General features: G+C 31.1%; 2 protein-coding genes and 2 long non-coding RNA genes across 6 annotated transcripts; 3 read left to right on the top strand and 1 right to left on the bottom strand.

Moving 5' to 3' along the window:
* Positions 1-1462: 1462 nt before the first annotated feature.
* LOC121124270 (uncharacterized) lies at positions 1463-5743 on the top strand. Of its 2 annotated transcripts, XM_040719425.2 has the most exons (6): positions 1463-1763; positions 1831-1927; positions 3004-3114; positions 5062-5124; positions 5232-5294; positions 5358-5743. In XM_040719425.2, exons 1-6 carry the CDS (start codon positions 1585-1587, stop codon positions 5391-5393), a joined length of 549 nt encoding a protein of 182 aa, XP_040575359.1. In that variant the 5' UTR covers positions 1463-1584; the 3' UTR covers positions 5394-5743. The 2 variants fall into 2 exon arrangements, with proteins under 2 accessions (XP_040575359.1, XP_040575360.1); XM_040719426.2 differs by lacking the exon at positions 5062-5124 and having other exon boundaries at positions 1466-1763.
* A 10459-nt stretch (positions 5744-16202) lies between these two features.
* LOC121124103 (uncharacterized) lies at positions 16203-20381 on the bottom strand. 2 transcript variants are annotated; one of them, XM_071890925.1, is made up of 8 exons: positions 20203-20381; positions 20040-20136; positions 19807-19921; positions 17991-18049; positions 16836-16898; positions 16712-16774; positions 16576-16638; positions 16203-16517 (listed from the first exon to the last, which is right to left on the bottom strand). In XM_071890925.1, the coding sequence occupies exons 1-8, from the start codon at positions 20379-20381 to the stop codon at positions 16482-16484; spliced, it is 675 nt and encodes a 224-aa protein (XP_071747026.1). In that variant the 3' UTR covers positions 16203-16481. The 2 variants fall into 2 exon arrangements, with proteins under 2 accessions (XP_071747026.1, XP_071747027.1); XM_071890926.1 differs by lacking the exons at positions 17991-18049; positions 19807-19921.
* Positions 20268-20929, top strand: LOC121124104 (uncharacterized). The gene is made up of 2 exons (XR_005866237.2): positions 20268-20406; positions 20499-20929. It is a non-coding gene; the product is annotated as an uncharacterized lncRNA (long non-coding RNA).
* An 18992-nt stretch (positions 20930-39921) lies between these two features.
* LOC121123856 (uncharacterized) lies at positions 39922-41582 on the top strand. Its single transcript, XR_005866143.2, has 4 exons — positions 39922-40540; positions 40593-40732; positions 40795-40884; positions 40944-41582. It is a non-coding gene; the product is annotated as an uncharacterized lncRNA (long non-coding RNA).
* Positions 41583-72089: the final 30507 nt, after the last annotated feature.

Raw genomic sequence — 72089 nt, 5'->3', positions numbered from 1 at the left:
ATTGTACACTGAAAATTGCTCTAGAGAAAATTATAGGTGTGGAGAATTGCCATTTGGAAAATTTCCCGTGAGTTACAACAAAATCAGAATAACCCGGTCCATTTTTTTTGTGCAACGGTAGGGCCACCAAGTAATTTATTAAAAACTGCCTACATTTCACTAAGCATTTAGGCATCTATGAATAATTCAAAATGTACATAGATTCCATTTTTTTAATTCAAAAGATAACCAATTACGCAGCTAACAAATAAAATAGTTATTTATATCGTACGTCGGTATTTTCAAATGGGACAGACTTGGTAAAACCAGGACGTATGCTAAACTTACTATAGACCAATTAAATATGTGGTTGTGGAATTTATTTGGCAGTATTGGAATGGACATTCTATGAATAATCCCTCCCATGCAGACAGTATAGACCAGTGTAGGAGGTACTGAACCCCACCAATTCTTAATTGGTCAAGCGGAGCGTGTCATCGAACGTACTTTGTAAAGTTTGGCGGTGGGTTTTAACCGGTTTAGTGGCCTAGCTGTATTCTATGTCAATCTATGGACCCTGGCTATGTTTTGGAGCATTTTGAAGGTACCTATATGTCTTGTTAAGTATCAGCGGTGGGTTTTAACCTGCTCGATATCTTAGCCGTAGCCTTAAACAACCCATGGGGTCGAGGTTAATTTCAAATATTCGGAGGGAGCTTAAATGCTTTGGTAAATTGCAGTGGGGAATTTATCCTTTATGGTGACCTTGTCCTTCACAAAACAAGTTTATGACTGGGGTATCCTGATATTGGTGGTAAATGACGGGAAACTTTCCCGATTCCCAATTTTTTTATTGGGAATTTTCCACTTACAATTTTCCTAGAAGTCCTAAAATATATATACCAAAAATACTATTGCATTGTTATACAATCTTATTTCTATGTTTTAGAAACAAATTAAGAATTAAAATTATCTTACTTTTCTCATCCATAATCCATCAAATATATTTGAAGAAGTTTAAATATTTTATAGGGACTGTGAGTACATATTGTATAAATTATATTCAAACATCACTTTTCATTGTTAGTATCTAGTAGTATTCAATGTAGGTGTTGAGTTTTTTTTAATGTTATCTCAAGATCTATTAAATTTTGTTAGTTTTATGTAGTAATATACTTTGAGCCCCCAAGATATCCTTCAATAATGATCCACTTTATGACGTCTGTGAAAATGTTCTATATCCAGTGGACCTGCAGAATATTTAGAAACCTGTCATTGCAATCAGTAATTATATATTATTTATTTGAAGGTATCACGTTACAGCAGTTTTTGATTTGGAATCGAACCCTTAAAATCAACTCCTAGGTATAACTTTATGCTTTTTGTAATAATATAAAAAACAATTAAATTGTATGTAAGTAAATTCTTATCAGAAACTAGGTAGATATACATTGTAGCTTTTATTATTAATCTTAATTAACGTCGAAGGAAGTTGATAAATCAAACATATAAAACTTGAAATTAATCCAAATAAAATTAACCTATAAAATAAATAAAAGTTGTTCATTGTTTTTTCATACCTTGAATGAATAGGATCTTGAGGATATGCACAAGGAGAAGAGTTCCACACTCAAAAGAATGTTCAATCGTAGTTTTAGTCCGTTCTTCACATATCCTCTCATAATTGCCTGTATTTTCTTTGTATACACTGCGTTCAATGCCACAAAGGAAGGTAAGCTTCTGAGGATTAAGAATGCCGTGCTTAATAATACAGCTAGCGAAGTGTAAGTGTGATTTTTATCATTCTTCAAGAGGATTTTAATTAAACTTTCTTTTTTATCCCTTGTTCAGAAACAAGATGCTGGGGCTCTACAAGAAAACTTCACAAGAATTGTCAGACTCAAATAAGAAGATTCAAAGTTTACATAAAGAGCTAGATGACGCAAAAGTAAGTTCAAACTCTTTTTTTTTTTAGAAATACAAAGGTGGTCTGAAAAGGGTTCAACCTTAACGTGAGGATTCCACTACTCGTAAATAGGGGCTAGTTCCACCCAAGATTAATCTAAATATAAGGTTAAACCATAGCCTTTTTCTGACACTTATTTCAATCATGATGTCATAGAGTATAATTATTACCAAGAGAAGCCTTATATCACCTTCCTTGACTGTTACTGTCTCACTGTTATAATCTATGACTCCCAATTCGGTCTGTCTTTTCAAGCAGTCGGTACGGTACACCAAATTGAAAATTCTAGACCGATTACATAATAGTCTACCCTGGCATTATTATTAGTCTTGGTTACATTTATCCTAAATCTGTTGAGAGTTACTAACCAAAGTTTTCTACCATTTTGGACGGGCAGTTGTTAGGTCACAGTTATTTGAGTGAGTTGATATGAGTGTTTTTCTAAAAATGAACGAAAACTGTTTTTTATTTTTATTTTTTTTAAAGAAAGTGATGGCGACTATTTTTTGGGATAGGTATATAGTTATTTATATTGACTATATTCAAAAACGAAAAAAACAATTAGAGGAGCATACCCCACAACATTACTTGACAAGCTGAAGAAACATTTTCGACATAAAGGCATGAATATCTTTGTGAACAATTATTTTGCAGAAATAAACGCTGAGTAATATTTGGACGGGTATCCAACATGAGAGGATCACTCGGAGAGTTAATTATTTGTTGTCCAAAACTTAAAGTTAAGTAACCGGTCATACCTATCTAGCATCTGTTGAGAGTTACTCACCAAAATTTAGTCATTTTGGACAGCAAATATTCCTCAAACGACTGTTAGATAACAACTGCACATCTGAAACTTTGGTGAGTAACTGTCAACTGATACTGATACTATTTACGTGTGCTCCGATCTTCACGTTGAGGACGGAAACTTTTCAACCACCCTCGTCCATGTTTTCACAAAATCCTTGAGGAGCATAGACAAGGATTGAGTCGTCATTTCTATGTATTATTTTATTTTTCAAATGGCATGTATCTTAATAATCTATCTATCCCTTCAGACAAAACTAACTGAGTTATCCAACAGTGGAGGTGTGAAAGCAGCGAAGGAGTTAAAGAAAAACTTTGATAAACTGAAGACAGAATTTGAAAAATTCAAGGGAGATAAAGAAGTAAGGATGAAACATGAGGGTTTTAGGGGCTTGGAAGATGGTACCATATATATATTTATTACAGAGTTACCTCACAAACACAATAATGTACACTACACCCGATTTTGCTGCATCCTATATTCACCCTCATTTCATGTTTTTATATTATTGGTTCGAACGTTACTATTGTTTCTGGATCAGATTAATTAATTATATAGCTGGGAGAAGAAGAAAAAAGAAAAATACGAATGAAATAATTAATACATAAATATCAAAAAGGAATACTCAATGAGTTCTTATCACACAACTTGCTATAAAAAAACATCATTTTGATAAAAAATTCATGTTGGTTAGCTCAAATGAACGATATTTGTACAATTATAAAGCTTTTAGCAAAGAGTAACCCCGCGTGGCTCAGGCCAAGAAGGGAGCGGGAAATCACATTCAAAATTGTCAATATTATTTATTCATAATGTTAAGCCACCTTCAGTCAAGGGGAGCATTTTATTAATATGGCAACTGTATACTCTGAAGTATTATTAATTTTTTTTTTTAAATGGTGAAATTAATTTCAAATAAACATATTTGCATAAAAAATTTCTAGATGAAAATTCCATCTTTTATTTTTGTACAAAAAAAGCTAAATCGAAATTTCCAAAGATATTGCGAAAAAAAAAAAAAAATTAAAAAAAAAAAAAAAAAAAAATAGAAAGTCCCATATATTTGCATGGTAAAGAGGAACACAAACTAATAAGACCTTCTTTGTACAAAACAAAAAAAGTTATGGGATAATGATATTGTTGATAAAATATCCTCAATAACTGGTTAATTTTTGCATATATTAGAAAAAAATAATAATTAAAAATTATTCAGAAAATGAAAAATATTTTAGTTGAATATTAATTTTTCTATGTCGAATTTATATGCAAAGAAATTTGGATAAAAAGTTCTATAAACTTTATTTAATCTACCATATTCCATTTTAGATTTTTGAATAAATTTAGAAAGCATTATTATTTGTCAAGTTGTTCTTAAGACGCGAGTGACTTTTTAATTTATAACTCAACCCGTTATCTAATATTTGTCAAAGTTATAATTTTATATCAACGTCACAGGCATTTTAAGGAGCAATCCCATTTTGACATAATATTTTAAACACAAAAAAATAGAACAACTGAATGAATACAATTCAAAACCAAAAAACAACAGACTTGACTAAATAAAAAATACATTAATCATTGGTTGATAAATTATAAGTATATAATTAATCTGATCCAGATACAACAGTAATATTCGAACCAATAATATACAATCATAAACAGGCGGCAAAGATCACATGCGACATAAATCGAAACTAAAAATTACCAGCAGCAAAAGTTTTCAAAAAAAATTACTTACAAATAAATATAATATGATTGGGTATTTACTTGATTTTTTAATCATTTTTATACTGTAAAATTTAACTAATAAGAACCCAAGCAATATTTATTCAACAACTTTTTTAATTGTATGTTTGTTTAATAGGTTTTAAGGCTATGTTTCGAATCAAATACTTACCGGACACTCCCCCCCCTATTCAAAATTATACACGTCTAATTTCCTGTATTTGCTTGTTTACTGTCGATGTTTATTTATTATTCCCCCTAATCAGTGTTAGTAACGTTGATTGGTTGAATTAGAATTAGCTCTTATCAACAATTATTCAATCATAATTCTTCAGTTGTGAAGAATTGGCCAAAAGTTAGATTGTAATTAGGTAATGATTACATTTTTTTTTTTTTTTTTAAGAAACAGGAAAAAGGCTCAATTCTGGGCCTTTTCCTCTTTCTTTTCATATTAAATGTTACAGGACACACGTATTAAATTAATCATATATACGTAATTCCATGGCATCTCTAATTAGCCAATTATAGTAGGATAAGTATAAAAAGTTTGTAACTAGTAAATAATAATGATTTAATTCATTAGAAAGAAATTGTCGACAAGGATAATAAGTTGAAGGAATTGGAGGGCGTTAAGTCTCAAAAGGAGGTAATAATTTGATGATCAATATAATTTAAATCACTGTGTGTAAATATATACGTATTTAAATACCACATATTTAATTGCGACTAATCTATTTCAAATCATCATTTCAGAAAGAAACTGCAGAAACAGATAAAAAATTGAAGGAATTCGAAGAGACTAAGAAGAAAATAGAGGTATGCTCACCTAGAATAATAATTCAGCATTTATGACACTCAATTTTTGCGTTTTCTCTGCAGAATGACTTAACAGAAGCCAAAAAGAAAAAGACATGAGTTTTATTTACAGGCCGAATCCCCCTTAATATTGGCGTTGATTGTTATAAATTGTTTGAACTGTGAACTACATATCCACTTGTCATTCATCACCGTACTGTTATTTTTATTATTAATTGTTGTGATTCTATATCCTATAATGATTATCTTATAATTGATTACTCCTTCAAAATAGCTTCGTTTTTAGATTTGTGTTATATAATTTATTTATATATTTTGTTATTAAATAAAAAGACATATTCTATCGTTAGTAAACATCCTTCAACGTACAACAAATTTATATATGTTTATTATAGTTTAAATAATTTAACCTCAATGTATTTTTATAAAAAAAAAAATCTTAAAAATAATGTGGTAAGCCTATCAATTAGGAATCTCTTAGGCTTTTTGACTTAAGAATAAACAAAATGATTGAGTTGTCAATTCCATATATAATGCACAGTACCAAAATGGTAAAAGTTGGGAATTTGGTGTACCCGGATATTTTTTATTTTGCATTTTTTTTCCTATAAACAAGAAAATAACCATTAAACGTCCAAAAAAATGGTCCTTCATGGACGAGTTTTGATTTGAAAATCTATAAAATGTCGAAAAATAGGAAATGTTGTCGCTATTCCATTAAAATTATTGATTTCAATTCAGTTGCATGATGTTTTTTCTTGGCAACAAGGTGTATTTATTTCAATTAATAGTTAAAAACTTAACATAAATATGATAACAAAAATAAAAAACATAAAAATCCAACTAAATCAATAAAAGACGTAAAAGTGTTTTTGAGAAATGTTTCAGTAAGGATATTTTTTATTAAAAAAAGGTAATTGATAAAAAATTAAATTGCCTTTTTTAAAACTTGGATATGAAGCTTCTCTATCGATAAAACAACGGATATATCCGTAGTTGGATATCTTCTCTTTGTGTATAAAACTTGTTGGGCCTTGGAGATGACGGCGTTAATCATATTTTTCTTCATTACCAATGAAAAATGGTATGTAATTGTCCCGCATTAGGCAATGAAAGTTAAATTTGCGTTTAAAAGGCTTCCAAACTCTATATACAATGGGTTATGGGTTGCGCAGTCGAAAAGAAAATGGTCACTTGTTTCATACTGGCAAAAATAACGTATACGTTGATTGCCAGTGAAATACTTTGCTCTCACTTCAAGAGTACTGGAGATTATCCGATATTTTAGCCACTTCTCCGCTGAACATACCAAATAATTATTTCTAACGCCTAAACACTTTCTGATAGTGTAGTCTATTTATCTTCTTGCTAAATAATTGTTAAAAGGCTCCCATATGGGAGTCGAATTTAATTTTCTAAGAGTAGATGGGGTTAAAAAAGATAACGGAAGGCGTAATGGTACTGCCGGTCTTGGAGTCATTCCTCCAAGTTAACTGATTAGTTTTATTGAGAAAAAAAAAAAATTAAATATTCCTAATGAATGAAAAATATCATACTTATAGAATATAAAATAAACTTAAATAAAAACAAATCAACCTTAGAAATTAAGCAATAATAAATAAAAGATCTTATGTTTAATGGACATTTTTTGTTGTCTATAATTATAAATTGGCAAAATAGGGTGTCTTATTTGGCATAATATACCATAAATAGTATATTTCTTAATAATATACTTCACACTTGGTTTCAACAGCCGAGATTTGAGTAGTAAAAAAAGAGAAACGTCGAAATACATACACGTTATATGCAGTATTGAAAGATAATATTTAATTTTGGCAGCATACTTGAAACTAAAATACTCATCCTTACAGGCAATTTATAATACTTAAACAGTATTATAGATTTTATAGTATTATAGATAAAATAGACTTTGTTAAGTTTCATCTATAATACTTAAAAAAATAAAAATCCTCTTATGGATTCAAATCGATAATTTTAATAAAATCACATCAAAATTTCCTTCTTTTTTTTTTGACATTTTACCGATTTCCATATCAATACGCGTCCATGAAGAACTTTTTTTTTTGGACGTTTGATGGTTATTTTCTTGTTTAAAAGAATAAAATGCAAAATAAATAATGACCCGCGATACCAAATTCCCAACTTTTGTCATTACGGTACAACCTAATAAAGTTAGTTATGCATCGTCTGATACATCGAAGAGGTGTTTAATTTCATATACTTTATATATACATCGTACGTTATACTTGAGATTTTTTTTAATTAACACATTGATTAGTATGTTAGTAAGAAGTTTGGTATCAAATTTTTTTCAAAAAAAAATATCGAATAAAGAGATTATTAAAGATTTAAAAAAACTATCAAAAAATGTCCAAAATTAATATATTTGGACAAGTTTCAAATATAAACATTTAGTTTCAGACGTTATTCGAATCATGTTTCTTCATTTCAGACACAATAAAATAACATAAATATAGGAGAATAATATACATAGGGGTGCAAATACTGTTTGAATATTTATCTTTTGGGTGGATAAAATTCTAATTACAAAAAATACTTACTCTTGTTCGCAGGAGAATTCTTGATTATTTGGTAATCCTTGAGATGAAGGATCTCATATTATTTTATGAGAACGAATAGAGGAAGGAACAGACACACGGTATATAAATTAGAAGAAGAAATTTTTGAAAGAAAAAGAATCATCATAATGTCGTATAAATAATTAATATAATTTATACAGGATCATGTATGTGTTTCCAACTCCGTCTCAGGAAAGAATATAATGGACCCGATTCAGCGATATGATACCATGTATTCTATGCATACCTCCAATATCCGATTCACGGGTAAATCTTTACTCGGATTCCAACTCTAGCCAAGTATCTTTGGAGTCTTTCGGAGTCCAAGTCCCTTCACTTAAAATGAAAAATCGGGAAGTAATTAACTTTGCAAAGGTGTGATATAATACTCGTTTCTGGTTTTATCCTTTCGTCAAATCCAGAAAGTTAAATCCTCATTTCTAATACAATTATATATTTAATTTAGACTTTTAAATTTCAAAGTGTATGTTATCCTGATAATATGTTGGATCAATGATGAAAAGGAATTGTCTCTAACTCTTAATCCTTCATTTACTTCAAGAATCAAGAGTTTTCATTGATATTCCGATAGTTAATATTGATTTTATGACATTTTACATTCTTTGGTTTCATTTATCAATATTAATTATTAATAACAACATCACTATCTGCTTTAGACATCCTTGTATTATCGTTCTACAAAATTCAAGTTATCCTCTTTGTTGAGAAAGGCTTCATTCACTAACTTGGAAGATTCCTGTTGGATTTATCAATAAGTAAGGAAGCCAATGGACTACCTTACACCTCCATAACTCTAATGTATTTAAGAATGCAAAACTAAATTGAGCTCCTACAGGATTAAAGAACTAATAAATTATAATCTGCCACTCCGTTATTGCTAAATTCAGATTCTCATTGATACAATGATTAAAGATTGTTTTGATGACGTCTAATTTATTGCTTTATTAATCATTTAATTCAATATTACAAAATACAATTCATAAAGGAATTAATTTGAGATCTTAATTATCAATTAGTTCGAATATACCGCCTTAATTGGGTAATAAACAAATGGGAAAGGGGGATCATAATATTGGCTAAAGATTCTTCTATCGTCCTCTCATATTTTCCCCTCAATAAAAGGTTTTCGTCAAAATGACTTCAACATTCAACTCTCAAGATTTACAATGCTTCAAGTTGAATAGTCGTGTTAATCCAGTTAAACTTAATGTTCGTATGATCACTTGTTAGGGGATCTATAACAATTATGCATGCTTGAAAACGAAATGTGGATAATATCCCAAGGTAATGAGTAGTTGTGAAGCGATTCGAACTCTGAGAGACTCCATACGATAAATGACAGTTCTAATTCGGAGAGACATTTAAACGTCAATTAAATATGCATTGTATGAATCCATCAGATAAATGACATTATCTTACCGAAGTAGATCTGTTATATTCCTTCTCAAGACGGAGTTGGATGCAGAGATATAAACGCGTTCCCTTTTATTGATTATTAATATGATTGATGTGAGGCGTGAGGGAGTTGAATGTACAGTACGTCTCTTCCTCCTTTTATTCTTTCTGGCTATTTGAATGATTTTCTCTTCGGTATGTACCTATTTACTTGGCTATTTAGCGAGCTATTTTTTATCTTATTCAATTTAAAACACTATCCAATAATATGAATTTGTCAATTAATTGGCTATATTACCAGACAGCTATTATTTTACAAATAATATAACAAAAATCCAGCAAATAAAAAAAAACTTATATTGAATTCGAACATGGGATTTTTTCTAATATAACCCTTAGGAGAGGAAATATCTTTGAAGGAACATGCCACGAAGAATTATTAACTTAAACTGAATGTATTTCAACAAAGTTCTTACATCACATATTACTAAGATCTCAACCTGTCTTGTCTTAAAAGGTCCTGCATTTTTCTATTATCACACAACAATTTAAAATAGAAGTGTTGAATTTTAATTACAAATAATTGGAACCTCGAACTTTAAACTTTTGTTTCTCAAAAACAATACCATCCATCGATTCAAAATTTTACAGGATTCTTTGAAAATGTGTGAGGATTACATAACAACCTCTTTTGATATCCTTGGTTGAAGTGCTAAATAATTGTTGCGACTTAACCCTTAAGTGTCCGACAATTTGAAACGTCTGAAGATGCATAACTTACCCTACATAAATATATATATATGTATATGTTACAATGTATGAATACAACTCATCCAACGGGTTGTGAAGATCAACTGCTTTCTATTTCTTTAATTTGGAAATTAAAATCTTGAGCTATGCCTCTTACCTTAAAGTCAGTAATTTCGATATCATGTAAATAGGTTTTGATTTCGTTTCTAACTTGATCTAAAAATGATGATAATTTATTTTGTCAGAATGAGAAAAAAATATATGTATGACCCATCACTTGTCAGAGGATCGAGATAAGAATCTTGGGGATCAATGTTCTCTATTTTTGATGAAGTTTATTAAAGAATATAGAAATAGGCGTGCGAAAATGTGAAATTATGAAAAATAATGTCACTGTTTAGTGTTGGTAACACTTTGTACCCATAGTACCCTTATAAAAATCATTGGATATACCTTCAGAGGACATAACAAAAATCGAAATTCAATGCTCTAATATATCCCTTGTCTAATGGCGAGAAACAAAATAAACTGTAAATTTTTTGTGGTCTAACCATGATCCTTTCGTTGAGTCTAATGATGTTGCCTTAAAAAATATGGAGTTTGCCTTATTTCAATGCTGATGTTGAAAGGTTATTCGGCCAAATCGATTGAATAAAAACCAAGTTAAGGAACAAAATGGATCTAAAAACATTAAATGCACTACTTCATATTATGAGAGATTTATAAAAAAACATTTAGCTGATTTTATAGCTGTTTTTTTGTTGAATCTAACTGATTTTAGAAGTATATCTAGCTAATTTTCCTTAAGCCCGCCTGATAATACTGGTTATCAATATATTTACCATTTTATTTATACTATTCGTTTGATTTAACATACTTACAATTCATTTTTATTTTCTGTTACCGGATGCCTACATTCGGCATATTATTGACTATTGTGTTTGAGTATTTCTGGTATTACTCTGCAATTTTATAGAATGGATTGACTGAATCTGAGGTGTTCAGACTTTTTTTTTGCCCGGATTATTGAGATAGTTGATCGGATCAACGATGTAGAATTTGTAAATCCATTTGAGCAGGAAAAAAGTGAAAATGTCGATTCAAGGAAAAGTAAACCAAGAAATAGATATGAATGGTGAAAAAATAATTTTGGAACATTAGAGGATATTACATAGAAAGATCAGTTAGAAGTAGACGACTCGTGGTACGGGAAACCTCCCTCATTTTTTAAGTCTTATATTTAATGAATCAATTATTACGAACATTAAGTGTCAAACAGTACTATATGGTACGCAAAAAGGCGCTAAGGAACTGGACTTGCCAATCGATGACATGAAGGTATTTTTAGGAGTTTAAATTATGACATTATTTATACGGTTATCAAGCTACCCAATGTATTGGAAAGGGTCTTCAGGAATTGGTTGTATCAGAAATGCAATGAGTCGGGATAAATAATCTCTTTGACAGTACGTCCCAAATCATAAGAAAACTTCATAAAATTAAGCCTATTATTGACGCTATACTAATATACGCTAAAATATTCTTGGGTTGAAATTGCTGGACAATAAATCTGTTCATTATTTCAACTTATGCTGGAGTGCATCCAATATCAACTGCAAAAAGATGGGATAGAAAAAAGCGAGAACATATCAATGTAACCATGCCGAATGCTATTGCTGAATACAACAACTTCATGGGAGGAGTTGATCTATGTGATATGCTCCTCGAATTGTATAGAATAAACATCAAATCAAGAAAATGGTGTATGATAATTTTTTATTACCTCCTTCAGCTTTCAGTTGTAATTGCAATGTTATTATACCATAGAGCTTTTCCAAAATCTAACGAAAAGTATATTTCCTTATTTGATTTTAGGCATGGCATTGCAATGTATCTCATAAGTTATTCTAACAAAGTCCCTTGACGTGGAAGACCTTCAACTGAATCCCCCAAAACAAGCCGAAGAAACAGTATCCATCCTGTTGATTCAATATGACTTGACAGACTTTATCACCTACCTAACTCTATTAAAGAAAAAAATGCAAAGAATGTATAAATGAATTTATTTATGAATTTTTATATATAATGAATGTTATTGTGCTTTACAAGTGAAAGAAATTGTTTTATTACATATCATACTAAATAAATATATTCATGTGTTATGCCGACTGTTGTCATATCATATAACAACATCAAGAAAAATTACAAAAAAATAAAAAATATTTAAAGAATTATTTTAGACTTATATCAGAAAGTATAGATGATTTTTTTTTTTTTTAATACATTTTCAACATTCAGGTTGTAAAGGTTAATTCACATTTACATGAGTATTAATATCAAGGGCGTCTACAGGGTTGGAGGCTTTAGGTCCCTGTCCAATTTCAAAAATTGTGTCTGAATTTACACTGTTGTACTTCTGGGACAATTACGCACCTTCCGAAAATCCTATCACCTATTGGAAGGGAACGTTAAAATCTCATTTTCGGGGTTCAGCGTTAAAAAAATAATTTTTTCCCCGTTCAGGGGACTACTTTCCGAACGTTGTTCCATTTTTGTTCAGTTCATAAGCCTATCTTCATCTACTCTTTGAGTTACCTTAAAGTATTTAAATCTTCTTGAAAATAATGGACATATTTTAAGAAATTCTTCCAATATTAATTGCTCACAACTATTTTTATCTTCACCAAATATAGGCGTATCTGACAAAATTTTCGAGCCACTTGCTTTTCCCCAATAAATAGACAGACAACTACGGAAGTAGTCTTACTGATCTTGAATTGGAATAACTTTCAAATTACTCGAAGAGTAGTAAGACTTGAATCTACATATCCCATTCTTCATTTGCCCTACTATGTAACATTTTTGTAAAGGGCTGGGCTTGAGAAAATTGTTTATTCTTCAAATCTTGGATCCATTAAAAGTTGGAGCATATAGAGAAGTAGACTGAGAATAATCGGAAAGAATAGCTTGATGGCTGTAATCAAGACGACTCTCCCCTCATAAGCAAATTTGTGATACCTTTGAAATTGTTCCTCAAGATCCAATTTAATAATTGTATCCTTTTCTTCTATCTTTTCTCCTGGATTACGATCCATCTAGGCATTAGCACAATTTTCAACAGATTTATATTTATAATCATTGTATTTAATGACATCCTGTAATTCTTGGTAACTGAATGAATTAGGTGAATTATCTTTGTTCAGATGAGTTATACGACTCTCAAGTGACAACACCTTTCATTCTGAAATGGCTGTTTTGCGTTTTGGTTGCCATTTTTAATTAATTAGAAAGTTCAATGTACTAACAACAACAATCAATTTGAATCACGTCGGATAAAGATATAACTAGGGTTTTTGGAATCGTTGAAAAACAACTCATTTGATTGGTTGAAAGAGATTATATTAAAAAATGAATACAACACCTTGGTACACTTGCATCTTCTAAACAAATTTTCCTCAGTATTGTACTAATCATCAGCAAAGCAACTTCCCCGGCCTGCTCTATCACAGTCACGTGCATCATCATCATGCCGAAGAAAACGGACCTTTTTTCATGGGGTTCTAACAACGGAAGTACTTAAGTGTAGAAATATGATTTGGAAAATAAAAGTATATCTTGCCGTTTTTGAAAAAAAAAAAAAAAAAACAATTAGTTTTTACTTTTTTTTGTCATTTGCATCGAAATAAACAATTATGCTGTGCATTTTATTGTTAAGGATATTAAATATATATTTGTTTTCTGAATCCTAAAATCATTTAAACTACGTTTCTTGAATAAATATTTATTTTTAGAAGTTCCACTTTTCGAAACATCTGCTTAATAAATAAGATATTCGAAATCAGTGTTGGAATTCTTACACTTAAAAATCATATTATTTACAAAAATATCAATAGGAATGTTCATGCTTCTGGAAGCATGCAAATATTTTTTATTATGTATTGAAATGTTGCAGAGCATGTTTTTTATGCCGAGGAACAACTTTTACAAAGTAACAGGTATTAACAAATTAAATATTTAATAAAATTTATTACCTTTGTACTGTTTGGCAATTATTAATAAGATAGTATTTAAACTTCCTGATGAATATATTATATATATAATAGATGTATTCAGTTTTTTTAGGGCCCAGTATGACCCACGCCCTCTTGAATTATTTTGAATCGCATTCTTTAAGTCTCATACCCCATTATATAGATATTTTAAGAAAGTAGACACGCCACCGATCATTTTTTTCACTAGGGAATTATGTAGCTTGCCGTATGATTAATTTCCAACCTGGTTTCATTATTTGGTTTGAATACTGTGTTTTTTTAAAGTTTAACTAAAGTATATTATATTTATTGAGTTTAACGTTTACATAAAGATCCCTATCACTGCTCAAAAAATATTCCATTTGATTCTGTGAGATTTAACCATATTATTTCGTCATTTAAAGTATTGCCTTCAAATTTTTGTCATGGATAACTTTTATGTTTCGACTCCCGAGTCTCTCCAGTTAACTTGTAGGTCTTTTTTAAATACATTCTACGTCAGAAGTAGGGGGTTATCTATTATCTGTCCGAATCTGAGCATACTTTACACCGGCTATTGAATCTCCGGTCGTTTGCAATATAGGGTCATAATTATTTAAGTTTAGTTAATTTAATTTTTTTCCATTTATTAAAAAGGCTTTGATATAATTGAACGATGTCCCCTTCTAAGAAGATGCAATTGCCGGAAAATGCTATTCGAAAGACTGGATTCACTAAAACGTTTATTTGTTCGCATTTTAACTCATTTCCAAAGGAAGCGAGGATCTCAGAAACAGACACACTATTTATGTCTGTCTATGTAACATCCGGAAACTACAATGCCATGAAATCTTCACGAAAGTTAAAGAAAATATGTGAATCAAGATATGGAATATCAAAAGTTTTTTTGCTCCGCTTTGCTGTTAAACGGATTGTTTTAAGGATATAAAAAAAATCGAGAAACTTTCAGATAAAAATATGATGGCAAGATTCTCAGACGAATGTAATAAACCGTTCCTTTGGTCGCCTAACACTTTTGAGCCTATAAATCCTTTCCGTATACCACCAATTTAAATGACCCTCAGACCTCTCTTTCTCAAAGTGCCTCCAGAACAACCCAAAATACCTCTGGATTAAATGAGCCCCAAACTCCTCTTTCCCAAAGTGCCCTTAAAACATTGAATAAAATATTTGTCTCAGTTTCTTCACTCAAAAAGAAAAACACAGGCTTAAAAAACTTTGGCATGAAAGTATAAGGTAAATTTGGAAAGATCGAAAAATTTCATTTATGAAGATTTTAATAGCACTAATTGTTTAACCCACCCTCATGTTCTTGCTGTGCCGGAAAAACTTCTGACGGGGAAATGGATGAAGAAATCTTCCAACCCATATAATAAATATTTGAACTATCTTGATGCGATTCAAATAGTCAAAGAAGTTGTGGAACGATTAAAAAAGAGTTTATTAGATCCTAAATTTATTTCTAAATCGAATAATTATTTTTATAGAGAACCATTAGTGATTGAGAGCACCTTTCGTAAACTTCAAAGAATTAAAATTAATTCTTCCTTCAATGAAATGATGAAAGCTTGCATTTATTTCTCAATAGTTGTTTTAGAAAGGCAATATAAAAAGTAATTTGAATTAGGCATTGATTACTTATCTGAAAGATTGAAGGAAGAAATTAGGTGCCACAACATGGACGCTGAAGAGCTTATTATAATGTTTTCATAATAAAAAATGAATCTTTAAGTGCTAGTACTATGGACTATAATATATCAAGTTGGTTAAGAGCTTAAAAGATTGGTATTACCCATTATTTAGAAAAGAGGGATACTTCACTTTAAGAAGACATATAAATAAGTTATAATTGTCTCAGCAAGAGTAAAATCCTTTTTTTTTAAATCATAAACCCTTTCACATCAGTTTTATTCATCGTACTTTATTTTGGCAATGGTTTGAATGATGAAAAATGTCTCTGAACGATAAAAATCTCGAATGACTACAATCTTAAATATTATGAAACTTGACAACCCAGAGATAAATTATATTCTTGGCTGAATTTTATTGGCAGAAATTTAGTGTTCCCCTGTGTTACTTGAGTATTTGTTGTACGTTCAATGAAGTTATACTAACAATATATATCTATTTATTTGATAACTAAATATAAAAATAAACTATATTATTCTGTACACAAATAAAAACAACAACAAATGAATTCCGAACGATTAATTATTGAATAGGAATACGTCATTATAGGATAATAATCACAACAATGAATAATAATAATTTAAAAAATGTGTCTGTGTGATGAGAAATGACACGTGGCTATACAGTATACTAGATTATAGATCAAACAATTCATAACAAACACCATCAATAATATCGGGGATTCGACAAATAAATAAAACTTATGCCTTTTGTTTTTTGGCTTCTGCAAGTTCACTCTAGAGAAAAAAAATTTGAAAGTAATAAACAATGAATTATTAATCTAGTGATGCATACCTCTATTTTCTTCTTAGCCTCTTCAAGTTCCTTCAACTTCTTATCCTTCTCAGCTGTTTCTTTCTGAAATATTGATTTCAAATAATTTTATTGTAATTAAATATGTGGTAATGTTTGTGTATCAATAAATAATTACCTCCTTTTGAGACTTTACGCCCTCCAATTCCTTCAACTTATTATCCTTATCAACAGTTTCTTTCTAATTAATTAAGTATTTATATTGAACATCATAAGTAATAAAAAAATAGATTAATTCGTACCTCTATTTTCTTCTTGGCATCTTCGATTTCCTTCAACTTTTTATCCTTCTCTGCAGTTTCTTTCTAAAATATTAATATACAATTTTTACTTATAATTAAATATGTAAAATCAAGTATGTGCATCTGCATTTTTGCATGAAATATGGCCTTGGAGTATTTAAAATAAAATACACAAAAATAAACGTGGTGATTGTAACAATTTGAAGAATCTTTGGGTGGAGAGCAACCTAGTTGGCATGACGTTCCATTAAATTATCCCTGAGCAGGTAAGAAATATACAAAAATCCTCCTGTTATATATAAGGAGTGGGATTTGTATAGGATTCGCAAAGACATAGACGAATACACTGAAATTACTCCATGTTCAGATCTCCAACATGAAATAACCTTTCCCGCTATTTATGATATATTTCATGCATCTCTGTATATCAACATAGATTCAAATAATATGAAATGTCGGAATATTAAATAAAAACAAAAAAACAGAGCGAACATTAACCCTGATATTTAAAAAAAGCTTAGTTTATGTGTTTAATTAGATTAGCTGTGAGCAACGATGTGATAAATGCAGGTACCTAGTAATCATATAGGTAGCAATTACAACGATAACAATCCGCAATTTTACTCCAAGTCCAACACTTATAATTCCTCATCAAATCTTGATAGTTACTCTTCGTCTTTCATGCCCTAGTAGTTACTTAATTAATATTGTTTATTCTTCAAGAGGCTTTTGTAGTTGCTACTTTATTTATGATATATATATATATTTATGCAAAGCTGTTATTATTATCAATTATTCTTGAAAAGGAAACAAATCACTTATAAGTATAAAGTGATCATTTAGTACGTGGAAGAAGAAAAGAAATACTAAAGATTTGTTCCAAAGTTATTACTGTAAGTCCTTGAAATACTCGGAATAGAATCTAGGATCGACATCCGAGACATTCCTGTATATATCATTGTTAGATACGGAGGGGGGTTTGTATATCTTTCCTTCATAACATATAATTGCAGGTAATTTAATGAAACATCATGATACCAATACTGCTCTTCTCCCAAACAATTTTCGAATTATCAGGATGACACGTTCATTTACGTTATTTTTTTTTTTTTAATATTCTGGCGATTTAAATTATATTGATCATTAAATTATTACCTCCTTTTGAGACTTTGCATTCTCCAATTCCTTCAATTTTTTATCCTTATCGACAGTTTCTTTCTAGTAAATTAAGTTTAATTATTTAGTAATTAAATAGTTCAATCAGAAGAGCTTGGAAGTTAAGTCAAATGCTTACTCAAAACGTCATGATTCCCTATCTATATGATTTTTTATAGTAAACCAATTATAATTGGCTAATTATAGTAACTATGAAATGACGTATTGATAATTAATTTTGGTAGATATTAGCATTAAATATATATATAGTACCATCTTCCAAGTCCCTTAATCCAGGGAGGACGAATACATGAGAGTGCACTTCTTTTCAGAAAATACAATGGTTGACATAACAAGTATTTACCCTTGGTGTACCACGCAACCTTTCTTCCAAAAAGAAACGTTGCGTAGGCCCAAATGCTTCTGTTAGTTAGCCAAATAAGTCAATCATAGCAACTGCCCTTTATATCTTATGTACTTCCAGACTATTACTGTCACATAAGAGTATTTATATAATTTCAGTGAAGAAATAGCCAACATATCTGAATAAAATGGCAAATATGTCTCTAAGAAACCACAGAGGATCAACAAGAAAGTGTATTCCAGTTCTTTTGGAAATGGAGTATAAGTATAGAATGAATGACCTTTTGACTTTGTGCATTAAATATGTATAAAAAATAATATATTATAAATAGCCATGATGTATCAAGAGAGAGGAGGACATCGACAGCTGACAACAAAATACAGTTGGTGTTTTTGTGTTAGCCGGGTAACACTGTGATAAACAATTATTTTTAGTACAGTTGTGCGCGTCTAAAACTGAACACTTATTTAAATTTTACGGCTTGAGGGCTTGACGAGGGATTCTCTTGTAGACCTTAAGGGCAAGATCTTTCTTAACTAGCCGGTCCATGGTCCTTCTGCTGACGTCGAACTCCCTGGAGAGGCCGCTGACGGTGACCTTGCCTCTCTTGTCCTCGAGAGACTTTTTCACGGCAGCAACCATTTCGTCCGAAATTCGAGGCCTTGACTTAGATCTTGAGGTCGCCTCAGGAGTCCCTTTGGCTACCACGCTGTAAATGGTGGTGCGGCTGCAGTTCAGAACTTTGGCAATTTCAGTGGGAGTTTTTCCCCGCTCGGAAAGTTCCAAAATTGCGACTCGACGTCTCTCCATATTATCGGCTGTTGTTTCACTGTTGCTATTTAGATTTTGCTGGAGTTTTGTTTATAACTAGTCAAGACCCTTGCCTCGAAGTATAAACCGGTCTCAACTCAATAAAATTACGGATATGTGCATGGCGTAAATTTAAAGGAGTGTTCAGTTTTAGACGTGCACACCCGTATATCTACGAATAATATTTTATACAATCAAACACCATGTAGATATACAAAAGATGAGTGTTGTCAACCCAAGGTTAATAGCAATACAAGGTTATACTATAACATGACTTCCACCACGTTTTAAATATTGAGGTCATAGTAAATGAGTGGTTACGTGTTTTGTCACAATTTGTTTTCCTTATCCAGTAGTCGGTACGATACATTAAATTGAAAATTCTAACAATAGTAAGTAACCTCATAAACTGAGAGTGGTTGTGTATTTTGTCCAAATCTGCCTGTCTTACCTGTAGTCGGTACAACACATCAGATTGAAAATCCTAGGAAGCCCGATTACATGATTGTCTACCCTTGTATTTCTATTAACCTTGGGGTCTGACCTTGTATTTTTATTAACTTTGTGTTAACCAATGTATTTTCTGAAAATAAGTGCACTCTCTATGTATTAGTGCTCCCTGCTTAAACTTATATTTGACACTTGCTTGTTTATTTTCCTTAAATTTTTCGAATTCTGCCTTTAGTGTCTCAAAATTTTTCTTTAACTCCTCACCCGCTTTCACATCACCACTCTTGGATAATTCAGTTAGTTTTGTCTAAATTGAGAAATAGTAAAATACATATAAATTGAAAAAAAAAAATATATATTTATATTTTGTATATTTCTAATAGATATTGCAGATAAATTGTTTTTGTTTAGGACTGTGTACTTACTCTAGCTTCTCCTAATTCTTTATGTAAACCTTGAATCTTCTTGTTTGACTCTGACAATTCTTTTGAGGTTTTCTTGTAGAGTTCTGTCATCGTGTTTCTGAACAAGGGATCAAAAGCTAGTGAAATTAATATCCTATTTACGAATGAAAAGAGTCACACTTACACTTCGTTAGCTGTATTATTAAGCTCCACATTCTGAATTCTGAGAAGCTTACCTTCCTTTGTGGCTTTAAAAGCCGTATATCCAAAGAAAATACAGGCAATGATTAGAGGATATGTGAAGAACGGACTAAAACTACGATTGATCATTCTTTTGATTGTGGAACTCTTCTCGTTGTGCATCTTCTCAAGATCCTATTCCTTCAAGGTATGAAAAAACAATGAGAGACTATAATTGATTTAATTGTAGAACTTTGCGTTGATTGATGTCAAGTGTTTTCATTTTTTATTATACTATAGGTACAGCATTGTTTTCAAAATCCCTCTACGTTTAAGCTTCCTATATTAATTAAAATCAATCATGACTAGTATGTCTACCTAGTTTTTGACACGTGAACTCTTTAGGGCATCCCTTCAATTGAAGCACTCACTTACATTTCATTGTTTCTGTAAATTACTTTGTAAAATTGGATTCTACTAATTTGTTATTCAACATCTACACTTAATGTAACGTGATACCTTCAAATAAAAACATATTTGATACTACTGATTAAAGTGGAAAAGGCTTATAAATGTTTTGGAGGTCCCTTGGATGTAGAACGTTTTCTCAGACTTCATAACTTCGAGGACATCCCATCTTTCTGAGTATGATTTGATATTTTTATAACATAAAAAGGACAAATTTACAATTTATTAAAGCGTTTAAGAATATAAAAAGATATAGAACTAAATTGAGTACTACTTTATGACAACAAAAAAACGTAGGATAGTTAGAAAAAGTATCAATTTCTTTCACATTGAAATAGTTATTTTTATCAACAATATAGAAATAAAATGTAAGCACATATACATTATTAGGTCTCATTAAAGTGAATGGGTTTCTAAATATTTGTAAGATCCTCAAGATATAGAAGATTTTTAGAGGTATCTTAAATTGAAGGAGACGCTATGCTAGAAATTAATATTAACTATATAAAATGGACATATATTCAGATGTACCTCCATTAAATGGCTTCACAAATAAACTTAAAAACTGGATTCAATACTACTTTAGTACAATTGTATATCGTCAAAGAAATATGCTGTGAAAATCCCTAAAAATGGCTGGATTAGTACAATAAAATTGTTTTTTCTATCTATTATGAACGAGAGACGTTAGAACAACATATCTTATAATTTACATTGTAATAGTTATTTTTTATATACACAATGGAAATAACTAATAAGTTTGTTTAAACTATTTATAATGCATTTTCGGGTTCGATATATAATAAACTAGGGATTTGTGGCTTATAAGTTTGATAGAAAGCAAGGTTTAAGTCCTTTTATTTGTTGGTCGCATTTTGACATACAATAGTTGACTATTTTCCTTCATATTAATAAAAAAATGTTTTTCATAGTTGATAAAACTTGCTTGTTCAGGCCCCAAAATGACCAAAATTAACAAATCTGTCGTCCTCTTTGATAAAATTTGTTTGTTTAGGCCCCCAAAATTAACAAATCTGTCGTCATCTTCTAAAGAAATATCAATTTACAGACGAAATACAAAATACTTTTATAAATTAAAAATTAATGTGGATACTTTTTATGAAATATTCTTCCTTTGGGCGACTACAAATGAACATATATAAATATATTTAATTACAAGAAACTGGAGTAAATGTCGTCTAAACATGAAACTATGATCAGCAAATCGAATATGAGATTTAATAAAATTAGGTTATATAACAAAAGAGATCCATTCCATGAAGAATAGTCTGAATGTATGATGCTGGATGGAGGAGTTATGACTACTTAGAGCCACTAATATATCTTGGAAACGTTCTTTTTCTCTTTTTCTTCCTTCCAACTCTCGAAAGTCCATATTCTCTTTTCTTCTCTTGTAGGAGGGATACGGGATGCAATGAGTTCGACCTACAGAGCTGTTTACTCAATTGCCAATAGAGTCTTCGATCGTTTATCACCTTTTTCCATGCACGGCAACATAATTCAGCCTTGAGAAGGGTTTTAAAGTCCAAATATAGGAATATTCGCTCAAGAACATCCTCATTGAGCGAATCCATTAACTGTCTTTGTCTATAAGACTGGAATAATATTATTTGTTGATGTTTTTTGGCAGAGATGACGTGATAATAGCTTTGCTCCCCTTCAAAATGAATAATATTGTCTCATGACGTAGAGCTGGCTACAAATATAGATCCTTTCTTATGGCCAATCAGGAGAGGGGAAATAAGTTTCGTCTTCGAAAGTAGAGAGGAAATTAGTTCCGAATCTTTGTCAATATGAATCTGATTTTTTAATATTAACAGTTTTCATTACGATTGGTTAATTTATATCATCAGTCATTTTAAATAACAAATATGATATATATCGATGTTATCAATTCCTTTTCATCGATTAAAATCACGCAATTATTATGACGTTAAAAATACTATAACTGTAGACATTAGAACATAATATATTATGCCACTGAAGGCATATTCATTTTTTCCATTATATTGAAAGTAAATATTTCTATCAATATATTTTTATCAAATTGATTGGTTTATTTTTGTTTTATAGATGAAAACAATCATGAAGAAAAATTAAGAATATGATATATTCATCCCAATTTATTATTTAACTTGCTAAATATAAATGGCTAATAATTAATAGCTAAGAAAGACAGAAGGAAAAATGTCACGAAACCTCCCACACACAAACAATTCTTTCATTGGGTGAAAAAGGAAGAAATAAAATTAGCACTTTTTTGTGAGAACATTGATTGTAATATACTTTATTCATCAAATTAATTACTTATAGAACAATAAGAATGGTTTTAATTGATCACAGAACATCCGAATATATATATTTGAGTCAACTGGTAGATTCAAGTAACTCCTATGTGTTTATGACATTGCGATTTCCTATCCATAATGTTCAAGACTCTCATCTCCATTCTATTCTTGTATGAAGCTTAGCTTGGTTTGGTTAGCTTCTTAGGATAACTTTTCTCCTATCATCATCCCCATACGTATATATCAGAAACCGAGCATCTCTTGTTGAGGATGGATAAAGTACTTGAGTCTCTTCTTTTGTCCTAATTCTTTGAGAATATAGAAGGTATTTCGGTCCTTAATGAATGAAGATCGATCTAAGCATATGAAAAGCACATCTAAATTAATAATAATAATTAATAAATTAATGATAATAACTGATGGATCATATTCATGTTGTGATAGTCCTAAGTAATCATATTTTACTTTAGTATATTTAAATATACCATATGAAGTATCTTATTTTATTCCATTATAATTGAAGTGTTACAAAGAAAGAGTATCACAAGAGATTGACCGATTCAACAAAAACATTTTATCACAAATTGATAGATGTAGTTTTTATGATTATATAAATCCTCTAGCAAATTATTTGATTTTTTCTATGGATATATTTTGATCTAAATTAGTTGAAAATTAAACATACATAATCAGAAAATAACGATCGAAATCACAGCTATGATGATATATATTTTATTCTTAAAACGAAATTTTAAGGACCTCTGAAAAATTATTAGTGTATATAGGATCACACAAAATACAAACTCTTATGTTAACACATTTTGGGAGTCACTTAATTAATATTAAGAATAAATTGATCGATTTCGTGTTCTGGTTCAAGGTCTTGAAAAGTATTTTAACTAGTTGTCGATCGTTAAGCAATTTTCTCTAGCAGTCGCATAACCAAAGTCTATAAATAGCTAGCAAAGGGTTACCCGGCGTTGCTGGGGCCAAGGAGGGAGTGGGAAATCACATTGATAGTGGTTAATATTCTGTGATTTAAAATCATGTGCATTTTGGGTATGTTAAAAAAAAGAAACCGATAACCCTGATAATTTGAATAATGTTTTGGAGTAGATCATGACAGTCAGCTGTGAAAAGGAGGATTTAATTTATTTTTGTGAAGATTATGGGTCATTGGGACTGTATTTAGAGATGTAAAAAACGTTTGGTTATACAGATATAATAAGATAAATTACATTTTATAGATGTAGTCAACGTTCACTCATACAACATTTTTTTACAAAATCAAATACTATGCATAGAAGAAACATGAAGTAAAAAATGCGCATAAAGTCAATTTTTTGTATCAGTTTCTTAAAAATATGAATTAATAATACGTAAAGGATTATTTTCTCTTCTTTTATTGTAAACGATCAGCAAAAAAAAAAAAAAATCATGTGTTTCTTTTTAAAGTAATTTCCCTTTAATTCTCGATCAATCAGGGTACATATTATAAGAGCTCCACGAAAAATACTGAATGATGTACTAAAAATATTTGATAATCTATTAAAAACAGGATCTAATCAACCACTGGTTGCCTTGACTGGGGCGTTTGAATGGTTCTTGGCTTTTTATCCTCGATAAACAGTGATACGGCTGCTTATGAATATGGCCTTGGGGGACATACTGCATGAGAGAAGCTTCTAAATTGTTCTCCTTAGTGGCTCCAGTTTACACAACCTCATTTGTTTTGTTTTTAATTGAGTCAAAACTTTACATAACACATTTTGAGTCATAAAACCTATCTCTCATCGAGTTTGAAGACAATCGACGAATAATTCTTAAATTCCCTAAAATTTAAATTAAGTGTGCGACTAGATTAAATCAACCCTATACATAAATATGTCTCAAAATTACAAGAATAAAAGTGTTTGTTATATTTTTTTAAGTCTTATATAATATGTACATTTCTAAAGATATCTTTAATCCAACTTACAACACAGTAAACGTCCTTATATTGTAAGTTCACTTCGAATCTATCGAGTCATTGAACATTTTTATCGAGTCCTCTAACGGCATTCAAGTTCATTCAAGTACATTACTATAATATTGTGTCCATAGTGTTAGTGCTTTTCCTGAGTCCGCAATATACTAGCTTTGGAGTCCAAGGTAAGTTGCAAGACTTATCTATGGAGTCCAAGTCAAGTCTCGAGTATTTGATTGTGAGATCGTCTTCAAAATATGGACTCAAGTCCAACTCGAGTCCAAGTACCCACCTCTGGCAATAATTGACCATCAGATCTTAAATTATACATTTATTATTATAATAATAATTAATAAATCCTAAATGTATAATTGAAAACTCACCTTCTCTTTGGAAGGATATTATTCTATTCAAATAAGAAAAAAGCAAAGAACAAAATAATTTCTTCTTTCCCCACATCAATTTTAGAGTGTGAGGCATGCTTCGTCCCTCTATATTAGATCCCAGAATGAACCGACATTGACGACATCAAGGACATTATGAATGCAGAAACATCCTCTCAGTTGCTTCAATAAACACTTATTATCAAAACTATGTTAAATTTTCTAGTAAAAAGCAAAAATATCTTAATTTGGTGGAGAGGGAGGGGATTATAGGCCCTCCAGTCCACCCCTTGCGAACGACCCTCACTATATTACAAAAAAATGCCCTTCGTTTCTTTCTTATCCCAAAATCTACACATGTAAACAAAAAATAATAAGTTTGCATTTATATTTCAATAATTCATTATATTCATCCAACTCTCATCCAAAAAATACCATTGCAGTAACTAAATTATAATTTACCAAGTATTGTTTGCTTTGATTTATTGCAAAGGCTCTTTCCTTTTCTTTGAAGAGAAATCGTTGGCAAGAGATTAATTTCTTTTTAGTAGAAAACGCATGAAAATAATTCCAATCAGATATAATAGATATTTTTATTTCCCAAATTAGGATTTACGAATTGTATTTATTTTTATTTATGGGTCTTGTTTTTATTGTTGATTAAGTGATTTATTTGCATCCGCTCTACTTTTTCGGATTATTCTACTTTTGTAGTGCAACACTTTCTATCCGCTCCAAAAACATTATCTTATACTTTATTTTTGATTGTATCAGAAGAGTTGGGTTGGTGATTTTGATTATTTAAATGACCTACCGTTAGTGAAATGGGATTATAATCACCCCAAAATTAATAAAAATGTTCATATTAATTTGAACCTACGTTTGATTAACAGTACTTTCGATTATTCTCCTTAACCTTTAATCTAGTTGCATGCCATTTTTTTTTTTTTTTTTTTTTTCAATATTTATTTCACTTTCGAGCCTCAAAGAAGAAATTTTTCATCTCTTCCTCTTTCAGCGGTTTATCCATGAACAATGAATAGGCCGTCATCTTGTAGGCAGCCAATTTTTCTTTTAAATAGTGATGGAGTCTTGAAGTCTCCTTTTGACTAAGTTTGCTAGAGTTTCTCCTTTATAAGTCTTCAATTAATAGAATTAAAAACTTGCTTCAGCAGCACGGTCTCCCAATTATATATATTTATTTCGATAATGTTTAGTCTAGGATTTATTTGTATATTTTTAGTCAAGTTTGAGGAAATTTTATAGTCAATTGGTTTGCTTAAAAGTTGTTCCTTTGTTTTCCTTTTGATGATTAGTATTCTTTTTATTGTCGGTGTGAGGACTCAGATTTACAATGGTGTTACTATAGCTGTTATCTTATATAATATACGTAACATTATCAAATCAATATGAATGTGTGCTTCATATATTATTTTATCAAAAATAAATGTTTTTAGTATACAAATAACAATTTGTTTCTTGTTGAAACTCCAAACCCATGTTGTTCATATTATTTTAAAATAACTTTGGATAAAATAAACTCATACTAATCATTTAGCATTTTTATTGTTAGTTAATATTGCAAAATGGATGTAAAAAGGGATGCAAAAATTTAAATGACGTAATTATTAAAATCGATTAAATTTCTATAATTCAATTAAATACATTTTATTTTTGGGATATCTTTTTTTATACAGTTCGCTAACCTTGTGTTCATTAAAGGATGTTCACTAACGGAGTATTAAAATTAATTCAAGTTATAAATTTAGTACCACTTGAAAATAGTAAAATATTAGTCAAGTCAACGATCCCATTATCGAAGATACTTAATAATAAGGTGATTATATAGGGGTTTAAAGATTATAAAGTGGTTTTGAACAATAATGACAAAATGTGTTATATGAAGGACACGTAGTACGATAAATTTTCAAGTACCAAAACCTACACTCCATGTGTTATTGCTCTATCGACATCGAGCATCAGCAGAGTTAGGGATCCTTTTCTGAAAGAGTCATCGACAATAACTAGAAATATTTAATAAAAAGACGTCTGGATCATTTAGGCATCACTCTGACCATCATATTCCTTATAATGTAAATTATATTCTGAGAAATCCTTTCACAAACTCGAAACAAAAGATAAACATTGTAACTTTTCGAAGTAGTGTCCTCTCACCATATATTCTACAGTTGTTCTAAGGTGGTAGTCCCCACTGTAAGGCAGTCGAAGGTTTATTGTTCAGCGCTTTTGGAGTGATAATCTTGGAGAGCAACTACTTCATAATGATGAGTGCGGCAGTAAATGAAAATATGAAGTTGATGTGTAGCTGGGCAGGTCTTCTCTTTTTTTTATATATCGTGTACACCTAGAAAACCCTGGCCCTAGACTTTTCCTTCATCAGCATAGTAAAACAGTTATTTAGTTATTGGACATTTCAGGGCGGCTGAAGGGGGTGGACTCGAGGGGTTGTAGCCTCCCCCTCCCCCCAATTAAAGATCTTTAGGGCTATTTATGCAGCAGAACATAAGAAATCTATAAAAATGAGTGGAAATAGTCTTTTAAGAGGGGGGGATGCTATTTTTGACACCAGTAATGAACAACACCCATTCTCTCCGTTGCAAGACTCTTTTGAATGAGTTTTCGATTAGTCTTTTGAGTTCTTTTGAATTCATTTTTTTGCACCTTTTATCCCTAAACCCCTGACACCAGCTCCTTTGACTACGCCTTTTGAGTGCATGTCGTGGGGAAGGTCTACAGTGTCCATCATCCAAACCCAGAGTCTTTCAATGTTACAGTAACCAGCACTTTGACGCCATGACAGAGGACTATATTTGCAGTAGGTACTTGGCCTTTAGCTGCTGCTTGGAAGCTGTCATTGGTACCAAGGGGGGTCTATATTAATGATTAAGGGAGCTCAGACACACATCTATCTATATTATTAATTGTCTTGAAATTCTATTGTTAATTTATAAGTTATATCTTTTTAAAGTGTAAAATTCAAAGTGTTCATATAATACGACTAAATTTGTATTTCTTAAATCAAAAGGTTTAAATGATTCTCATCAGAGAGTACTGTATACATTGCAGTTTATATACACGTTCGATGCTATATTCACAATTCTACAATATTTCATTAATACAACTACATTTCTATTTCCTAGATTAAGAATATAATTATGATATACTTTATAGAACAGTATATATGTACAGTGCAGGGGCAGTGACTTGTTTTCAGATACCTATTCATACAGACCAAATGATAAAATTGGTTTTTTTAATATAAATAAATTAATTAATTAAAGGATGGGCTAACTACCAGTTGATTTCGGCCACTTTTTCTCTATCTTTTTGGAGCAAAAGTTGCGAGTTTGATAAGTTTATTTTCATTTTAAGTACTAATATACGTTTTATAAGTAATTTTTAAATAGTTTAATTCTTATCTTTCTTTATAAATGAGTCAAATACGTAGTTTAAAAATAGGATTGTAAAAGAAATTGACCGATTTATGACATTGATTTATACAACGAAGAAACAATATATAATTTTGTAATAAAGTGAGCCATTTCTTAAATAATATATGATATTTTTTATGAGAACACTTTTAGATCATTTATTTATGTTCTATGTATCTCTTGAAAGGCTTTTTCTGATGGAAATATCAAAAAGTTTAAACATGGGAGTAGCATACATGTTATAATATTGATAATATTACTTCCTCAATTTTTGTCATTTTCGTGTTTTACTACTCAAATAACAATATAATTTAGCATTTAATAATTTAAAACTATTTTAAAAAAATATACAATCTTTCAAATGTTTTCAAATAACTTTCTCCTAAATGGATTTTTTCTTTCCATTTATTTCAAAAGTAGAAAATCGGTCAGTAACCTCTTTATCTGTCACAAACAAACTAACAAATCAAAATGGCTGATGTGTCGAAATACGCTGTGGACATATGTACCAACATAATAATGATAAATATAAAAATGAGAATCGAATCAAAATTCAATTCAAATGATTAAATAAAGGTTTTTTTATATTAAATAAAAAGAATATGCAATTATTTTTTTTTACTAAAATGCTTTATTTGATTTAAAACTAGTGAATATTTTTTTTTTTTTTTGAAGAATTGTAATTAAAATAATAATAGATTTAGTTTTTCATTTCAACTAAATATTAAAAGTATTTCTTTTCTTTAGGATATTTTTTTAAAAGATCTTTAATTGTATTGATCCATGCTTCTTCTAAGAAGTTTATCACCTCAAAATAATTAAATGTGATCACTTCTTCTTTTTCCCCACCTGCAATTGGACCAATAATAATATTCGCCTCTTTTTGTAGGTATAGTGGGATCTCATTAGCAAGGGATCTTTTTGGATTGTAATGTCCTTGTTTTTTCCTTTTGGTATCCTTTATGAACTTGTAGTCTTCCGTTTTTTTGGATTTTCCTTCTAAATCAATCAAAACTTGATTAATGTCGTAATTCAAATCGTCCCCTTCAGTAATATATTCCACTACTTTGCTGACCTTTCGAATTGATTTGAGTTCCTTTCGTCTTCTCATCATCTTTAGTTTTTGAGATTCCATTTTGCATAATGTTTTCACAATTTGTTTAAATCCAAAAGAGAACTATTTGACATAAATTTAATTAATAATAATATATATAACAATTAATTTATTAAACATCATTAACATAATCTCCGCCATTTTAAAAGTATACTAATGACGTATTTTGTATAATAACATTAAATTAATCATTATATGTACCTATGTAGCGAAAGAAAATAAAACAAAAAACAAAAAAAATTATTATAGCATTAAATTATATGACCCAGTGGTCATTCCGTGCATTTTTTTTCTGTCTTGCATAGTTCAATGAACACCCTCTAACCTTGTTTCCACTTTTAAATATTATAAGAGCGCCAAATCATGATACTACATATTATGCACCATGGAAATTATTGAATTTCTTCTGGGACTGGCTGGACTTCACTCAATTTATGTACTTTAGAATAAAGATACCAGAAGGAAAGAGGATTATCATGTAAATCAATTGATTTTTTTTTTCCTATTTCTAATTCTGATTCGTTTTAAATTCCATATTTGTCATATTTATAAATCTTGCTGAGTTCATTGTTATCACGGCTCCTTTAACATTAATTAAAAAAAAAATTTAATTTATCTAATTATCCATGTTAGAATTATGACTATGAGACATACAAATTAACTTCAGGTTCTAATCCTAGGAAAATAATTTCCTTTATGAAGGGCAACATTCGGCGAAAGTTGTGGATTAGCGCTGCTAGATGTCTCAAATGTACTCCTACGGATCATTTAAGCCATTAAATATGAATAAGGATTCCTCTTAAATTCAATAATTATTGAATAACAAAAATACTTGTTTGATGCTCACTTTAAAGATAATATGTTTTATTCTCGACATTTAGAAGAACGATGGCTATTGCCAAACGATGCATCTCTAACTATTTCCGATTATAAGAAGAAAATGAAAGTCGAAAACTTTCATTAAATATGAATTTCGTAGAAGAAGACCTTATTTATTATTAAATTATTAATATTTATTATGTATGAATAAACTTACCTCAGAAAAGAATGCACAAATTAAAACAAATCTATTAAATATGTTTTGTTTAACAACTTATAATGTTATGTATATCTAGGTTTTATTTAAAAATATAAGCAAACTAAAAAAAAAAAACACGAGGATGAATAAACATAATATATATGTATATATATATATATATAAATTAATGAAGAAATTATTGAACATCTTATCTCAATAATATTAAGGAAATAGATAATTAACTATATTAAAATTTTTAATTAATCATAACTTGAATTTAATATTGACAAATTTATAAATTTTTGGCCACTAAATAATGTATGAGCTGAACATTACTTCATTATTAAGAGTTTTATGCATTTATGAATATAAATATATTACTTATTTAAGAGACCAATAGGGCATATAGTTTCAAAAGGAATACGCTCTTCAACAATACAAATAAATTATATCGTATTAGTGGAATGATTTCATTAAATTTACATCGCTGTAAATGACTGATTACTTATTTCCATAAAAATAAATTAGTCATTTGTTGAATACAATTAGATTTTTATTTAATTTATTTATATAACTTTTGGAATATTATGAAACATTGAGCAAGTTATGTAATTTTAATAGATTTATCCTTATGGATCAAATTAGTGTGATTAATTAAAATAAATATTTTGTTTCTTAAATTATTTTGAATAGTTCCTCAGACTATAACTTTATCGTCTATTTATGCATATCCTTCATAAAAGTTATTCGCTGTACCATATTTTAGAAGAACAATCTGTACTTAGTATTAAGAATGAAGTTAATTGAGTGGTTCAATATATTTTCATGTCTGATAAAGATGAATAAGGAATTGAGTTATAAATCAACTCAGTTGCCTTAGGAGAGGACAAAATGTTATTAATTATTTAAAAAAAAACAAAAAAAAACTAAGCTAAGCTACGTTTTGACTAAAATTCATATAATGTAATTAAATATAATAAATTGAAGTTTCGTATAAGGTGATGTTTTTTTCTTTATGTTAAACTAGGAACATAAAATATTATAAAAACCATAATTCATAGTATCTGAATCATAATAATACTCTAAAAAATTAAAAAAGTAACTTGAAAACAAAAATACTTAACCCTAATCATCTACGAAGGGTATTTATATTATAAATTTATTGATCCTGGTTACGTGAATTCTGAACATAATTCATATAAATGGTTTTGTTTACTTTTTATTTCGCCCATTCTGTCTATTCTTTCAGTGAGTTCTACTAATATCTGGAGTAAACAAAGGGTCAATCCCTTAAATACATGAAGGGAGATGTGTCTTTTGTATGATTAAAGATCAAATGCCATTTTAAGATGGCTTGGAAATGAAAATTGCATCTCTTCGCGGTCTCCATATGGATACTGAGTACCTACATTTATAAAGGAATATATGTAAAATACCCTCATTTGGATTCCTTCAACTTTATCCAACTCAAATTAAAGCTTGATAAGTTACGTCTAAGTCGTTGGTACTTTACATACTTGTATCCTCAGAGTTGTAATATGAACTTGAATCCGGAATAAGACCACCATTCGTGAATGAGTAAAATCAGATAGCTAAATGATCCATGATTCCGGACAAAGATGCAAAGGTCCAGTTATTATAAATCCATAATATTTATAATCATAAGTTAAATAGTAATTTAGTACATCAAAACAAATAGAATTTAAACAAATTTCTGAATATTGATTACAAAATAAAATAAAAGTTATAAATTTAATATTAGTAGAACTTTTTCATAGGTTCAAAGGAACCCGTAAAATGAAATCTATTATCCTTCCAAGATGTGGTTTTAGTAATGTGTATCTTGCATTGTAAAACACCAAACGACGTGAAAAAGATAAGATTTCGTCCTAAAAAAACTTATTTTGACAGTTTTGTGATTGTTTGACTATGTATTGTTTGAATGTATGTCAAAAATTTCCCAGCAACATCCCTAAATACACCATATTTTACCGTTTTTCTTCGATAAAGGTAAAAACACACACCAGGGCGCGAAAAATATGTTATTAGTTTTCTGTTTAAAGACTACAAGCCACAGTATTGTTAATTTTTTAAATTCTGTCACATTTCGTTATATTGCATTTCGTCCCATTTTCTCCAAAAGAAAATATTTGTGTATGTACGACAAAACACCCAAAAATATTATTGAGTTTTTTTTTCTCGTAATTGGTATGAAAAAAAATATTCATGGACAAATACATTTCGTCTTGGCATAGCAGACGAGTGTAACCCTGGTCTCTAGATACATAATTTTAACAAAGAATATGTTGGTGGTAATATGAATAAGGATATATTGAACCTAGACCCGAAGCTTCCGGATATGGTATAAGTAAACTTTTATTAAATAAAAGTTCGTTGACTGGAATTGACACCGGATACTCCACGTTTTCCAGATCTTAAAAAAGATTCAAGCGATCTTCGATATCTTATAAAAAACTTTTATTATTGCTTAATAAATACAGAATGAGTCGTGGATCCTGATCTGAAGTACTCGTGTACCCTTTAGACAAATGTGCATTATCCAAGCTCTGGGATCTAAAAAACCTTTTGGTACTCAAACTTTTAAAGATCCTAAAAAGGTAAGAGCAGAAAGAAGATTTTTTCTACGAGTATAGCAAATGTAACATCTCCATTGACATATCTTTGGTAGTGCTTAAAGCAACATCAACATAACTTGTTACATCACCTGGTTATTACAATGCTATTATTAAAATAATTCTAATAATTATGTTAATATATTAAGAAATTCGGGCTATTCATTGTTTGGGCATCATAAATCAGTAAAAATGTTAGCCTTTTCTGTATCCTATTTCATTTATTTAATAAATGGTTAAATTTTACTGAGTCCGAAACAAAAATATTCCAATGTTGCATGATAAATACTACCAGAACATCATTATTATTTTTTAATATAGTGATATTGGACACGTCATTACTTTTATTATATCCTACAGCCTCTCCTCCGAAAAGAAACAGAAAAAGGGGGCAGAATCAGTTTGTCGCTGACCAATCCTTCTCTTTAGGGAGTTATTCTTCAATAAGTGCTGACAATGGTTCACAACTGTATAAGAACTCAATTTTATCAAACCAATCAATGTTAAGAACACTGACTCGAAGAAAAGATGGAAAACGCTTCGACAACGAAACAGTTATGCTACTAACACGTTACTTAGTAACGCTTTACTCTAATCCGACGTCTAATTTGCAGTAGCAAGTAATTTAAAGTGCTATTATTTTCATAATAGTAGTCAGATTAAAGTTACTTACCAATTTAGATTGCATTACTATTTTTATTCCTTTCCTTCGAAAGTATCCTTTGCCGTTTAGATAGTCTAATGACAAAGCTAACAACAGAAACTATATGGAAGTACACTCCAATTCTAGATGGTGCCACTAACAAAATATTTTTGAGTACAAACATTCAAAAGGTTACAGTCAAAATTTCATGATGTTTGGTTTATCATTTATCGAGTTACAGGGGTTTAAGTGACGCTACTTTGTGATTTTAAAAACGATTGATTCTGAGCAATTTCGTGTGTTGATTTGTCATTGCTTTTTGATGGGAAAAAATACTGTTCAAGCCCAAGATTAGCTTGAAAAATGTTATCCGGACTCTGTCCTATCGAAAATAACGATCAAACGTTGGTTTACCGATTTGAAACGTGTTTGTACGGACACCAATGATACTGAACGGCTTGGTCGTCCAAATGAGCCGGTGATTCCCGAAAACAGTAAAAAAGCCCTGAGAATCATCATGGGCGATCTCAAAGTGAAGTTGCAAGAACATTGGGGGTTGAAAAATCTGTTTTCCGAATGGCTGCCGCGTTTGCTCACACCAGAGATAAAACAACGACGGGAAGATGATTCAAAGAGCTGTTTGGAGACTCTACACGAAATAAGAAGGAGCTTTGCGTCGGTACATCACAATGGATGAAACATGGATTCACCACTTCACTCCAGAATCAAAACGGCAGTCTGTTGAGTGGCGTGGAGACGGAGAAAGCCGTCCAAAGAATTAAATCTTACTTTGTCATGGTATTTCAAGTATAACAGCCTGTCACAGAGTCCAATTATGAGATGCAGGAGGAAGAGTCCGCCACAGTTGATGATGGGGTTATTTTTTTATATTTATCAGAAATCTACGCAGAAAATGAAAATGATGTCCAATTGTTTCTTCTCCTGCACCACAGGTGTGCTTCACACAATATCAACCACATTACTACACAGGATTTGGAAAAATATTTAACATCCAATACAGAGAGCAAAGTAGTTTATAGAAGCAGCATAGCAAAATCATTAGCCATTTGAACAAACTCAAGTAGATCTACCTTTGCATAAGACATAGTAGAGGAGGTCAGCAAAAGAAAGCTCCTAGTGCCAACATCTACAAGGTGGAATTCCTATTTGATGCTTTAAAGATATTTGCAGAAATCCACATGAGTTAGCTGAATACATACTCTGTGCACCAAGGTGGGAGTTCAGTGATTCAAAGACTTCAAGTGCCTGAATGAGTACTAGACACTTGACAAAGTGGCTACAATTATGGGACTTTACTACCCACACATGAAGCTCTCATGCAGAAGACCTTTGCTGTGAAAAGATGACATCTTTAGGTTGACTTGAGGCCTTCCAGATTCCATAAGGTAGATATGTTCCATCTTTTTAGGGATTTAAAAATTCTTGCATCACACTATTCATGAATATGGAACAGAAAATGCATTATCATTGCAAAAAAAGATGAAGCATATATAAATGTCAATAAGTAATCTAAAACAAAATGAAATCACTAATATTGATCCCATATTAAACCTCAAACTTAGATGCAGGTAGGGAGGAGCGACTAAAAGGGGTTCTAAATGCAGAATATCGCACAAGCGCTCCTGCAGCACAAAGCCCTCCCAGTGTGCCCGCCACATCTGCTAGTCAAGGGGAGATGGACTTTTTCGCTGTTGACACAGAGCTTGAGGAGACCTACTCTGCAGGAAAGGAAGTCATGGACTACCTGAGGTTGCTTTTTTTCTCCTATCAGAAAATAGATTGCTTGAGTTATAATTAGCTTATTTTAAATTTAACATTTCTCAACAATAACTGCACAAGAGTTTCCATAGTTGGGAAGAATTGGCGAACAACCAACTCACTTCTGGCATTTTTTATGTTTCCTTCTTATGGGATTGTTTGAGTAATATAATAACGATATTGACACGTGCAATTCACATCTTTATGTGATGTCGTTCCAAGTACTAATCAAGATGTATTGAGATGCTACATATAAAATTTCAATGGGAATACCTTACGCTTAAAATGAATCCCTTTTGTTCATAAGAGATAAAAATTGATTCTTTATTCATCCCTGAACTAAATCATTAAAAAGAGGATTTCTTCACATTTACATTATTTTTTTCTCAATATAAATGATCACATAATAAATATATATCCATTTTTAGTCCTACTTATTCGCACGACATTTTATCTGTAAGATAAATAAATCTATTCTCAAGTGTATTTCTGTATTTGAAATTTTTTCAGATAAGGAAAAATATCTATTTAAATAAAATAGAAGAATATCATTTAAATAAAATAGAAGAATATCTTTTTTTTTTTGCTAAACTTTCCTCTACAGAACCCCTTAATTCATTTAATTAATTTAAAAGCGTAAAATAGCTTTCAGCAAACTTCCTTACCACTTTACTAAAAATTTTCTTCGTTTACGACACGACGTTTACAGATTTTGAATTACGGAAGTCTCGTGACTGTTCCAAACTTTAAATTTAAGACTCAATTATTCCGATCAAATTGAACACAATATATTTGCTATTATTTCAATCTATTTAGCAATTGCACTATTAAAAAAGTTTTTCAATACATTGTACTTGAATCATTGCAGTTGAATGTTGGAAATGCTTTCGTAGTTAAGAAATGATTTGAATTTAAAAATTAAGATAAACAAACTATTTATTATTTTTCTATCAAGTTTATGACTATACCTTTTAAAGTATTTAATTATTCATAATAATTAAGTTATGATAAGATGAATCATAAAATATATATATATGGTAAGAGGAACATAGATCTTTTTTTAGTCAATGTCAAAAAGTGGAAAGAAGGAATTTAACCGTTGATTTTTAACTATTTACTATGTTTTATTTCTACAAAATCACTTCATCTTAGTAATTTTCTGATTTTTATGAGCAATGGCTCCATAATCTGCGTGAATAGAGTCGTGATCATCATGCTTGCTTCACCGGATTTCAGTGGTGGATAATACTCTCGTTCCATGCAATGTCCAAGGAACCAAACTTTTTAGTCGAAACCTGGCTCAACTCATATTGACATCATAATTATAAAATATACCTTCATCTACAGTATGTAGGTTATTGACTGACAGCTGGTCATTTAGTATTGACAAAGGGATCACTCATATCTGAAATGCTCCACAGGTCAAGAAACTCCTGTTTATTTCGCTGCTACTCCCTAACTATCATTCTCATATTATTTCTCGACAATTCATAATATTAAAATCTTACATTGCATTTTATTCGTTCGATTTTGACTTAATATATAATATTAAAAGCGTAGCTGTACATTTATTTGTCTTTCTGTATGATAGCCAAAAACTTTTCTTTGAAATAATAAGATGGACAACTTATCTTATATATATATACGATAAGGGATCAACAAGAAATTGCATGCCTTTCTTTTTTGGAAGCGGAGCATACGTATTCATAATTAACGTTAAGCCTGGTTCAGTTTCAGTGGTTCTATCGGTTCTGGTCTTGGTTCTTTCATTTCAGTGGTCTGGGTTCTTTTTGTACATGTTCAGTTTGATAACAGGTACTTAAAACAAGGGGCTTCGCTAGAAAATTCTAGTCACACATACAGGGCCACAGCTACCTTATACGCAGAGTGGGTAGTGCCCCAAGTTCCAGTAGGGGCCCGGAAGCTAAGCTTGCTTAAGACAATTGTCTTCAAAGTGAGGGTCGTGAGGGGAGGCTAGGGATGGGACAAGAAAATGGAGAATTAAGGATTGCCTTTAGTCTAAACATACATGTTTTGTAGTAAGGGGTCTCAGCTAAAAATGTAATAGTATAGGGAGTTCAGGAAACCCCGACTCAATAAATATTACAGTTATCATATTATAGGTATAGTAGCGGACCTGGATCCATAATTTACTGCACACATTGCCTCTTTTTTTCATTGTCTGATGCCTAAAATCACTTTTTTAGATCCATAATAAGCCCTTACTATTTGGAATTCAGATAAAACTGTGACACCTGTGACGTAAAAAATCATAAGGAAACGCTACAAACGCAAAAAAAAAAAACAAAAAAACTCATTGACTTATTGATTAAATCTACTTTATTTTTATAACATATATTGTATTTTATTTATTTATACTATATAAGAAAAAAAAACACACTAACCAAGACCGTTAAGCCGGATATTGCAGTCTCCGTTCGGTTTTATTGGTTCTGGTTCTAGTGGTTCAAGAACCCAAAATGCTAAACCGATAAGGGTATTATTTATTTATTTACAAAATGAAAAAATTATGAAATAGCCATAGTTTAATAATTTAGCGAATAAGAAGAGGTGACGGATAGCTAATATCAAGATACATAGGGTATTTTTCTGTTAGTGAGGTAACATATTGCTAAAAATTATAATGTTCTTCTTAAAAAAGGTGTGCAATAAAAATTAACTTTACTATATTTATCAGGCGGAAGAATTTAGAACTAATTTTAATTTCTTAATGCCTGGACAATGCTATTCTTGTATATATGAAATGTCATATTTTTTTATTGAATTTTTTATTTAGAAGTAAAAATACTTATTTTTTTAGCGAACGCACTCATATGGTTAGGGGGCACACCAGTGTACTCTGGAACATACTTTGAGAACCACTGGTATAGATCATAAAAATTCAAAAGTGTATAACCAGTATGGTAGTCTAAGAAGTTTTATTTTTTGCTATAAATTGTGCAAAAATAAGGAACATGATAAGATTTATGGGTGATGTCAAATGATATCAATTGCATTGATTGTCAGTGTTAAAAGGTGAGAGGAAAAATTAAACCTTTCAAAAATGAAAAGGTTATTTTCTTTCCGGGATACATATGAATTATTTTTTGTTGTAATATTTTTGCATTCTTTGCTCAATATAGTATGTATTATTGTTTTTTATATTTATTATTTTCTTTAAACACATTTATTCAAAATATGTTAATTTTTATTGAAAAGATTTCAGCTCGAATAAACAAAGTTTTATTTCATTTCTATTATTTTCAAAAACTTTTAAATATATATAATCAAAATTATCACGCTTGATTAAAAACGTTAAAAAAAGAAGATCAACATTAACTTTAAAGTAATACTTACGTCTGCTTGTTATTATGTACAAAATCACGAGAAAAAAATCAAAAAAAAAAAAATTTGATAGATAAATGATGATATACAAGTATTACTATTCATATTTTTATATAGATATGTCATAGTCACCAATATCCCTTACTATGATATTCTTAAACCAATCACAGACACCACTTCAATATCACTATTTCAGCTTGATGAAGATAAATACAGATATATTTTTACATACTGGCAGTCATATTTCAAGCAACTCAAGTTATCAACCTCTATTGTATTTTAATATACATAATATAAGATTATTTTATACTTATTGGATGTATGTGGATGGGATTTTTATAGATAAAAACACAGTTTAGATATTAGAAAAGGAAAAAAAAGTTGGTTTGTATGCTTTTTTGATTTTTTTTCACTTTTAAGTAGATTGTCGTGTTGTTATCATCTATTTTGAAATAAAGATTTCCTACTTATCAATGGGGAATTTAAAGAAAATTCATAATGCAAAAATAATATTTAGGGGTGTTTAAAAGGGAAATCAGTATGTTTCCTATATAGGAAATCAGTAATGTGCATCTCACGTTGTGTAAATGCGATCAGTTTACACTAGACGGCATCATTGATTAAATAATATACATCTTCTTCTATCAATCATGAACGTTATCATTCCCGCCTTTATTATTCAATATTAATATAATATGAGATGGTGATAGTCGATAGAGAACTGAATAAAATCCCCAAAATGACGTCGCCTTCTGTCTGGATTTATGAAAATGGAGGCCCAGGAATTTGGAAAATACTTACCGGATGAGAAACAGATGGTTTGTCGGATTTGTCGATATAAATGTGCCTTTAGTCCCCTGTCTAGAATTACACGCCACTCATTATCCTCATATCATAACAAGAGTATGGATATTCATCTATAAAATCAATTTGACGATGAATACATCAAGTCAGACTTTAACTTTGATCTCACAACGATGCTTATTGCATGTAATATAACCTTATCCATTGCTAATCATCTACGTTCAAAAAATTTATGGAGAAATACAAGGGTAAACATATCCCTTCCCGAGGAACCATCATTAAATTAATGGAGGATGTTGGTACTGATGTCATATATAGAAATACATATAAAAATGTTTTGAGTCATCCACACCAAATGATGATCATGTTATCAGTAAAAAGTATTTACGAATATCGAAATGGAACTCTGAATTTTGTACTATCTCACAGTAAGTATTCAATTTTTTTAAAATCTAACCATAAAATATGATTTTATTTTAGCTAAACATATCAAGAATTATGATACACAACTCAGTAAAGGGCAAAAACAACTGCTTAAATGGTCACAACAACGGGGGTTGTAGCTTTGGATGGTTCGCAACTAGTTTGTCTGAGACTACTTACTTCGCTTAAAGACTTTGGTATGATCATTAGGTTTTCCAATATTACATAGTCTATAAATATTACTTTTTTGTCACTTAAGGATTAGTTATGGTTCATAAACTCCAAGAAATGACTTTCAAAAAACTCATAAAAGGCAAAAACAACGGCTTAAATGGTCACAACAACGGAGGTAGTTACATTGGGTGTAGCATTATAATTAGTAATTGTGTGTATCCTTCATTATAATAGTATGTTGTTATACAAGCATAAATCACCAGGGGTCTTTTTTTGATGCTCTTAATAAGGAGTAATATCGCCGGATATTACTACATAATTTTTATATCTAAGATAAGTAATTAAGGTTTAAAATTTTATTGCATGGATTAACTTTTCTTTTCTTAGATAAACATGAAATAAATGAAAGTGGGATTCTAGAAGCTGTTCGTACTAAGATTGGAAGAAGATATGGATTTAAATCTAACATTATTTTATGATTTTGAAATTTACTTTATTATTAATAATTAAGATCTTATCGGTAGAGATTTTTCTATCCTGTGCACAATTGTATATGCAACTTGCACATGAGGAAAAAAGGGTGATGATATTTTTTATTAAACCCCACGCCTGGCTTGTGTTTTGCAACCTAAAGTTATGACATATTGAACTGAATTCCGATGTTAGAACAAGAAAATATTATTTGGATCAATCTATTATTTCAATATTCTGTGTTTATAATTTATTGTTATTATTAGTTATATGATTCTAATTGTTTAATTTTGTATATTTAACTTAAATGTATGATGGTTTATTTTTTAGTATGTAGATTATATTTAATTTAAGCCTTCTATTTTAAACTTGGAACTTCAAATATATTTCGAAATACTCTTATTTTGTCGTTTTATTAGTTATTATTCTGAGAATATGGTTCATAATGAATTACAATTTCATAGAATGTGACGTTTTCAAATCCACTGTAACGGATAAAAACCGTCTAAGTCAATTATACGTAGTATATTTTTATTAAACATTTTGATAATAAATTCTTTCGTTATACCCTCAAAAATCATATAATAAAATAATATATATAAATAATCATAATACATCAGGCAGATGATAATCTCATCAGTATTTAAACAATAATACCATATGTCTTTCTCCCCCCCTTCTACTCGCACGCGTTATTCTCTACAATATTATCAACTATAATCATAGATATATACTATACTATCAAAGTGTTACTCATCGTTCTCTGATCAAGGAAGGAGTGGGAAATACCATTGGCAATTGTCAATGTTATTTCTTCTTAATGTATAGAGGCCTTCTGTGCAGCCAAGCATTATAATTTATGTTTTATTATGAATTAAAAAAATAGTTGTTTAATAACTTCAAACAACATACTAGCATATATTGAATGAAAAAAAATTGTCGAGATGAAAAGTCCATCTTTTATTTTGGTCAAAAATTTTAGTAGAAAATGTCAAAAAAGGTTTTTGCATTACATTTTGCAAAAATGATATTATTAGCCATTTATTTGCATTGTAAAGAAGAACATAAATGTAGCAATATTTTTTTGTACTTACAAAAAACAAAAAAGTAATGGAGAATAAGGTCCTCGAAGAAATAATCCTCGATAACTGGTTCTTTTTTGCAAAAACTGTGAAATAAAATACTTTAATTTGTATTATGGGTTTATGTTCAAAATGCATTGTTTTTTTTGCACAAAAAAAAGGACTGAAAGTTCTCTGATTTCTATTATTCTTTTTTTGTCTCAAATTTTTTGATTTTGAATAAATTTTGGTAATGTTGTAAGTCCTATAATTGCTTTTTGAGACGCCAGTCACTTTTTGATCTATACCTCAAGTAAATATCCAGTACGACGTGAGGGGATGATATCTACGTTGACGTCATTACACAATAGTTATTCTATGGAGCAACATTTGCAGTGATGGATATCAAACATTTGGGACATGTTAAAAAAAACCACCAGAAATTAACATGGCCTCCCAAACAGTTTGCAGAATGTTTTGGAAAAGAACAGCTTATCTGTCATGATGTTATTAAATAAGTTAGAAGCAGCTGTGATGAGAGGACATATTAACAAATGAAATAGGCAAAAACTACACTGACGTCGATCCTCAATTCTACTTTGAGCCTAACGGAGTTAAAATTATACATCTGCAACAAATCTTCAGGGTTACTCTCTGCCTTTTATGAGCAGACGTAAATATTTAAACCGGCTTTTTATACATCAATGCTTATAATGCATCAATAGCTTAGGAAATAAAATTCACTCTTCAGTTTCAATTAACAAAAAAAAAAAAAAAAAAAATTGGGCGTGCTAAAAAACGGTTACATTTTTTAGCACTAGACATTTGCGTGGATGAAAATCACATTAAAAGGGGAAAAGGGCGGGCTTTTTGTAATTGCTACTTAAATTTTTTTGTTTTCTAAACTTGTTTTCATTATTGTTGGATTCTTGTAGAGAGAACATATAAATTATAAATATAGAGTAATCTCTCTTGCTTCAAAGACGATGAGTAACATAGCCAATTGGTTGGGAAATTATAAGTGTATGTCCTTATTGAACTTCGACTAGTATTGAGGATCCACATTGTACTCTGCGGTAACAATTGTTTTGTGCATTCTGGCCTGGTCCACAGTCCAAAACTTATCCTCACAAGTTATAATTTTTCTTGATCCATTTGAGAAGTATTTTTCCTTTGGTCACTCTCATTGCCATGATGCCCTTTGTAATGAGCTGTCGATACCTTTTCTTGTAGCTTTTGAGTCGTAGGTCCCTGACTGCATCGTATTGGCAACCCTGTGGACTTGCTCAAGTTGGCCATTGATATTTCGGGGAATAAGGTTGAGAAATATTTTTTTTTTTCAATGCTTAATAACAAGGGTTAAAATCATTTGATTTAAGCCCTGTTTTGTTCATATTGGCAAAAAAAAAAAATGGAAAACCAATTTCATAAGTCTCTATTGAGGCCACATTTGTAACCCTAAGCTTGTTGGCCATAGACGGTAACAGGTATTGGTCATTTATTGGCATGTCCAGTCTGTAACTGGATGCGTAAGAACTTCCCAACCGAACTCCCGGAGCTTCTAGCGCGTTATCAAAGATGCGTACTGCTTGTATTCATCTTGATGATGTCTTGTTGTCTCCTATTTAACAATACTATCCGCTTCTGTTCGATTGCCAGCCTTAAAAAGTCAAGTTATTGACGGTAGAGGATATAATTGAGTAGGACAAAAATGATCAATTATCACTTTTGTGCAACACAACCAAAAGTGTATCAGTCCCTGATACGTAGTTTGCACATTTTTTCGCCCACTTTCGAAAAGTTTTTACCTTTTAGGTAGTAAAAATATACAATATTGCGAATTTCTTCCTTTGGCACCAACAAAATTCGACGGCTGAACCAACCCCAAAGTGACATAGTAAACAAGACATACTAATTTAAATAGAAGGAGTGGAAAATACGAAATGACTTTTTCTCCAACCTAATGTTATTTTTATCCAGGAACACTTTTTTCTAATTTGGAGGCATCTTGAACTTTAAAACTTTGGATGAAAATTATCATCTTTGGACCAATTTAACCCTAGGAAATGTTTAATTCCCAGTTTTTTTTATAAGCGTTATAAAAAGTTTGGAAAATAAATCCAAATATATGTATCTAAAATATATACTTTTAAGATTAATAAAAAGAAAGAGATTTTATAAGAAACGTATAACCTTAACTGAAGGTCATTTTTTTTTACACAATTGGGTATATAAAAAGATATTACACGGAATAGTAATATACCAACACACCCAAATATCTTAAACAACAACAGTTTCAGAGCATCATCATATAGGTGTTTGTATAATCATATTTTTATGAGCAAATTAACGCCTTACTAGACTCCCATAAATGTACTTTTATAGATGTATCTGTTTATTTATTTTTTAAATAATGACAATAATTAAATAACCAAGATCTAATTTTATTATTTTTTTATATTTCAATGGTTACAGTAATTCTTTTGTAGTCAATTTATCAAAATATTATTTGATATTATTAGATTTGAAGGATACATTGTAAGGGATTGCCGCACACTCTTTTGATCTCGAAATATGAGAAAGCAATAGCAGATAGTTGAAAAACAATTATAATAACCATTTTATTTATAAGTTCATAACTTCGCAAATTGAAAAGTATATTATTGGATAAAGAGGGAAGGGATCGACACTCATTCGATTAAAATAACTAGAATAAGTCTTGACGGAGGATTAGCACATGATTGGAGTTTTTATTGCATATTTATGGTAATTTCCTGTCGCAGAAGTATATTAATATGATAACATAGAAGTTAGTCTGCATGATGCCTATTACATTCATCCTATAAGTATACTGTAATGGTTTATCGTAGATACTAGGAAAAGTCACAGTGCTTTACTTAATGTGATGTGATGTATCCCAGTCAGTTCACTGTAAAATAATTGTGTGGTTAAAAGGTTGCAGACAAAAACGTGAAGGAAATATCGTTGCGTGGTAATATCGTTGTGTACATTTACATTATGATTTATGAGACAAACATGTTGTTGGTTATATCATCGTGAAGCAATATCATTGTCAGGGATATCATTCCAAGACAATACGATCGTGTGCCACTTCGTTGCAATTTTTATTATATTTGGCAATAATACTATCGAATGATCAAGAAACATGCCAGGATAGAGCCCTTCTAATATACTATAATACAGAGGCTGTATAGGGAATTACTGAGCCCTGAGGTTAGTTGAACTTATCTGCTGCCCCTTTCCTTATCATCAAGAAATCCTTTTAATATATCAAAATACACCCTGGCCCTGAGGTTGGACAGGTACAGTGTTGGGTCCCCATGTAGTCGAAACTCAATCCGTCCACGCATTTCTAAGCACAAAGACCCCTTCTAATATGGTAACACCACGGTCGAGTGGTTCTCTAAGGCAAAATCCGTTTGATTTCTTCATGTTTAACGGTTCAATAACAACAAAGGAAAACTTTATAAACTGTTTGTTAGTCCTACATAAAAACATTGATAAATAAAGAAATTTGTAAACCCGAAAGGGATTCCAGAGTTTAAAATTGGAATATTTTAGATTTAAAAAGTAATGTAAATATTACTATTTGATGCTGTGGTATATTATATGGTTTGCTTAATTATGATAATATAAATTAAAAAGGAAATTACTAACAATCATATTGCATACAATATTGCCTCTTTATACCATCAGATATGTTATATATAATTACATTATTTCTAAGTGTTATGTATGAAGACATTTGGAAAATATCAAATCCTCCAAAAATTAATTATAAATTCAGAAATCAATCAATCTTCATTTTTTACTGCCACATCTCAGAAAATAGAGGTGGAAGATTAAATAAATATAATATCCCATAAGAATATAAGTTTTGTAATAGGTTTCCTAATAAAGTTAACATCATTGCTAGGAAAATGCACTTTGTATTGAGGAAAAACCTTTTCACGGAAAAGAGGGATCTTATTTGTCAAAGTAATAATCTAAAAACTTTGATAAACAGATTGTACTTCTAATCTAAGAAAATATCAAAATTGAGAGGTACATGAGTAATCTTTTATGTATATGTATGAAATATAACTCTTATATTATTTAAAAAAAATCATATCACTCATGTTTTTCCAGTTTTTTTCAATCATTTGTATGTTTTTACAATACATTATCGACCTTCGTAGTAATCTAATTTCTCAAAAAGTTTACATAATATCTAAATTTGGAACATAAATGATTTATTTAGTACACATCGTTATGTTTGTGAAGAAAACTAATTTATTTGTTTATTTTGGTTTCCTTTCTTTAAAAAGAGTTCATTCACTCCAGTGATAAGGTGGTAAATGATTATTTAGACTTAGGAAATCACATTTCTCTTGATTTGAGATTTAAAAAAGCATTGACACTAGATTATAAGGAAGCCCAATCGAAACTTGGGAATAATTCAAATAAGTCGTCATGGTAAAACTTTACAAACTTAATGTCTTCCAAATATTAATATACGGATATTATGTCTGGAATAATTCTAGAAACTATCTTATCCCTGGAAAAAGTACAAGTTAGGTTTGAGTCATTTTTTCCTATATTGGGAGATACCAAGACCAATCTATGCAAATTCAAGACTTGGGCATATAACCGTGCCATTAGGGATATTAGTACGTTCCACCGAATTTTAAACTAGAGGATAAAACCATTTGCCCCACTCTAGATACTAAGCAAAGGCTACCCCTTCCACTTTGATTACAACACCATTTTCCTCCCAAAACCAAATTTTCTAGTATATTTTTTACTATGTACTAGCTAGTTTCTGGAATTCTATACCTTTATGCTTTTGTCAGGGAAGAGAGCTCACTTCAAGCGATTTTTAGTTAACCCTTTTTCGTGTGAGATATTTTTATATATTTTATTTACATCCAATATTTTTTTTGCACATTTACATTATTTAAAAAAAAATTTAATATTCTTGTCGTACAGGTATGAATTACCTTTGCTAACAATGATAATTTTTATATTTTCAAAATACTTAAGTATAAGTCCACCGTTATTGGCTTTTACCATCGCCACAGTTCAGTAAAAATATATAAAGTATGAAGAACTACTGTCTTTTTGTCAATTTTTTAAAATATTAATGTATGTTATGAGTGGTTTAAACGTTGATTAGTTGAACTCAAATTAGTTTTGCTAATTTATTAACAGTTTCCCTCTATTTTGAGGAATAGTACCCTAGTTGAGAAGAATTGGAGAAATAATTACTTATTTTTAGCCTTTTTGTTTTGGCGAAAGGTTGAGAGAAACAACAGAAAACATCTTGTTGAAAATTGATTTATTGAAATCCACATATATTTTGTTGATTAGTAAATATTTCTGTAATTAAATAAATAGTAGTTCAACAGTGTGAGAGAGTAACATAATTGGATAACAACTAGATGTAAAGAGATGCAATAAAAATCTCTTAGCGTTATTATTTTTTTTTTTTTTGAAGTTACATAATTACTTTATTCTCAGTACATTAATTTCATATATCTATACATTCCAAAAAACACCTAGCGAATTCATGATGAAATAATTTAATGAATTAATTTAACACTTGTGACAATCGTTTATGCTTCATTGGTCAAACATAAAAATAAAAAAATCGAGTATGGATAAATGAGAAAAGATACTAACATCTTAACGAAAATCTGCTGAACAATTAAACTAAAAAACAAAACTGTAAGACAATTACATTCCTATCGAACCTCTCCAGTACTTTGTGGGATCTCAAGACAGACTAGTAGGTATGCAAGAGTTCTTACTTCTTGTGGCGTAGATAATAAATAGCACCATTGTTATTAAGCATTCTATTTTGAAGTACAGTCTATGTTTAGGTGGTGAAATTACCTGCCAATCCCCAATCTTTATTTCTGAATGGTAGTATATCCTCAAAAACTCAGTGGTCCTGTGCACCATGTTAACCACACTCGGGAAATCCAAAACAAATGCTTTGAAGTCTCTAAACTGGACTTACAGTCCCTCTCTGTTTCTTCGAATCTTGATTTATTTTTAAAAAGGGTAGAAGTAGTCATCCTATAGCAGAACCACTTTTCTTTTCAGTCTAGGAAAGGGTGTCAAAATAATTTTATTGATCTTTTCAGAACATCACCCGACGGCCTTTAAGTGTTATTAGCAAGTTTGTGCCAGTTCAAGTTCTTTTTTATACAGACTCAGTTTGGTAACAGAAACTTAAAGCCATGCCATTTCATTACCTTTGAACATCGAAAAGATGAAAGAAATAAACTGTATTCTACAAAGACATAGAAATAAATTAACCCAAAATCCATCCTCAATTCCACTCTGAGTCCAACAAGGACTTAAATGTTTTACTCCTCTCAATAAAACCTCCATATTAATGTGATATTTATATATAATACTTGAAAGGCGCATAAAATATTGATCTACTCGTCGACAGAAATAATTTCAGTGTGTGAGATAATATCAAAGAATCTTTTTTTTTTTTTTTTTTTTTTTTTTGTTCTTCGGTGTAACTACCAGATATACGCCTACGAAATGAGACTTTAAATATTTTTTTTGAACGTTTATTGTGAAAAAATGGTTTCACATGTCATTTTCAATGTATGCACCTTCGCTAGTCACCCATTTTCCCCATCTTTCAGGCCATTTATTGATGCCTTTCCAAAAAAATGTTTTTTTATGGCTGAAAACCAGCCATAGATCCATTTTTTGGCTTCAGTGTAAGTCTCGAAGCGTAAATCATTAAGTGTGTTATCTTCCACTGTTATAATTCACATGGTTCTCCACTACAGAAAAAAAGGGAGCAAGGGACAATTCCTAACTAAAGTAATCTTAACATTGAGGTGAACTAATATATTTAGAGGAAGTATATTGAAAATTAATAAGGATACATCTGCAAAGATTCTTCCTTGAATGACTTTCTAAAAACCGACCAAACAATATCAACTTCATTCATCACACCTAAATTAAGGAAAACTAAATTCTATATGTGACATTTTTATGAGGAAAAAAACAAATAATGTAACGTAATTTATAAAGTAAGACATTAAAAGTCATAAAAATTGTTTAATTTCAGGAAAGACAATTCATCCAAGGGATTTTTTTAATTCAAATTATCTAGCCATTTATATTTCTAAACATAATATTGAATCTCTACAGGTGAAAAATTTTTTGTAATACGGTTAAAAACATTTAAGAAGAAAATATAACATAGATAAAAACGATAATTAAGATTCAATATATGAAAAAATTATTTATACCTTCCTTGCCCTCTTCAATATATAAAGGGTGTCCACGATAAATTGGAATTACTTTAAACTTCATCCAGATCCATAATGTGGATATTCGGGGTTAAATCATACTAATATAAAAGGTTGCGTGAACAATACACTCTAACTTCCACCACAATTGTTTTGACAACAAACAATAGTCATCATGGAACAAGCAAGGAGAGATGCCATCCTCGAATTAGCTCGCACGGGACACAAGCCCTCTGCTATCTACAAGCTTCTTAATTAACCCAAGACCACGGTGTACCTGGTCTTCAATGCCTAAGAGGTTGAGGGGAAGGTCTGCCGCAAGGCCCACTACATGAGAAATGACCGAATCCGCATTCGCTGCTTCCTTGAAGGCCTCTGGAAGTCAAATGAGGCCTTGTCGGGGACTTCCTTGTCCAGGTTGGCCAAGAACTGTTGAGTGGGCAATCAGCTGGTCTCCAAGGCTGTGAATGAGGACATCGGGCACAGGTCATACCGAATGGCCAAACAACACATCCTCACGGCATCCATGAAGGCCACCAGGCTCACCAACGGTAAGCGTCTCCTCAATGACTTGAAGAGCCATGGAGGAAGAATCATCTTCTTCTCTGACGAGAAGAACTGGACTGTCGGCAGAAGCTACAACGTCCAGAATGACAGGTGGCTTGCCATGGAGAGAGTGCAGAGATACTTGCGGTCTTCATCACAAAGTTCCCGGCCTCCGTGATGAGCCTGGGTGTCATCTGCAGCACCGGTGAGGTGATGCATCCTTTCTTCTTCCATCCCAAGTAGAGGGTTAAGCCGATAAGGTACTGCGAAGTCATGGAGGAATTTGTCATCCCCTGGATGAAGGATACGGCCGCTGGGAGGTAGTTCATATTCCAACAAGACTCAGCACCTGCACACATAGCCATGAGGACCACTAACCTCTTCAACTCCCATGACATCACTTTCTGGTATCGCAACAACTGGCCCTCCAACTCACCCTACCTCAATTTGTGTGATTACTACTGGTAGGGAAGTTGGAGAGAGAGGTGTTCCAGGTCATTCACAAGAGCATCGCGGCCTTGAAGGGCTCCATTACGAGGGAGTGGAATGCAGTCGATTCCGTGGAAGTCATCAGGGCATGCAAATCCTTTAGGGGCAGGATGGAGAAAATGGTGGCTGCTGAGGGAGGACATGTTGAATAAATTTATTGTTTAATATCATGTCTAACTTTTTCATATGAACAAATACACCCCAAATTCCATTTTTATCAAGCAGGTTGAATTTTAAGATAGTTCCAATTTATCGTGGACACCCTGTATACATATAATAACTTTAATAAGTGATATAACCTATACAAACTGGTAGATTTGATAGGAAGCTACCAAGCGACTGAAGAGAAGATCTCGATCCAGTTCTCATAAATAATTATCTATCAACAACTGATTATTCAAAACGTTAGAAGCACCCCTAGTTGTCCATTAATGAAATCCTAGAGTTTTGTCGTCTTTATTATAGAGCCCACAGTCCGAGTGAAATACAAAATGCAGATAACTTTTGTGATGAATGCGTCAGCCTTTAAGTGAGACCGTATTGTTGATGGCGTAGCCAACAGCCAATCATCTTTTTAAGTTATATTCCGAGTGTGTTCCTAATTTTCAGTTCCACGATTTCCTTTAAAGATGGAAGGATGACTCCGTACCATCATTGTAGAAAGAGCAGAGCCTCTCCGTTTCATCTTTTTTCGACTTCTTGGTGAAGACTGCTGACGCAGCGAGACGATACCGTAGCCATCTCTCTCTGGAATTGCTTAATGCATTTCTCATGACTGATCTCCATTCCAGTTTATTGATCGCCTTATTCGTTTTATTCAGCTTTTGGAGTCGTTTGGAAAATAAAAGAATTGCCCCCCTAATATGATATTTTCATTTTCACGAGCTCTCCTTTGGAACATATTGTATATTAAGAGCTTCAAACGCAATGTAAAATTATGTGTGTGGACCCACTCTTCCTTTTTTTGTGTTATAATATGACACGGTTGGCTGTAAAAAAAATTTAAATAAGACAGACATAGGAATGAGTTTATTTGCCCTAAGGAGACAATTTCCGAACGCTTCATTAGCTCATCTCACGAAGAGGCCATTATAGTTTACAGGCTCATTATCTCCCATAAGTGGAAAAACAGCCAACAAAAAGGAACTTCAAGAAGACAATATCCCTTTCCAGTAAGCCTGTATAGCTGAAAAAAGCTCTCCTGGACCTACGGTAATTTTTTCCTCAAAATAATAGCCCGAGTTGTTCCTAAAATAATTTCTTATTCTTTTAGCCTAGAAATCCAGATTCAGCCTTAATCGTATAAGCCAAGAATAGTTTAAGGACTTCCACTGTATTTTGGTATTACATAAACCGACCCCCCCTAACTGGAATATGAAGTTTTTTTCCGATATAAAAGGTGTTTTTTTCATTGCAGAGGAACTGTCTTTTAACACGGTGAATGCCTCCTCTAATTTCTTCCGTGAAAGGGATGCACCGAAGAAGATGAACTATCCTTGGAAATATATTTACATTTCAAGTCATAACTTTGTTCAAGAAATTGAACTCAAATTTACAGTAAATTTTTGTATATTTAGTAATTGGTGAAACAACTTCATGATATTTATTAATCCCTTCTTCTTCTGTCAATGAAACATGGATTCTTAGCAACTTTGTTGAGGTCGTATATAAGAAATTTGGATACGCTTGCTGTAAATAATCTTCTGCGGTTGTAATTATTAATTGAATTTTGGACATTAATCGATGGGCCAGAGTCTTTTTTGAAGTCATCCAGTATCTCAAGAAATTTTCGCCAATTGACTTTTTAGAGCGTTAGGGTCACCTGATATAAATACTGTAACGTCATCGGCGTAAAACATGCATTTTTAGTTTAAATCTTTGTGTTCATATCCATTGATCAACTTGTTGCAGCTAATTTGTTCATATAAACTATTTTCAGCTGTTATAAAAAAAAAGGGTTGGTGCAAGTATGTCACCTTGTCTAATTCCTCTTCTTATATTATGTTTAGGTTGCTTATCGGTAGTGATTGAAGTCTCATCCTACTCTCTTTTCTCTCTGATGCTTTTTTGAAACCGAGATTTTAGATTGTCTCTTTTGAAGTAGCTTCTATTTTTTTAAAGGTATAACAAGGGGAGTGTTTGGCCTTTCGGGGAGTGTAATCGATTCTGTCCATGCAGTTGTTTGGGAGATGTCAATGGTGGGATTGATGTTGTAGCGAACAAGCTCCATCACCAAATATTGTCTTCCTCCCTTCGTTTTTCTTTATTAATTAAACCCTTTTATTAAGACGGGAGGATTTTAAAGTACTGAATATATAAAAAGAATGACTTTAAAAGGTCCTACATAAACATAAATAAATACGTTATCAAACTTATTACATTCAACATACATATATTGGTTTATTTTACTTGTCACACACTTATTATAATGTCACAATGTTTACTTTCTATCGGAGATGTTATATTGTCACTTATCCTAGGTCTCTTATGTGTTCTCGTAGATGAGCATTGGAGTTACTCTTAAATGAAGAGGATTCAGCATATGTCTTATTCCTTGATTCAGAAAGTTTCATTTCCCAAACTGATGATGATGTTTGTTTTGTGTTTATCTGATTGGTTTCCGTCGGAGTCTTCTTCACGTCCTGAGAAGCAGATGTAGTATTTGTAGAGGCCCCATATTTAGGGGCCTCTGTATTTTCTATCAAGGGGAAGTTGTCTTCAAGCACTGTCTGCTTGTCTGGATTTAACTTGTATGGGGTTGGATATCTGATCGCAGTTTTCTCATAATTTGAAGTGTTTTTATTCAATTAAAGTAACCTTATATAATTTGATGAATGTCTTTTCGTTCTCACATTTTGACATGGTATGACCAAATTGGAAGCATATAGAGCATTGTTTCCGCCCCTTTCAAATTTGAGTTCGATTATGTTACCTCTAATAGGAAAAAGTGAAGGAATAGTTTTTGGTTTACCTTGGACCTCAATGAGTAGGTTGCTAGAGACAAATGTCCTACCTTTAGCTTTGAATGCAGGATGAGCTGTGTTGCTTTTCTCTGTTTTTTTTTTGGATATAACCTGATCGATAACTTTTGCAGTTTTAACAAACAATTCAAGATTTGACACTATTTCTGCTCCAAAAGTCTTCATGACTTTTCTTGATGCAACGACCTTCAACTTGAGCGAAGAGCTCCGTCCAAGATCAATCTTTAATCCTTTTATGTCGACTAAAAATTATTTGCCTGCAGACTTTTGATTATAAATAAATGGCATTTTTATGCTATTCAATTTTTTAACTATGTCAATTGGTTCCTTAGAACATATGACTGCCATGCCTGGACCCATTTCTGTGCTGATATGGGAAATACTATAAGATGGAATGCCCATTTTGTGGATTGCAACCTCCACAACATCATAGTCAGTAAATTAATCCTCATCCGGGATAGAGTTATCGGGATTTCTCACCTTTAATTGTAAAAAGCGCCATGTATTTCTAGAAGATACAATTAGCTTCTGGGTATCCTGCTAGTTATCACTTTTAGGAGTATAATCTTCGGGGGAGGACGTTCATTTGTATCCTCGTGAACCTTTAAGATATACTTATCTGAGTTGTCCCCCACTGGTACGGTCATCGATGATTATTTAAGTTGATTTATTATATGTTATTATATTTAAAATAATTTAAATATCGCAGAACTTATGCCACGTCCCCCCTATTTGTTGATCTGAGGGATTTTTCTTTGATTTATTTTTATTTTTTAAACCTTTCTTTTACTTAACACACAAATTGGTACAAAAGTAGATAATAATTATTACTAATGACTACATAGAGCCTGATAGAGTGAAATTTAAATACTTCATGCAAGTTATTGAAAAAAAAGTTGTGACAACTTTTGATTTTTAGGGCGTGTTAGATATAATTCACACTCCATTACTAAAGTACTCCTTTACCTAATACCGACTAATTATTTAATTGATAAGCTTTTTTCCCCCTTTAATTTTCTTAAATTTAACAAATAGACACTAAGGTCAAATCTGTATACATAGCACAGATTTTTAAAAAAAGAAAGAAGATATTAACGCCAAAATAGCATTGTTTAGTAATATTTGAAATATCTGCAAAAAATTAGGCCCAATTGTGAAATGTATTGGTTAAAGTAAATAAAAAATAGTTGTAATAAAGGACATTTTTTTTTTTTTTTGGGGGTAGAGTCTAGCTTAGAAATTTGGCTTTAAGTAATCGCTTTCCAATATTTTTATGACGTAATGTCGCTGCGTTAACCGGGTACAATAGCAATTTAGTACAATAGCGTTAATCCAAACAAAACTATTATATACGTAACCTTTTATTTTTATTAGTTTCCTGGTATTGACTTTGTTAAGGAGGGAAACTTAATTTTAACACTTCGTTTCCCCACTAACATGAAGGTATACACTTTATTTTGTTTTCAGCTGTCAATTTGTCTCCATCATTTCCCTTTATCAGTAATCTTTAACATTAATTGGTTGAATTTAAGTTACTTTTTGTTAAGATGTGAAACATACCAAATAATTATAGATTCATGCGTATAATTCAATAGTTGGAAAGAATAGACTAACTACAAAAGTTGATTTGTACTTTAAAAATCATAGGTCCATCCAAAACCATTATGTTTTTAATTGGACCAATGTAATTTGGTCCATTAAAGAAGTTTGGTCAAAGAAAAAATCGGTTTGAATTGGTCTAATGTCAAATTCGGTCTAGACTGATTGAATTGTTGATGACGTAAGTTGTGTTTTCAAACTGTTAACATTAACCAACATTAACTTCATATGAATTTACGTGTTGTGCATAAATCATATTTATACCAATTCATAAATCAGGAGTAGGGTGAAAATCGGTTCATAGTCGTGATGAGACGATTCCAAAAAAACCTCCATGTCGATTTTTTAATATTTCAAATAATAGTTAAAAAATACAATTTTGCTATACATTTTTAAGAATCACAATTAATAAATTAAGACACTTTCCTTTATTTAATGTAAATAATACTACTGTCCCGTTTGTTCAGTCAGGGTACGGTCCAGCTCAGTTCTAAAACTTATAAAGGTCAATCCTTGATGACGTCTCTAATAATTTCTTTTTTTAATCAGTTCTAGTACTGACAGTCTAAAGAACCGACAGTTTTAAGGACCTATCCCAAAGACTCTTAGGACAAGTCCGAAAGAACCGACACAGTTTTAAGAGCTTGTCCAAAAAACTCTTAGGACCAGTCCTAAAAATGTCCTGAACCGAATAAATAAGAACTTACAAAACATTAACATCACATAGGTACTATTCCGGACATGTGTTATTTTAAAGTAAAAGTAATCACAAAGAAGGCCTATGTGAAGAAAGATAAAATAAAGTTTAAGTACATGAAGATATATGTGTATAGGACGCGGGTACAGTAAAAAAATACTCCATTTATTTGAATAAATTTTGATTAAAGTGATAAAAGAGGACTGGCTTTGCTTATTTGATAATTCCAGTTATGTGGAACTGTTTTTAAATATTACTACACCTGGAAATAGTTAATAGATCGTTATACCAAGTACCATTATATTCTACATTTTTATAGCTTTTGATTAACTTGAAATTAAAGTTGTATGTGTATTTCTAAACATACAAACGAATAATAAAGCGTTTTACTAAGGTTATATTTTGGGGACCTATACGTATTGTTGAGTCTGGATGAAGGGTGCCGAGATTCTAATTATATAATTAAAAGGAGGGATCCAAGACGACCGAGAGAAATGAGGAGAAGGAAAGGGTTGGAGGAATAAGACGAGGCTTATTTATAGGAACATCTATATTCGTAGTAAAACAAAAACCTACTCTGGTATATACATAGAATAAAAAACTATTTATACTAATCAAAAGGTAAAAGCAGTACTTTACAAATATAAATACATACAATAAAAGAGAATTAGAGAAAAGGATACACAAATACATTACAGATACTATGAATGTTTATTGTACTGAAATATAAGAATTTTTTTTTTTTTTTTTAATTTCTTGTCGATTCATAAATATTTAAAATCTAATCTACCTATGTACTCATAACTGAAGTTTTATTTTCTCATTCTCCCAGGAGTAACATAATTACCATTCAATTATAGTTAACGATATTAGTAGTAAACTAAGTACTAAACCATGGAACCTTTGAAAAACACCGGTAGAATTGGCTGTTACCTGTCTGTCTATTGTACAAGTTAATATTGTGGACTTGACTTTAAACTAATCTGAATTACTCTACTTTAAAATACTACATAGGTTGCGTTATTAAAAGTAGGGACTATTCCGAGTAATAAACAAAATGAGAAAAGTTTCAAAAATCAACAATTGTCCCCTTGGAGACGAAAAGGCAGAGGGTCTCGAGTAGATCATGAATTTCGTAATGTGATCTCAGAGTCTTATTTGCACGATTAAAGGCATGGTTGTTTCAGCTGAGAGCCTTGAGATATCTTTTGTTAGAGGTAGAAAATCAGGATCATAAAAGAGGTGGACACTGCCAACGCCAAAAATACGGTCAAGTCGACGAGGAAGCATGAAAAGACTATTTCATTTGAATTACCTCAAGCCCTCCGTCGAGCAGCAATGTGCAGCCATGTCTGAGGCCTTCATCCAGAAGTGCTTTGGCGCCTTTAGGCAATGGATAGAGACCATGGTAGGAGACAAAGGAAATCATTTTGAAAAATAGAAAGATATATCAATAAAGAAGTCTGTGAAAAAGCCTCAAAGTTGTTTTTTATTCTTGCAAAAATTTTGTGTAATTTTTCTTTATCAAAAAGTTCAACATTTGACTTCGTACATTGTACACACCTATTTTTATTTTATTTGATCCGAATATGGTGAAGCAATAATAAGCAAAAATTGACATTTCTGTACTCCTTCATGTAAGATGGCCTAGAAATGTTGTTTCTGTATAGACTAGAGCCTCCTAGAGGACAACTTAAACTGTGCCAAGTGCTTGGAGGTCGGAAACAAACTTAAACATTGGTTTGGAGCTTCCCTTAATCTAAGTTAAAAAGATTTAGCTTCAGCACTTTGGAATTATGCCCTTGCAGAGTCAACTTGATTTTTTTTCTATAATCCCTTCGAGTCCGGGTCTGTAAATAGCCCCACAACAGATTGAACGAAATTGATACTTCGTTTTATAATACTTATAATAGTTGGTCTCTATATGTAGCAAGTGTATTCAAAAAGTCTATAATTTCTTAAGGACCCATTAAGACCAGATTATAAATACCACTAGTCCTTACATTGGCGGAAATGTACTTTTCATTATATTAAAATTGATGAAAGAATTATTCAAAATATTTTATTACATCTATCCCATTACCTTCATTTAAATTACTCAAAAGTTGGAAGATAACCATGCCGCACTCGGTGCATTACCTACGTTGCAGTTAAAAACGAGTGATCAAAATAAGTAAAATTCCATATCTGTAAGTGAACCATTATAATTGATAGTCAGGATTTTTGTGTTATGTGTTCAGTTCAGTCTTAATCCTTAGACCTATGAGTCCTAGAACTGATAAAACAAATAAAAAAATAATTTGAGTGATGTCATCAAAGACCAAACTTTGTAAGTTTTAGGACTGATATGTGGACTGAACTGGAAGGGACTGCATTCTTTATTCCTAAATAAGGAAAGACACAACAAGTAGTAATTAGAGTAATGCCTTTTTTTCGAGCCGCATGCCCAACAATTATTTTCGTATTCATTTTATGAAAAGTTAAACAAATTTCATTTTAAAAATGATTACTTCAAAAACTTCCTGCATCAAATGATATGAATGTTACCGGCATTATGTATAATAAGACATTATTTAGAATACCTAGATAATGTATATAATCCCTGATGGTGCCGTGCAAACTATATATTAAATGAAATTTTTTTATACTTATCCTAAGTATTCTATATAATGACTAGTAATTGTTTAGGCAAAGCATTAAATGTTGACAAGGTGGGGTTATAAAACTTTATTATAAATTAGGCATTTGAACAATTAAACTCCAAAAATAGTTATTATTTTCAGAAAAAAAAGGCAGCAAAACTGAGACCAAAAATGCAAAAGGTGGAATGGCACTAGTTATTATATTAATTGCAAAAAACTATTCTGATATGCTGATGTTACACATGCATAAATTTTTCATTTTTAAAAATCTTGTTACATTCGGAAAAATACTTAAACATATTACTCTTAGAAGCAGGAATGATAAGAATAACATTATGAGTTGCTCTTAACCTTCTTTTTTACGCAAAAGGGCATATTGTCTTGGCATTTTTTATTGCACATACATTTGGCAAATCCTTGCTGGCTTCCTGTAGATTGAGAAATAGCTGCTGATCGAAGAGGGATTTCACGGTCAGGGACAACAAACCCTACCAACTTTGACTTCTTCACATGCATTGTTTCGAGGATATTATTCACACATGATGTGCACGTTTCGGTAGGACATTTGACATATGCCAGCATCCTTGGTTTTTTTAAACATACCCAGCAACTGTCAGGAGTAATTCGTTTTTTTAGCATTAACAGAAGTTGAAGGTTTTTCGATACTAAAACAACCAAAACTTGTCTGGTTTCCTCCGTCATAAGTTGAATTCTCATGTATGAATTATATTGAGGACTGTAGCTCTTGCATTGGTTTATCTGTTAATTATTTTTTCTTCTATGTTATTTGAATTCTGGTTATTATCTTTTCGAGGTCTTCCTCAGTCTCTACATCTTGGAAAATGTCATCTGGTAGAAATGACGTCAAAAGGCCAACTCTTGCTTTACAGCCAATTAGAGCTTCGTAAGTTATAACATATAAGAATATAAAGGACATTCAAGCCCAAATTACATAGGTTGGCCATATAAAAACTTCCATTTATGCAGTAAAACCCCCTCTTACATCTTTGAATATATTTAGATCTTAAGATTTCGGACAATTATCATTATAATTGAAAGTAACCCCCCTTTGTCCAATTCAAATGTTTTAGTTCATGTCAGTTTGATGAGTATGTAATCGAAATATGTTGTTGATTACCGGAAATCATTTAACGCGCACAAAGCACAAGCATCTATGTACTATGCAGTTAAGGGTGATAATTTTGGTAAGAATACAAAAGCGTGCGAGGAGAAGAGAAGAAATACTTATGGCATCATTGATTAAATAATATACATCTTCTTCTATCAAGAACGCCTTTATTATTCAATATTAATATAATATTATATGCTGATAGTCGATAGAGAGCTGCATAAAATGCCTAAAATAACATCGCCTTCTGTCTGGATTTATGAAAATGGAGGCCCAGGAATTTGGAAAATACTTACCGGATGAGAAACAGATGGCTTGTCGGATTTATCGATATAAATGTGCCTTTAGTTCCCTGTCTAGAATTACACGCCACTCATTATCCTCATCTCATGACAAGAGTATGGATATTCATCTATAAAATCAAGTTAACGATGAATACATCAAGTCAGACGTTCACTTTGATCTCACAAAGATGCTTATTGCATGTAATATAACCTAATCCATTGCTAATCATCCTACGTTAAAAAAATATATGGAGAAATAACGAGTAAATTCTTCCCTTCTCGAATTAAGGGAGGATGTTGGTAATGATGTCATTTATAGAAATACCCCCCTGGTAAATTGTGAAGTTAAGATAATTTTCAGTATGTTTAGAGTCATTCATACCAAATTACGAAATGGAACTCTGAATTTTGTACCATCTAACAGTAAGTATTCATTTTTTTTTAAATCTAACCATAAAATATGATTCTATTTTAGCTAAAATTATCAAGAATTATGATACACAACTCATTAAATGGCAAAAACAAGTGCTTAAATGGTCACAACAACGGAAGTAGTAGCTTTGAATGGTTCGCAACTAGTTTGTCGGACATTAGTTTCTTCACTTAAGGACTTGGGTATGATCATTAGGTTTTCCAATATTACATAGTCAATAAATATTACTTTTTATCACTTAAGGATTAGCTATGGTTGATAAGCCCCAAGAAATGGTGTTCAAAAACTCATAAAAGGCAAAAACAACTGCTCAAATGGCCATAACAACGGGGGTAGCATTATAATTAGCAATTGTGCGTATCCTTCATGATAATACTAGGCTGTTATACAAACATAAATAACGGGGGGAAATATTTTTTGATGCCCTTAATATGGAGTAATATCTCCGGACATAACTACATAATTACCTTTTGCACTAAATCTTTACGATCGATTTAATTCTAACATTTTTTTTATTAGTATATTTATTGGCTAATTTTATGATTTTGACATTTACTTTATTATTAATAATTATTGTTGAGATATATCTATCAGGTGCACAATTGTATACCATCAGATATTATATACATTTAGCAGTTCTATTGAGTTAGTTTTTTCATTTCAACGGTTTCGGTCTTGGTTCAGCTTTATTGGTCTTGGTTTCAGGCACTTAAAACAAAAGGCGTAGCTAGGAAATTTGGGCCCAGGAAATGATATTAGATACAAATAGAGCCGCAGCTACCTTATACGTAAAACTACCGAAAACTAAGGTTGCTTAAGACTATGGGTTTCAAAGTGGGGCGTAATGGGAGGGCAGAGGGGGTATAGGGAGAATTGAGGATGGCTTTCAGTCAACACATACATAGTACACATGTTTCGTATAAAGGGGGTCTCTTGTATAGTAAAGTTTGAGAAACTTTACAAAGAAATATTATATTTAGCATATTATAGGGGCACGTCAAGCTCAGTAGCCGACCTGGATCCATAATCTACCCCATCCCCTCCCTCTTTTATATACACCGTCTGGTGCCTAAAACCACTTTTACAGATATATAATAAGCCCTTACCTATTTGGAACTCAGATACAACTGTATCACCCTGGTGGGACGTAAGAAAGTCATTGATAAACGCTGCAATTACACAAAAAAACGTTTTATAATATATATTGTAATTTCTATATATATTCTATATAGGAACTAAAGTACAAGAACCGATACGAACAAACAATGTATTGCAGTCTTGGTCCCAGTCTCCGTTCAACTTTGTCGGTTCCGGTTCTAGCAGTTTAAAAAACGGGACTGCTTGAATATGCAACAAATATTTATATATAAATTATGTATGTACTTTGATAAACAGCAATAAATTGTTAACTAACTATCTTTAGTAGAAACAATATAATTGTTAACATATATATATAATATAAAGAGAGGAGAGATCAAGGGCAGTTCCAACACGGTACGTTTGTAACCAATAATAATTTTTGTCAATTTAACAAGTTAGATGATTTTGGTACAGAAAAAAATGGAACTACAGAATCACAAATAGTATCAAGTCACCCGAAAAATTCTAAATGGAAACTAGTCATTTGCGCGGTAATGACTAATAAAAAGGCAATATCTCAAGGGATGGAGAAGATGGGCAAGATATCAATTATAGACAGACTCGATGAAAATGGAACGCTGGTTAAATACATAATGAAGAAGTAGAGTGTTGAAATTGGTGTATTGAACTTTTTTTTTTATATCGTTATAGTTTTTTAAGAAATGATCTTATAAACATTTTTATTATCTGAAGTATTGTTGGATGATTTAAATAATGGTGTTAATTTATAAAGTGTTTTTTACGTGAATAGATTTAGATTTGGAACAAAAATAATAATTTTTGTAAAGATATCCTTGATACATTGCATAAAACTGATTTTGAGGATCTTTTTTGAAATGATACAGTCATTTTTTCATTGTTTTTTCTGTAACGGATATCATTTAAATGATTGATGTTTTTGTCATCTGTTGCTATGCCATTTTTAATATTCAAAACTCACTTAGTGCCGAGATTTGTAAGATATTCTAACACTCAGTACAAAGGATACAGCTGCAATAAGTTTTTTCTTTGTATTTTTTATTCATCAAGAATGTTTTTTAGGCAGAGCGGGGATTTGAAGATAATTTTAAAAGTGAATTACTCAATTCTACATGCTCAGTGCTTGATTTATAGTATAAATCTTAATTTACTTCTAAAGTAGGTATATCCGACGTTACCAGGACATCAAGAAATTAAAGTTAAATTAGAACTATTCTGCTTAATATAAAACACCAAATAAAGACTCTTAAATTTTAAAAATTATTCTCATGAGTATGAGTTATAGAGCCACTTTTTTTTATTAGTTAATTTCTTTTGGGTCAGACGCCGAACTCCCCGTCTCGTAGCTGCTTCCCTGAGCATCAAAGAAACCTCCTAATTTCCCAAAATACAGTTGAACTCTTCCACTGCCATGTTTCTAGGCACCAAGGAACCCTTTCAATATTCTAATATACACCCCAGGCCAATATGTAATAATTTTATAATATATTACTCATATAAATAGTTTTATTTTTTTAATACATATTTATTCCTCAATTCCATAGTCACTAACATCTCTACATGTCTAAAAAAACAACAAAAAAAACCTCGATTTTTAAAGCATTTATTTTGATATTTATGAAAATAATTGAACTATAAAAACATAAATTTAACCAATTTAATATAAAAATGTATAAAATATTTAATTTCATCCTCATAAGATGCACTATTTACGGTTCAATATGCAATAATGATTTAGCGTCTGTCAATTATTTTTATTTATTTCCTTTAGAATAAATTTTGCTATGGTGAGATATTAAGGGGCAACTCCTAATCAGAAGATGGTGAATCTGAACAGCAAGGGTGTTAATTTTTGATGGTTTTCTTGAGTGATAAAGTTAATAATATATGAAGAAGGTCTACCAAGTAATGCCGAGAATGGAACACTAGGATGACAAAGATTGCAATGTGAGAGAAACATACGTGCACGCACGTATTGGTGGATTGTTTCCAGCCTGAGAACATGTTCAATTTTGTAGTACACTCTCAAACAAAATCCTTATTTTCGAAGAGTGCGCAAATATACACAGGGTTTATTTTAATTTTATCCTCTTCATTAATAATTGTTCTAATTAACCTCAGTGGTTTTTTTTTTCTTTGGTTAAAATATTTTATATATACTATACAATACAAACAGTGCCAATAATAAATACACATATAGGTAAAAAGTAGATCATCTAAATAAAAAGGAACAGGACAATTACGTTTAAAAAACAAAACATAAATGAACATTATAGTTCATATTTAATGTCCTAAAGTAAAATAACCTGATATAATATTCAAAAATGTCTAAACATCACCTAAAGTTTATAATAAACGACGATGTCTTCTTATCATTGACTTGATGAGATTAAAATATTGCACAGACCTCGAAGGAATACATTTGCTGATATTTCCGGCCATTACCCACGACGAAGATGATGACAGAGGGATTTTTATAGAAAGTGCGGAATATCGAGTAGCTGCACTTATTAATTCTTCCACATGTAATGAAGAGTCAATTGTTATGTTTTTAGCAATCAATGATTTAATATTTAATCATTCTACCATCTAACTAAATTATCAAAGGGCAGATAGCGAGTAAAGTATTGATAGCATTAAAAAACGTTTGAGGAATAACCTTTTAAAAGATCTCATAATGTGGCAGTGACGTAGAGAGTCAAATACTTTGCAAAAATCAATTGCAATCAATGCACCAAAACTTGCCGGTCCTATTAAGAGATTCAATTGCTGTAGCTATACGCTGTGAAATATTATAAATTTTGCTATTACTCAGGAAACCTTTTTGTTCACCTATAATATTTTGGTTTAAAATGGATTCAATTTGCTAAGCTAAAACACCAGACAATATTCTGTAAGCATCATTTAAGACTGTGATGGGCCTCCAGTGATTGAAATCAATACCATCCCTGTTTTTAAGTGGAAGATCAATCCTTCCTTTTGCAAGAGAAAGGGGCATCTTTCCAAACTTCCCATGGATTTTCCTACTTTTAAAAGGTATGGTGCAATTTCTTCAGGAGCAAGAGAGAAAATTCTCACACAAAGGCCATCTGGACAAGATGCTTTGGAGTTCTAAAAATCATTCTTTATATAATTTACCATATTAGCCATGGTAAATGCTTCAACCATTGAGAGGGTTTCCCTTTCTTCTGGAAATTGGGCCTCTCTCCGCCTAAAATCTCTGAGAACCTTTTATGGAAATATTTCAATTCTTCAGAAGGCTAATCAATTGTTCTATTTTTAACAACAATTTTTTTGTATTGTAGTGGCTGTATGATTATGTCTGCGAGGTAAATATTTGGTTCTAAGAATGGGATCCGTTTCGCGATCTACTTTTCTTCTCATTTCAATTTCAGCTATGTTAGAGATTCTGTATGGATTCACCAAATCTGTGGTTGTAATTTTTTCAAAAACAGAGTAGCTATTTAAAACTTTTTGAAGACTCATTTGGAACTTATTTGCTTTCATTTTGTGAAATTTAATAAATTTTTGCACTGTTTTAACAGTAATATGAGACAATAATTTATAAGCACATCGAGAAGGCAGAAAACTAAGACCTTTTAAAAGATTGGATTTTATATACTTTTCGAATTTATATAGCCTTAATATCCATTTTGACACTTTAAATTGATGACTGCGGGGAATAAAACGAAGAGTTATTTCAATAATTTTGTGATCGGTCAACGGATCTGGTCTATATGAAGCATTTCTAACCTGCTTAACAAAAATAGACGATATTAAGGCTAAATCGATTATTGAAGATCTATCCCCACTACTCCAGGAAATATCATCCTCTGGACTGGACTTTTTTGTCAAGTCCACTAAATTAAACTTTTTTAAAAGTTCCAACAATAATGCAGCATTGGGATAAGAGCTCACTGTCTTATCCAAATCTACATTGAAATCTCCAATCAAAAGCATTGGAGAATTGTGAGTAGTTTGATAATCAATAATAGACTAAAAAAAAGTCAACGACTTCCTATTTTGCTCATACACATTTATGACTGAAAAAGTACAGGCTGACACGGTAACAATAATTTTATGCCAATGACTGTCCATTGTATATTCTTTTGCAAATATTAGCTTCTGAACTCTTTTGGAAACAAATGTTAGCACTCCTCTCTTATCTGAACCAGAAAAGAAATAATGAAATAAAGATGGCAGACACAGAGGACAATTATCCCAGCAGGACGTGGACACTCGAGTCCCAACATCTTGCCGACATAGGATGTCAGGTTTTAATTCAATAAATGTTTTATTAGACCATCTCTAACTCGTCTATCTCCTCCTCCCCTTATACTCAACGACAAAATAGTAGAGAGTCCAATATTGGCCTTCAGATCGTTCGGAGGGGAAAAGTATGTTATTTTGTACTGGATTTTATTAGTCAGAGACATTTTGGACTTCTACATCTGGTTCGACGTTTGGCAATTAGAGTGCAAATCATTTCTGTTGCGTTTGTTAAGTTATTGGGACCTAGAACAACTGAGTGCGACAACTTTGTCGCTTAGAAAATGTTTATTAGGCTTATTATTAACCTGAGTGTTAGATGTTGTATTTGGTTCCAAGGGGTTCGAAACTAAGCTAACTATTTCCACTGTAGAATCTAAGAGACTTTCATAAGTACCACTAGATGCGCGTGTAGTCGGTATGGTTGAAACTAAATAGCTTTCTCAATAAACAGTTGATGCTTGATTTGAATTTATCAGTTCAGCCTTGTTGGTATCTTGAGCTTTACAATTTTCCACTCGTCTAACATATGTCTTTTCCTTTTGAACTAGCTCCAGATCATCCTAGAGATCATCCAAGACTTATAGTAATTAACCCATTTAGTTTTATTCGTAACAAGAAGACCTAAAATGACCAAACATAAAACAGTTTCCGCACTGTCGAGATTGGCCAATAAACTCAATTGTTTCAATTTCATCTTCTAATGGAATCAGTGAAGGGATATTTCTAGGATTTCCTATAACACTTATTAATATGTCTGACCCCTGTTTATTCCAATGTTGATATCTTGGGTCATTGACAATAGCGAATTTTTTCAAAAGAGATTTTTGAGATGAAGAAGCGTTCCCTATACGAAAGGAGTCGACTTTGCAGGTTCGAGCATAGATCTCCATATTTTAAAGTCAAATCAAACACATTATCGTCATCTATAGCTAGCATAAATTTACGACAATCCATCAAAGCATTGAAAGAATTATTATCTTCATCTTTCAAGTTTACTTCAATTGGAAGAACAATGTCATTCGTGATTCTCTCTGTAGGAATTTTATTACGAGTTATTATAAGAGGACAATTAATACTATGAACCTCGTAGGAATTTAATTTTGAAATATCCGTAGCAATCAAAGCAATATTGCCAGGATACATTTGACTTTGACTCAAATGACTACGTTTGTCAATTCTTTGTGCAAATAAACAGAAATTTTCCCAACCCTTTGAGTCATTAACAGTCCCATCAGACACATAATCAAACGTAGGGATGGAATCTCTGTTTAAATTCGAGTTCACAACTCCCCTATCCGACATTGATTTTGGTGTATTGGACGTTTCCATATTGACAGCAGGAGTCATTAGGATTTGTACCTTTTTCTCCAAGAAAAAACGTGTTCTCGGAAGCAACAGAACCAAATGTTGATCCATTTACAATTCTTAATGTATAAGGTTGTCAAAAGGAGATCCAAACTGGGATTTCTCATTTTTTTTATTTCTTTCACCGGACTTCAAATAACAACAACGACTACAAAAGAAGAATAAATTCAAGGCGAAGTTTTAGTCACCGTAAATAAATTAAACCACCGAGGGAGAACTCCCGGGATTCTAAACAGGTATTAAAATAGACTAGGTAAAAAAAAAGGAAGAAAATCCCTTTACATGCTCCCTGATGAATCTAAGACGGGTTCGACGTTATAGATAAGGTTTGTACGCTTTAGATGAATCAAGAAGATTGAAGAGGGGTCTTTTAAACCAAGGGCTACTAGAAGAAAAGGACTAGAGACAGAAAAAAAAATCAGTAGATAGCTGCAGTCCCATTTTCATGTTTTATTCTTGTGAAGTTATATTTTACTGATGGAATTGTGTATGTTTTTTGGACCTTGGAAACTCGTATACTGTTGTTCTTAGCCTAAAATGCAGGAGAAGATTAGATATACAAAGACTGGAATGCTTAGTCCATTCCTCTATCTTAATTTAACCTTGAAATGAGGATGGGATTCTTCTTCAGTGTCCTCATACAATGAAGGGATTCAATAACTCTCAAGTCCCAGGCATGAAATACAATTTATAAATGGGTAAAGGGTCCCATTCTAGTTATCTATTTCATTTAACCTGAAATTCCAAGACATCAATATTACATTAACTTCAACTTTATTTATCAACTAGCTCCAAATATAATATATAGTGATAAAATATCGACTCTATACAGTACACTATGGGCATAGTTTCTTTAGAAAGCTAATGTAGTTTATTCATGACATGTAAATTTGAAAGAAAATCTTTTTTGAAGTTAAGCCTCAATTAGTATATTTTGAATAACTGCACTAAAAAGTCAATTATGATATGGTAATCTTTTTTAGCTTAGGTGTATGCTATGACACTTGTATCCCGAGGTAATAGTATATCTTTGTTCATACACATATCCATTCATGACGTTCATGGTTGCATTCTGAAAATTTTAATCTATTACATCCTTGCTTTGCGAACTGTCAATTGAAATCAATTTGTTGTTTCGATGTATTTCTTTCTCTATCGCTCTTTATACTCTAAATATATTTGGTATTAACAAATAATAATTGCTTAATCAATTATTTAAAAAAAAATGGAAGCAATTATTAAACTAACAATAGTAATTAGTTGAATAATTACACTCGAAGTTAATTAAAACTATGCATGATATAAATGATATGTATATAAATTGAGATTAAATTTCAGGGGGTTATAAATTAGAAATCATCTCACAGATGTTTTATGTACAATACATATGCATCTCTTCTCTCTTTTGAGCTATATATGTACAGAAGCCTATATAACTTGAAAGCTTTTATGAAAATAATGAATGTAATGAGAAACTACCTGAAATAATACTTTTTAATACTTACATGATAAATGTAGAAGCCGCTCAAAAACCTTTTTCTTTTCATTAATTCAATATCAAAAATAACTTTACAAATATAAGTAAGAACATAAAAGTAATACCATAAAACATTGAATGGTTACTCAATACCAATCTAAGGAGTATAATATGATTGCAAACATGGCACACCCAGTTGCTTTAAGGTCAGTTATAGATTTTTTGCAGGAACAATTTTTTAGTAGTAATTGACATTTATATCACAGATTCACAATTACTTTTTTGCCTGATTTGGAAGAACTGCAAATTGTACTTTGAAAACAATGAAATTAATCTTTACTATTAAAAAATAAGACGTTGATGGATTTTATTGAAAAAGGCAACATCAGGTCCTAATCAAATATCTCCCAACCTATGTGTCTGCACCCCAACTGGGGTCGTCTCACAATTTGTATTGGGTTGCCTAAGGCCTTCGAAAAAGTCGTTGTATGATAGTAATGTCCTTGTTGTGTATTCTCTAATTATAATGGTCAACTAAATTTAATTTTATTTTGTAAAATTTAAGATTACCCATGATGAATGGAAAAAAAAGATCAGGAATTTCTTTTTAAAGTAATTAGTTACTTTCATATTTGAAGCAGAAGTTGAAATACCATAATTTGTTAATTGCAACAAAATTTTGTATATAAAAACATTGTAAATATATATTTTCAGATATTTAGAATTCAAATTTTATATATAGTCTAGTACGAGATATTCCAAAAATGTAGTGAAGAAGGATCTACCAATCCAATCTGTTTTTTTTTGAGGTGACTGCAAATTGGCAAATTAATTTAACACTAGAACGAAGGAGGGTAACTATCCCCCTTAAACGAGTGTGGATATAAAAAATGACACCCATTTCTTTATTTTAGATATTTGTATTTGTAAAGATGTAATGTTTTGCGAATAATGATGGACCTAAGACTTCCTTCAAAATGTTTTCTATTTTAAAATGGACAAAATTATCCCTAATTCCTATTTGTACCAGATTGTGCTATCCTTATCAACATGCATCGACTCTCCTACTAAGTTGGTTGATTTATGTTTCTTAGAAGGGGGTGATTGAGTTACTTGATTGTATTTTGAAATTTCTTTATATTTTATACATACCGATTAGGTGGCAATATATACATATAGAATCTTGCAATGCCAATAATGGCATTCCAAAAAAATTATGGCTCAAAACTTCAGAATAGTAATCAGAAGAACTTGATTGAGATGGTTGGACATGTTATTCGTCTTATTCAAATTTGAAGGCATCACCTTCAGAATGGAAGTACGGAATAGACACAAGAAAATGTCTTATTTCTTCAATTGATATTTTTCCACTGGCGTACATCAAGCAAAATAGCAGGTTGAATCCGAATGGCTAGTTTAGCAAAATCTCTATTTATATTTGTATAAGGAAACTATATAATTCCTTTCTAAAGTTGTTCATTCCTGTCTGACATTGCTTCAGTCTTTGAATACACAATTATAGGACAAAAACATTATTTGAAATGATTGGGTATCAAATATGATACCCACGCCTGTATTGGTAGTGTTCACCATATCAACGAAACAATTAATATTTTTTTTTTTTTTTTTTTTTTTGTGGTTAATAAAGTGAATTTGGAGAATTCAAGAATTTTAAAACAAATATAATTCAGAATGTTTTCATAAAATTTTAGTAACGGCACCAGAAAGGTTTTTTTTTTTTTTTGTAGACGATTATGTTTAAATGGACACTCCCAAATAAGAATTGTTAACAGAAACTGATTGATGGAGAACAAAAATTATGCAGCCCGTAGTTACGTGAACTCTTGATTGATAAAAATAGACATTATAGTCATATAATAGGAAATTAATCTTTAATTAAAATGTGAGAAACTCATGTATGATTTTTTATTTCATAATTATTCGTTTTATTTGTGATAGAACAAAAAAAATCTTCTATCACTCTGTTGCATAACTTTGACCAGTATAGTTTTTTCACTCTAATACTAAAATGACTCTGATTTCGATGCTCAATTCTTCTTTAAAACCAACGAGAACTTACAATTATAATTGCTCAAGAAGTATTTTCTATCACTCTTGAGCAGCCCGACATTAATATAATATTTTCTCTCTTTATGAATGGAAGAATAGTGAATAAATTGTTAAAATTGTTAACTTCTTAAAGTTTCAAACGTGAGCAAGGACATATTCTTCACAACTCCTAGTAAAAAAAATATTCATCACCACAAGAAGAGAATCCCTTGGAAGCACTAGTGAAGCAAAAAAAAAAGGATACTAAAAGTAATTAGTTTTTTATTATCTTCATATTAGTGGAACTTCTTGTCAATATATCATTCATGCAACAAGAATTGCAAACTATTTTCTACTTGCAAATGATTATTAGAGCAAACTTAATTACCTCCTAGACAAAAGTTGTGTGTATTGATGTTTTTTTATTAGTGTATAGTAATTAAACAATAAACTACTAAACAAACTAATACCGAATGACACTGGAACAATTACTAAAAAGAAAATACATTTATTTGACCGATTTATGAGACTTAGCCTTTTTTCATTTATATATATATATATATGCATCAAGTTCATGTAGAGGGGTTATTCTTAGAAGTTGAGATATCGAACGTGGTTTCAAGCATATAAAATCTTCAATAATACGACTAATAATACGAGGGAATTGATATGATTGATTAAAAAAAAAGAAGAAGATTTCATTTCAAAAGTGGTATATAATCATTATTATTGATTGGAGTCAAAAATTGATTAAGTTAAAATGAATTTGATTTTAGTAGAGACAATGATAAGATGATGAAACTAATACTATTTATTTAAAGTACTCGGCATTGCTCTGAGTATTTGGCGTTGACACTCTGACGAATTTTGCTCTAATAATACATATATTTTTGAAGATAACTCTCCAAAACATCATTAGTGTCCCTCACTGTTTTTCATGAGCACATTCACACGTAGTTGCTCAGTACTTAGATGTTCTTTCATCGAGAAGAAAATAATAATAATAGCGGCTCGAGAAAAAAATATTAATATGACGTTATGACCGATGAATTAGAAAGTAACTTAGTATTTAGAGCACTACCTGGCTGATACGTAGCTACACAGTACACATGCTCAATGCTGCATACAAAACGCAAGCAAGGATTAATTAATATGATTGCATAGTTATTTCTTAAATCAAGGATGACTCAGGATCTGTGACAAAAAGATCTGCTTCAGATACTAATCTTTCCCTACACACAAAAAAAAGATGAAACTCCCAAGAAAGTAAAGATAAATTAATATTTGCAATCATGGAAACATTCAAAATACTTTCACTAAACGCAAGAGGTGGAAGAGACAGAAGGGCCAAACATGCTTTATTTAAATTATTTAAAAGCTTAATCATTCTATAATTTGTTTACAAGACGTAATTCCCAAGGTTTCTCCTACCGGTAAAAGTTCTTGTGGGTTCTATCTTCCCATGATTTGGATTTCTTTT

Source organism: Lepeophtheirus salmonis, chromosome 9 (assembly GCF_016086655.4).
Source record: "Lepeophtheirus salmonis chromosome 9, UVic_Lsal_1.4, whole genome shotgun sequence".
NCBI classification, from domain to species: Eukaryota; Metazoa; Arthropoda; class Copepoda; order Siphonostomatoida; family Caligidae; genus Lepeophtheirus; species Lepeophtheirus salmonis.
The sequence above is the reverse complement of the archived record's forward strand: the minus strand, read 5'-3'. Positions and strand labels throughout refer to the sequence as shown.

What these genes read in the sequence shown, in the direction of transcription:
- LOC121124270 (XM_040719425.2), top strand. Translation starts at nt 1,585, where the DNA reads ATGCACAAGGAGAAGAGTTCCACACTCAAAAGAATGTTCAATCGTAGT. An exon ending in AATAATACAGCTAGCGAAGT is followed by an intron (nt 1,764 to 1,830) that starts GTAAGTGTGATT and finishes TCCCTTGTTCAG; the next exon opens with AAACAAGATGCTGGGGCTCT. An exon ending in AATTCAAGGGAGATAAAGAA is followed by an intron (nt 3,115 to 5,061) that starts GTAAGGATGAAA and finishes TTAATTCATTAG; the next exon opens with AAAGAAATTGTCGACAAGGA.
- LOC121124103 (XM_071890925.1), bottom strand. Translation starts at nt 20,381, where the DNA reads ATGCACAACGAGAAGAGTTCCACAATCAAAAGAATGATCAATCGTAGT. An exon ending in ATGCAAAGTCTCAAAAGGAG is followed by an intron (nt 16,899 to 17,990) that starts GTAATAATTTAA and finishes TTAATATTTTAG; the next exon opens with AAAGAAACTGCAGAGAAGGA. An exon ending in AGGCTAAGAAGAAAATAGAG is followed by an intron (nt 16,518 to 16,575) that starts GTATGCATCACT and finishes TTTTTTCTCTAG; the next exon opens with AGTGAACTTGCAGAAGCCAA.